Source organism: Microchirus variegatus, assembly GCF_963457635.1.
Source record: "Microchirus variegatus genome assembly, chromosome: 17".
Lineage (NCBI taxonomy): Eukaryota > Metazoa > Chordata > Actinopteri > Pleuronectiformes > Soleidae > Microchirus > Microchirus variegatus.
Genome location: NC_139818.1, coordinates 16,817,832 through 16,882,590, shown reverse-complemented (window position 1 = coordinate 16,882,590; position 64,759 = coordinate 16,817,832). Strand labels below are relative to the sequence as shown.

Sequence of the window (64,759 nt, the reverse complement as noted above, 5' to 3'; positions counted from 1 at the left end):
TGTGGGCTCTTGAATCAGGGCTCCCTCTGCGTCTGGCCTAGTTGAAGAAGCCGGGACACTCTTGTGACCTTAACTTCAACAAGAAGGGAAACTTGTTAGCGGTCACTCTATCTGCGGCGGCACGGCCCTCTGTAATTGTGCCCGAGTGTCGTTTATCTTAATTAGCGAACCCTCTCTCGTCCTTTGAAGAAGCAGCTCTGTGGTTGGACGACCTCGGTGTGTATCGTGTGATAAGGCACTTTCGCAATTTGGGGGCGTGTATTCATCGTGCGGATTAAGGAAGTGACATTGGGAGCATTAATACACAGTTTTCATCAGCAGCTTAGGTGCAGCGGCTCATGCTGAGTGTGTGTGTGTCTATGTGGACTATACCACTGTCGCTCTCCATATCCTTCAGCATGGTAATCTCCCACAGGGCTTCTCCTCTCCTCCGCCGCTCGACTATTCACCGCTCATCATTAGGATGGACTCGATGTCACTTCTCACTTCAGTGCTTCTCTCCGGGCTATCTTAAGGCAAAGGGAGGTTGGTGAGCAAAGGCCTCACTTGGCCTCCTCTCCTCCACTCCCTCTGCATCCTTTTTCCTCTTCCCTTCCCCTGTCAAATCACTTGGCTCCTCGCCCACCTGGGCCGAGTGTACCATGCTGCAGGGCAGCGAAGGTTTTTTTTTCTCTGTTTTTGTTTGTTTGTTTGTTTTTCTGCTCGCTCTCCTGTGCCCAGGAGGCATGGAATTGGAAATAGGAAAAGGGAAAAATACACATAGTAACAGAAGAAATCAAACAATGGGACTATCATGCAGCAGCAGCAAAAGGCAAAGACAAAGCAGATTATATCTGTCAGGAATGTCAATACTGCGGTTCTATTATCTGGTAAAGATACAGCTCTTATTGTAAACAAATCCCATGTAAAGACCAAAACATACAATGTTCTAAAACAGAAATTTGAAATCTGTTTTCCGTGCTATATATACACATATATATATACTTTTCAGTCGTATGAGTTCATTGTTGGTTTGGTCTTTTATGAGTTTTGTTGTAGAATGTCACCACACTCACACTCATCATTTAATGTGCTGTGATTAGTTTTTGTTGTGATTACTGTTCTGTTGTGTTGATGCTCAGCTTTACCACAGTCTAATTGATGTCATTTCCATTAAGAATGATAACACGATAGGGATTTGTGCCATTTGTGTTCTTCCCTTTGCTCTCCACTTATAGTTTTCAGTATTTTTATTTCTTGGATATATGAAACACAACACTCTTGTTATCAAACCTCCATGTTGGCCAAAGATTAACACACCCTGTTTTCTTTTTATAATTTATTCTGTAGCTTGAAGCAGCGAAATCGTCGTGTATGTATTCACCATTCCGTCAGTATGTGCCTAATTTTATGTTGAGGTTATATTTGAATATTTGTGTAATATTTCACTACTACCAACCATGAATATACTGTAATAATTGGACCAAGTCTGAAGGGAATACTGTTGTTATACTGTGTAGTGCACATATATTCTGTATAAATGCAGATTATGCATTCCAAGATGATCCATAATGAACAAAAAAATGAATTAATCTTTTTATTAATAAATTTATTTGCTTCACATTTTGTACTCTCATGTGCTGGTGTTTGGGTTAAACCGTCATAAATGGGTGAGACACTGTTAACAGACGTCATGTTATGTTGAATGTCGAATGTGTGACGTGTCGATATCTGGGGAGACCTCCAATGTTAATCCACCCGCGAACAGCTGTTTCATCATGTGACGCAGAGACGCCCAGAACCCCCCGCAGTCAGCATGACAACACAGCTTCCCACATCCACCGCGTCAGCCGTCACCTGCTCTTTCAGCAGAGGTTCATCATCATCCACTGGTTGATGGATGTCTGTCTGCTGCAGAGAGTCACACAACTTCCTTTTTTCCCTCCCTACAAGGGCAGTGACTCAGTAAGACTGAACCTTGTAGTCAAATAAATGCACATTAATGTTCAGGAAGTGAACTGACCACGGCTAATTCACGTGGGAGACTTTTAGTTTATACAGAGTTAAAGTTTCCCAAACAGCAGGTACTGTACATTCACCTTATACCTTATAAAAAAAAACAAATGTAGTGTTCTGATTAGCTGCCTAGACTAAGAATATATTGAATAGTGTTATGGAAATTCTCTTCTGCTGCTGGTGAAGAATGAAATAGAGACTTTTGCCGGCCGATAAGGTTTTATTTTCTTTGCAAAGAAAAGGTCAGTCAACACACGAGTAGACGAAGATGAAGAAAGACCCAGAGCATGGTGAGAGCTTAACTGTTATACCTAAGGAACACCCCTCTCACATCCCTTTGGCTGTTGCAGGGGTCTGCCCCTCCAGGCCGTGCTTTCACACTCTTTTGTCTATTGCAGGTATCGGGAAAGCCCCCCCCCCCCCACCCCCACCTCCCGAGGTATTCTGCAGGATGTTGTATTTAGGTGCAAAGTTGAGCCTAGGCATCCTAATTTGAATACACAAAAGGATCTGCCATAGTTGCAAAAACAAGGTACTTTGTATGAAAATCTACAGGAAAATAAAGCTATATCACTGTAAACTTACTGCAATACATTTTGAGCCCAAGTGAGACGGTTTAATCAACTACCAATATTTTTGTTGTGATAATTTACCTATTTAGAAAAAAAATTGAATTTAGTAGTTTATGTGATCAATTGCTAGTTTCTGGTATGATCTTGTGATGTTTTTGGAAATGATGTTCCCAAAAGCATAACTTTGACTGACAACTGGTATTGTCCATCGAACTCCTTGAATTTGTGGTTTTGCAAATCTCAAGGCTTCACTAAGGGAGTTTGTTTTGAAACCAGAAGATTATGACAATTTCTACAAAATGCTGTGCTGCCAAGAGATACAAAGGACTCAAACGATGTTCCTATTTGACTGCGAAACACATGGAGACATAAAAAAGACAAGCGATGATCTAGAGCGATCAGTGCATTTTATTTTTCCATCACAGTACAAAAATAAATTAAAGTAAGCAGAAACTAACTGAAAAAAAGTTTCTATTACAGCAACGGCTTTTGTGTCTTTTTCAAAAAGGTTTTTTTTTTATTGAACAGCATCAACACCCCATGTCCTTTTACCCCCCCCCCCCCCCCAACAACGCAAGTCCTGGTACCGGTGTGGTTGGTTGGTGTTTGCTCCTTGTACCATAAGAAAAACAACACATTCGTCTGTACAAATAAAACAACATCCTTCACACACACTCGCGCACACACACACACACACACTGCAGCCACTGAATGCCTCGCCTTTCAACGTTTTTAACCACTGTTTGATTTTTCTTTTTTTTATCTACAAAGTACGCAACAAGATACAGAAAATAATCTTGACATAAGCCTTAAACTATCACTTGAGAGTTTTATTTTTTTTCATATTTTATCAACTTTTGAAAAATCTCAAACAACTACTAAATGATGCAAAGTGGGAAGAAGGAAAAAATGGCACATTTCGAGTGAGTCAGGGCAAGTGGACACACAAAGAGAGAGAGAGAGATTCAGGGTCATCTCTGTTTGACACCTTTTACTCCACCGTGAAAGACCCCCTGTCCAAAAGTGCATGTCCCCCCTCCATTGTGCCAGTGCAAACACTGCAAATGAACTGTCTCTCGCTGGTGGTCTATCTCCACACGGCAGCCACAGTTCCACAGTCATGCAGGGGGCCGTAACTATCAGACTGTCAGAGTCGCTCACTTGTCTGATTCACACAGAGCAGCAGCAGCAGCAGCTGCAGAAAGACCTTTCATTCACATAGGGAACAACTTTAAAACAAGATAGAAGCCTTTTGTCTGTCAGTTTCCCACTCCTGTTGAAGATGAATTATATATATGTATATATATATATATATATATACATATATATGAAGAGGAGATGACATGTCTTATATCAGTCATTACTGAGACAGCAGTGGAGGACCTTTGAATTGGCCTATGAAAATAAATAAGCTACACATCTTCTACGGTTCTTCATGTTGTGGTTGCCATGGTGCTCCCACCGCACACTGTGGCATGTCAATCTCAGTCGAGTGAATTCTTTTGATTCGACGAGTGATTTTTTATTTTTTTTTGCCACAGGGGGGGGGACGATTAATCTCCTCGGGACCATAATATAGGAGATTTGCGGTGTCACCTCGTGTTTGATTAACACAGAGATTAATGCTGAGGGACGGTCCTCAAGGTAAGCTGTGCTTTTCTGCAGTGATGATGAACAGCTGTCACTCTGATGATGTATGTATTCCCCCCTGTAGAAAATTGTGTGCTCTCGGATATGTGGTCGGTTCCCTATAGTCCGGTTGTTTTCAGGACGTAAAAGCTCACTGATGTGTCCATGGTGATGATGATGATGATGATGATGTGACTTTGGTGATGGTCAGATTGGACATTGGTTTTGATCAATGAGATTTTAATTAGATATTCACTGATGAATCCCTGTGACATTCATGAGCAGAGACCAGATCAATCGTCATTCCCACCAAAGTTACGCACACCTACACCAGCAAACCCCCCCCATCATTCCCTTCTCAGAGTCTTTCTTTTACATTGACTGTGCCTAAATAATAAATACGTCAGTGGCAATAAATTAGGTGTCAGTAAGTCATTATTAGCAGATGAAAATCCACTCCGTCATTCCACGGCTGGACAGCCAGGCCAACATCTCGCAATGTTCTCGGAACCTTGTGGGATTTTCATCAAAGATATGGCACTATGTTTTTTTTTGTTTGACATTTTCTATGCTGAATCATAAACACAAAATCAAACATCATTCCAAAACTGGTTGCAACACAACCTATGGACAAAAGTACAAAAAAAAGAATTTCCCTGGTAAACAAATAGCCTATATTAGCAAGCATAGCTAAATAAACTAGTGTCACTTTGTTTACAGCATTCTCTAATGCAGATGCAGTTGGTTTATAAATTAAGTAAAAATAGGAGAAGTAATAATTGCCCTCGCAGGAACTCTGAAAAATTGCATGGCACACGTGCAAAACATTACATTTCTAAGTAAAAAAAGAAAAAAGAAAAAAAGAAAGAAAGTCAAATAAAAACCAGAAAAGCAATAAATAAGCCTCCATCGGTGTAAACCTCTGGGGTGTAAAACATCCATTAACTTGTTCTGTTTTTTTTCTAGATGAAAATAAAGTAGGTCTTTCTGAACACACGCGGTATGACCACACAACACTGGCCATACGTCCTCTGGTTGTTGTTTTATATCAAAAGTCCCACAATGCAATTCTTGTTTATTGTCCATCTAGCCGTACTGTACATGTCCTGCTGCAGAGCCACAAACAGAAACCCACACAAAGTATATGGATCCAGTATTGATGCCACAAACCACCCCTACCACCCCCCTCCCCCAACCCCCAACCCCCAACCCCCAGCTGTCCTTTCTCCTTAGATGGCTAGATATGCATTACGCAGTCCATCGTATCCATATGAATGTTTGGGAACGTGGTTGTTGGCGCATTTCCAAAGGGCCAGGGTTTGCAGCCGGGGATCCCTGTTCATCCGTGTTGCATGAAGAAAGCCACTCAGGCAACGGCCCTCACTCTCCTGCAGTAGGCAGTGCACATCACAACAGTCAGAAGGTCACTGGTAGTTCTGCTGAAGCCTCAGTCCTGTCCACATTCAATGCTGTAGATGCTTCCGTTTCTCTTTTTCTTTATTGTCTGAATTGTTTTTAAAGTTTTTCAGTTTTTTTTCATATAGATATATATCTGTATGTTAGCAAAGGATTTACTCAAGTCTGGCATTTTGTCTTTTAAACATCTTTGCCAAAAAATGTCTCAGGTTCAGAATCCATCTTTTTTGCTCATTCCCAAATAGAATTTGGCTAATTCTGATAATGACAGACTATAAGAGCCTTTGCTTTTTAAGGCCCACGACTAATAACCAGAACAAGCGTTTGAATTAAAAAATTGTTATAAATGTCAAATACCTCTACGTCCACTGACTTTTTGTTAATAATGAATAATTAGCATCACTAATTTTCTTGAAATTTGTCAAAATACCAGACTGGAATATGCCCCACCTCCCCTAAAACACTCTGTCCACCCCCCCACCCACCCTCACACCCCCAGCATCCCCTCACCGGTCCAGGCCGATGAGCAGGCGGCTCCTCTCCTCCTCCTTCTGGCTCTCATTCTTCAGGTCGGCAAACACCTGAGTGAAGTAGTGCGGGTCAGAGTTGATCTGGAGCATCTTTGCGCTCATCAGGTTGATGATGGAGAGGCAGCGGTCCCAGAAGGTCTCCTTGGAGCTCTCCACCAGGAAGGGCTTGAGAGGGTAGGATATCTCATTGCCCATGTAAGAGTAAGACAGGTAAAGGCAGGTGAGCAGCACGGCCTGCAGCTCATGCTCCGTGGCCACCTCGGAGGAGACCACGTCACGGCACAGCATGTAGACGAAGACCACGTTGGCAGGCGTGATGAATCCCTGGTCCTGCCAGCCCTGCAGCAGCAGGGAGCGGTCCACGCTACGCAGCCACAGCACTGGGTCAGTGGGGGACAGGTGTTTGAGCCGATAACAACGCCGGCACAGAAACTCCCCAAGGCAGCGCAGCAACTCACTGGTAGAAGCCTGGACAATCACTCTCTTCGGGGTCCCAGGGGCCACATTGGAGTTGGTCAAAGGTGCCTTCTTGACAGATGAGGCTGTATTGTTGGAGGTCTTGGTAGGAGCTGGAGTACTCTGATCCTGGGTGAAGGTGGACAGATTAGCACAGGACTGGGACTTCTTCAGGTTTTCATTATTCAGTTGGGTGACATTGTTCTGGTAGGTGGCGTTGGGCTGCACCTTCTTGGAGCTCTTTTTTTTGGCTGACACTGCTACAATCCGCTTCCAAGGGAGCACGTTGATGAGCGAGTGTCGCTTCAGGTTCTTGTCTTTGGCGTTCTTGCTGTTCTGGACCGCCGTGTAGTGGCCCACGGTGGCCGGGCCATCCTCAAACAGAGCCGCCTTTCGGTAGCTGGGTGACAAAGACAGCACGGTTCCCATGGTGACTGTGGGGGGACGTCCAGGGGCTTCAGCCGCACTGGGTCAGAGGAGCGTCTGCCAGGGGAGATCCTGAGGGTCTCAAAGCTTCAGTGCTTCTGGGAGTTGGGAGTCCCGGGCTACGGGCTGCCTCTGGGCATCCACAGCCTGTCAGGAGAATGTCCTGTAAACTGCTCTCTGAGGGGATAACAATCTCCTGGACTGAAGGTGTCTGTGCTGTATTTCAGCTCTTTGTCTGCGTCTCCAGATGGTGATCACTGCTGTAAAAAGAAAAGAAAACAATTGGTAAAGGGGCTATAGTCCACTTTATATTATCTGTGTTTACAAAGGACAGGAAAACATGTCAGTGAGATATTAGCTCTATCGTTTTTAAGCTTTCATTGGATTGTTATCAGGGCTGTAATATTCTCATGAACATGTCCCTGAGTGGTTCATCCTCAGCCTTATTAGCAGTATTGATTTGACTCAGTAAGTAGCGGAATGGATCAGCCTGTAGTCTGGCTCGGATTGTATTAATGAATTCAAACTGTATAGATCCTGCTTTGCAGCATATACAATAAGCAGAAAATCATCCTCACAATGGAAACATTTCAGTCTGAAATTGCACTGCAGGTCATATTTATCTGCAATACAAATCATACGGCTTCTACTCCTTATATGATTGAGGATGGATCCTATATGATAAATTCATGAAGATCTTATCATGAGAGATTCATATTTTATGGGCAATGGCCGACGAGTCACTCTGAGCCATGCGCCACCCTCACACTAAAATGGAAGACAGGAACGTAAACACCATAATAACAGGTGAAGGTCGCGCTGAATGTAGTCAAATCTTGGCACATTAAAACAATAAACTCAAGGTCATTTAATTTGCATTCCTTTAAAACCCAGATAAACAGATAGATTATCCATTTATCCAGGTTCGACATGTTTTCTTTCTCACTGCAGCTAATGTATGTGAAAAGACAGTCGATGCAACGACTTTGATCACTGGCGCAGGATCCGAGCTGCTCCATCCGTCATTCCATCACCTCGTGATACTGATTATTATCTTATAGTCTGATATTTAGCTTTTATAGACATGAAAAAACCGGTGTGTTTTAACGAGATTATACACTGTAGTAAGAAAATAAAGAGCTGTTTTCGTCGGGTGCTGTCCGTGGTGCTGAAGCTGAGCGTCTGCGTCGAAATGACAAATGTTGCTCGTAATAGGCGGTGGCTTCAAATGGACCACATCACCATCTTATATCCTGTCCTTATATCACATACGTCTGAATTTCGCTGAATTTGGACGTGTGGGATATCTAAACGTCACATCAAAAGGCCATCTGCTTCCAAATGTAGGCTACATCATCGGAGCTGCGCATCAGCACCTGTTTACGAATCTACTGAATCCACACGAAAAAATGTGCAACCTAATGCAGCGTTCGGCACATCTGTGTTCCCCCCAAAAAAATCACAGCACACTCACCAAATCTCCAGCTTGATGAGGGGAAATAAATGCGTTGTCAGGATGACGCTCCGCGTCTCGAGCTTGTTATTTTTTTTTCCTGATATGGCTGATGATAAAATCATAAAATCATCTCGGAGAATATAAACGCAACAAAGAAAATAGTCCGTGCCGAGGCAACAAAAATAGAGAGGGACGTCTGGTGTCGGCAGTGCGCAGACGATGGCAGGCAGTTGTGGAATGGATGCTGAGATGAGGATGTGCTCCTCCTGGTCCTCCTGGTCCGTGAGATGCGGATGCTGCGAGAGCTGATGTTGTGTGTGTGTGTGTGTGTGTGTGTGTGTGTGTGTGTGTGTGTGTGTGTGTGTGTGTGTGTGTGTGTGTGTGTGTGTGTGTGTGTGTGTGTGTGTGTAAGTAAGTAAGTGTGTGTGAGGATGGTTGACGCAAAGGCGGTGGTGGGGCGCCGCTCTGTGCTCTGTGTGCGGATCTGCTGTCTCTGCTGCATGGGAAACAACCACACACACACACACACACACACACACATACACAGTCATATAGGCTGAACCCGCTGAACTCATGTGATGTTTTTCTTCATGACAACAACCTAATTAGCTATAGGGAAGGAATCGGCAGCCATATGTTTCCATCGACAACAGTATATGATCTTTAAATAACGGGAGTCTGTCGCTGTTTAGGCTTTTGTAGTACTATATCAATATATCAATCCGTTGTTTTTGTTTAGACTCCATTACAAACATGCAATTTGAACCAATACATACATGTTCAGTTATGGAAGATTTGAACACACACACACAGAAATCACCAGCAATCGAAACCATTTTAATTATTTGAATTATGTTATTCAAATATAATTTTGTGTATCTCCCTAAAAACCTCACTCAGGTTAGAGCCACATGTAAAATTGTTGAGGAAACGTTGTTTTTAAAGGGGGAATTCGGAAATTTAAGTCAGAAACAAAGGATATTTTACAAGACATACATTATATTGTATTTGTTTTATATAAACATACTACATATACTATACTTTTTTTGCTTTTGTGACAATAAAAATATAAGCCTTATAAGCCGCCATTTACAGATTTGTTCTTTTCTGTTTTTATTTGATTATTCCTATAAATCCACGTGACGGAGAGCCTATACATGTTTACTGCTCCTTTTAAAGGGGAAGGATACGAAATACATTTCCCACAAGCCTTTGTTTGTAATGTGACGTCACATACGCAAGAAACGTAATGCACGCATGTACTATTCATTCAAGCAGTATTTGAATAGGGAAGATGGCGGCTGCAGCAGTGGTTGAGTTTCAGAGAGCCCAGTCTCTCATTAGCACGGATCACAACGCCTCTATCGACATTCTCCACTCTATAGGTGAGTGTTAGGCTGGTGTTTTGAGACGGACATAATTCTCTTGGTCCCCCGTTTGTGATTTGCAATTCCTCAGTCAGTGTTACACAGCGGGGTTAACGTGCTAGCTAGCGGCGTCGAGTAGCAGGAGCCGGCGGTGTTCCTTGCTGACTCACTGCTGAACGGTGGGCAACGACGTTTGCTAGTGGATGTTAGTTAGCTCGCTTGTTAGCAACTTTGCTAACTTTAGGCCTGGGAGTGAAGTATGGTGTGGTTGTCATCAATGTTGCTTTTATAATGTGTAGCTTTGTCTTGTGTTGTTGTGTCACGGACCACAGTTTTATATGCTAACTACCTTTACCTTTATTTAACTCACCTTAACATGATTTTTGCTGCGGCTAACGTGATTAGCTTGTTGTCAAAAGCAATATGCCTGTGTTATCAACGTAGTAAAACAGATTATAGAATGTTCTGGGTTAAGGTGTTCTTCTTTGAATGTATATATGCTTGTGTGGTTGTGCGCACTTATGTATTTGCAATTATAAATTGCAATGTGGGTTACTGTAAACATCACTATTGTCCTAGCCCTGTCCTCAAATTGCCATGTCACACCAAGCCATTAGCTGTCAACTGTCTGACATACACCATGGACGTGTTTGTCAGTGTTGAATGACAATCGATTACGTCGTTGTTAGTAGCATCATTTTAAAATTGTAAAAATGAATTTAAAAACATTTAACCGAGCAGAAGTGATTGAATAAACTTCCTGTCTCTGTTAAACAAATGTAATATTCTTCGATTTCAGACTTTTAGTTTAGTACAATAGTGATTTTGCTTTATAAAAAATATTTCATAAGACCATTTTCAAATTTTTTTGTTCTTGTGTAATTTTTATTTTATTTAGCATTATAAGCTATCAGTAGTGTGTGTGTGTATGTGTGTGTGTGTGTGTGTAATATTTGCTGTCCTGGTTGTCAAACTGGTGTATAAGTTTTTGTATTGTTTTAGTGTTGAGTAATTAATACATAGTGCACATAGAAAATGGATTAGTATCCAAACTCAAACATCCAGAATTTACTCTTCTAAGAGAAGATATGACCTCACTGTGGTTGTTGAAAACAACAAAAAAATGTTCAACTATTGTTTCTTTCAAACAGTGAGGAGAGATGTTCAAGAGAACGATGAGGAAGCAGTCAGGGTTAAAGAACAGAGCATCCTGGAGCTGGGAACACTCCTGGCCAAGACGGGACAGGCTGCAGGTAATGTTGTAACTCTGACAAGCTTTTATGAAGTTTCCAACTTCACCAGGTCACTTATCCATGGATATATCCCGTTTTGAAAATACACTTAAAGATGAATTGGAATTTAGTGGGTGAAATTTAGTTTTCACTCTCTTGACTACTATTTGTAATGGTTTTTTTTCTCTCCAGAACTCGGTGGTCTGCTGAAGTTTGTAAGGCCATTCCTGATTTCCATCAGCAAGGCCAAAGCTGCCAGACTGGTCCGTTCCCTGCTGGATCTTTTTCTTGACATGGAGGCAGCAACGGGACAAGAAGTTGAGCTGTGTCTTGAATGTATTGAGTGGGCCAAGACTGAGAAGAGGACCTTCCTACGACAGGCTCTGGAGGTAAGGATGATGCTGTGACAATTCCCTTGAAGGCACACATTTAACTTGCTGTAATATCAGCGTGTTTCACTCCCAAAACTGGGCAAAGGAGCTAACATTTCCCATTTAAAATCATCATCTCACAACCAACAATACTGTGCACCAGAGAGGGAATATATGGTAGTAAGTGTTTTATGTCTGTTTAAGGCAATAACAATCACAGTATACCACTTGTGCTCATAAGGCAGATGTGTTAAAGTAATACATTTTTAGGGTAGGCCTCAAGCTAGTAAATCCTACCACAACAGCTTATGCTTCTGTCCTCTAATTTAACCTTTGTTAGCACTGACATACTATGCCTTGTATTTTAAGTGATAGTGAATATAAAACAGTGATAGTGATAGTGCAAAGCATCTGCCTCTTCATGGATATGCAACACCATTACAGTGGCCTTACTTTTGGCCCAACCCAAATGAATGCAATGATGCTAATTTGAAAAATGACAGTGCAGTGACAAGAGATGCAAATTGCAGAAACGGCTTTAAGACCAAATCGAAGTCGGCAACTTCACGCTCACAGTTAGAAATATGTGGTTCAATCAAGTGAAATTATAAAATACAGAGTCAATTTAAGATGGTTTGATGCATCTCTTGTTTTAGAGTTTTTTTTTATACATCCCTAACTAGAAAATACAATAAATAAAAATGGTAATATGAACGTTACAACCATGGGTTCTGTCTCCAGAAATTTGGGGTTGTTGGTTGTACATTGAAAGGGACATTGAAAACAGCCTTGGAGTTTTTTTTTTAATGCCGATTAGGACAAGGCTAAGATTAATCTGTTGGTTTTGTTGTAAACTGATATGCTACTTTCTTTTTTCTGGCCCAGCTGTTCTCTGCTTGCTTAACAGAATTCTCTCCTGTTTCAGACACGGCTGATCTCACTCTATTTTGACACCAAAAGATACCAGGAGGCCTTGGCACTTGGTGAGTTCTGAGAGACCTTTAGTAAATGGCAACACTTGCCATTTGGCATTGCTATACTGATTTGTATTTTACAAACATGAATACTGTACAGGTGTTTGTCACAAAGAAAGATTTGAAAAATATATCTTTCATTATTGAATACTTATTCTACTCTGAATTAGTTCATTAAAATTTAAAAGGTGATTTCCAACTGTTTACAATATGCTGTGCATCCTGTTCATCTTCTGTTCTGCAGGTTCCCAGTTGCTCTTGGAGCTGAAAAAGATGGATGACAAAGCTCTTCTGGTCGAGGTGCAGCTTCTTGAAAGCAAGACGTACCATGCGCTCAGTAACCTACCTAAGGCCCGAGCCGCCCTCACCTCAGCCAGGACGACCGCCAACGCCATTTACTGTCCTCCAAAGCTCCAGGCAGCGCTGGACATGCAGTCAGGTCCGATGTCTTTGCTAATCTCACTTCTAAAGCTTACCAGGACCAAATTATTATTACTATTGCACATTGTCAGTTTAGAATTAGTCACATTGGTAGGATAAGGTAAGTAAAATGTAATTAGTTTACAGCCCTCTTCATTTTCACTTGTCATAACATAGAAAATCTTAATTTCAAGGGGTTTCACCCTTTCCATTGCTAGATTACAATATAAGTAAAGCTAAATGTGGCTCATCTTTAAGTCTACTGGGAGAGTGTACAGTATTCAGAGCAGTATTAAATGATTATTTATCAAAACCACCATGTATGAGTTTTAATGTGATTATAGCTTCTGTCAGATTAGCAGGTGGTCGTACTTTACTCAGTGCCATCATCTGTTCAAGCAGTAACACTGGCAGTCTCAATCTAATTTTGACTTCACTTGGCAAGTTGGTTTGCGGTGAGGTCAAGACCTGAAGCGAAACAATCCTTGATTGTTGTTTTGTTTTTTGACCACTGGGGGGTGCTAGATGAGCCTTACCACCTATGAATTCAAATTGGGTAATTTCTCAACAGCTGCTTGTACATTTTGTAATATGTGTGTTCTGTGGTGATTCAGCTCATGTTACACTGACTGTCTTGGAGTGTTTCATGATGTGAAAGTAGAATTGATACATTGTCATGCTTTGCCTGTGGTTTTTACAGTAGCAGCTGTGTGAACTTGGGAAAAGAACATGGTTAAAACCTACATTGTGATTGAATAGAAAGCCAACACATCAACTCAAATTCCATTGGTTTTGATTGTTGACGTGATATTCCTGAAGCAAATTATTTTCACTATAGACAATAACCGTCATCCTCTTTTATCTGTTCCAGGAATCATCCACGCAGCAGAGGAGAAGGACTGGAAGACGGCCTACTCCTACTTCTTTGAGGCCTTCGAAGGCTATGACTCCATCGACAGCCCGAGAGCCATCATAGCCCTCAAATACATGCTTCTGTGTAAAATTGTACTGAACCTGTGAGTAGTGTGGCTTAACTTTTCCACTGCCCTGACATTTGCTTGCCACCCGTAAATCGCAGTTATGAATAATATCTGTTATTTTATTCTTCTAGACCGGAGGAGGTACAATCCCTGATCAGTGGTAAACTGGGCCTACGACACGCTGGCCGACAGGCAAGTGTCAATCATTACGGCAGAGACGAGAACACAGTATTTATTTATTTCAAGTGTATTATTTATTTAAATTTTTCCTGAGGAGTATGCAGAATATGACATGTACTATCTATTCGATCTATTGAATGACACTTGGATTTTCTCTTTTGTCTGTTCAGACAGATGCACTGAAATGTGTTGCCCAGGCCAGCAAGAACAGATCATTAGCAGACTTTGAAAAGGTAAAAATCCTTTTACTCCTATTGTATTATATAATTGAATCCCCTTTTACATAACTACATGTCTACAGCGGCACTTTTCTTCAATATTATATCAAATGACACATAAGTTTCGCTGTGTTCTCTAAAGTCAAAGTTTTGATTTCTTCAGGCCTTAACAGAGTACAAATCAGAACTGAGGGACGACCCAATTATCAACACTCACCTGGCTACGCTGTATGACAACCTGCTGGAACAAAATCTCATTCGTGTCATTGAGCCATTTTCTAGAGTACAGGTAAGAGACAGAAAAAGAATCGCCTTTACATATTCTGGTCCTTATCCTTTCAACAACAAAAAATGAATGCTTTGCATTGTCCATCTTTTTTCAGATAGAACACATATCAGGTCTAATCAAATTGTCAAAAGTAAGTATGTTTACAGTTGTCCAGGTTTTCTTGAGCATTAAATGTCTCGCATGTTTCTTTGAAGTGAGTTTATTTTTCATTTATTTTCTTTTTAAAGGGAGACGTTGAGCGGAAATTATCACAGATGATTCTGGACACAAAGTTTCACGGTAATTGAAATGAATGACTGTATGTGAAACGGTTGCATTTATCAGACAGCCTGAGATTAAGAAAATAAACGTTATTTTTACACTGTTGCAGGAATCCTTGACCAGGGTGAAGGAGTCTTGATCATATTTGAAGAGCCCCCAGTGGACAAAACATACGAAGCAGCCTTGGAAACGATTCAGAACATGAGCAAAGTCGTGGACTCGCTTTACAACAAAGCTAAGAAGTTGACATAGGTACGGTTAAAATGACATACATCTTAACATAATTCCTAGGGTTTCCTTGTTCTTTCTTTGCTAAATTATATTCTTCTTCTTTTCCCATCCTCAGAGTAGATAACCACAGTGTGATGGAGGAACTGTGTGTGTTTGACCAGCGTGTGTAACATTTTTAGAAGGGAGAACAACAAGAAGTTCCACAAACTGCAACAAACAGGATTTTCCCCCATCAAAGTTTCCCCTCCTTTCCCTCAATGGACAATTTCATCACTTCTCGTTTGTTTTTTTGTTTCGTTTTGTTTATTTGTTCCCCCTTTAATTTTGATGTCTCTTCAGGATTCTGTATAACACTCAGCGGCCAAATCAGGCCATCAGGGAATATTGTACAACCACAGTAAAAAAAAAAAAGATTAAAAGGTTTAAGAATACATATATGTTTATATCTGCTGTAAGGTTGGGTTCAGCTAACCACTGAAGGCTCCACTGCAACTTTACAGGTGCAACTCTGACCTCTGTGGCCTCATACTCTGCTGCCAACTAGTGTATGTAGAAATGAGGCTTTCTGCTTGTCCATATCTTTCAGAAGCACACTGTTCAGTTTTTGGAAGGTTGGGATAGTCCTTGGGATACTGGGCTTTGGTCTGAGAGCTCCCTCCAGCTCCCATTTTTTTCCTCATCATATCAATGCCAACAGTTATGTCCCCACTGTATGTATTAAAGTCACTTAATTCTTTTCCTTCTTTCTTTCTTTTTGTAAGAAAAACATATGGTTGCCACACATCTGCCCCCTCCTGCCTATGTAAGTTTATAGTACAGACAGGATGCCATTTCACCACGAGTGCCACTTTTTCGGCGCTTCTGTTTGCCTCAGTGTTTGGGTGCAATATGTAATCAGAGGGCAGAGGTGGAGATTGCCTCTGTGTCTGAGCTATCCTCGAGTGAGTAATTTTCCATTGTTAGTTATTAGCACTAGTGTGGTATGCTAGTAACCAAACAATTTGTATGGTTTTGATTTGGTTTTGAGTTTTTTTTTTTGTTTGTTTGTTTTGTTTTTCTCTTACAAAGACATTTTCAAAATAAATATTTTGTATTTTAAGGATTTTTTGTCGTGTCTCTTGGAAAAAAAGAAAACATGCTGATGGCAATTTAATCTCATCCCTGTGTCAGGTTCCAACTGAGTATGTTCATGATGCATTATGTATATGACATTGGCTTACAGATGGTAGTGTGAAATGAAATAGTGAAATGGAGGCATGACTGTTTTCTAATAACGGGATATCTGACCATCTGTTTGAAATTATCCCTCAGATTGAATTCACCTGAGTTCCTTCTGCTTTATTTGTCACTACTTTGAAACGGCATCTTTACATAAAAGGGCATTAAATCAGTTTAACTGACCGCTTTGGATTGTCTTCATTTAATATCTGAACAAGCAACGCGTCACCCATGTTGTAAAACACAGCATCTTGCTTAATTGACAAGTGATCTTCTATTATTGATGAAACCATGATTGGCTGGACAACATGGCTGTGCAGTGAGGTCAAAAATAAGATCTCATAAGCCCTGGAGGCTTGGGACACTACAGACACAAGTTTCTCCGTGGTCAAACTGTCTTTTAACGCCCTCCTTACAAGGGTTTTTACGGTAAAACGCCTGCTATCCAATGACTCGTGCTGATTTGTAAGGACATTATCAGCCGGTTTTCAAAATAAAACCACCGTGTATATGAGTGCAGTAATTTGAAATTTCCCAAAACTGTACAGTCAAAATCGGATTTACAGTATGTTAGTAGTAATAGATGTCCTGATCACATGGACATTTCTGTTTTCATTACACCCCAATGCTGATAATCTTTCGATAAAAAGTTAGAATATGAGACTTTTAATTTGAAATTTCAAATTAAAAGTCTTTTTTAATTTGAAATTTCAAATTTTACTAATTTGAAATTTCAGTATACTAGTACTGGATATATCCAGCACTAGTATACTGGATATATCCAGTATACTAGTGCTGCATAAAACGTTTTCATTCTTATTCTAAACTTTTAAAATAACTCTTTTTATAGAGTTTCTCAAAGTTCAGGTCTCCAAAACACACCTGTGAGGATTTTCATTATTTTTTCGTGCCGGATGTTGATGTCCTTACAAATCAGCTTGATGGATTGAATCGAATGCAATTTACCGAAAAGCCTTTGTTGGGAGAGCGTTAAAATTCAGCGACAGACAGTTTGACTACGGAGACACAAGTGTCAGATAGCGTGACCGCAGTCTCTTTTTTCAATCAAAGGATTGAAATGTAGACGCATCATCATCAAATCACCACTTCCTTTCACCGTAGCCTTCAAAATAAGAGCCACTTTCTTACCAAAATGCCTTCTCCTAAAGGGACACGCATCATTTTCCAAATCACCAATTCCTTTCACTGTAGCCTTCAAAATAAGAGCCACTGATTCCGTCAAAAACTACTTCCTATACGTATACTTTACTATGCAATGCTTAATGTGTAGACAATGACATGTTTGTCATAACACAAAAAATGGTTTAGTGCTCGTTCTTCGAAAGGAAAGTATACATTTTGTGTTAACTTTCGTTGCAGTGGCCATTCATTCATTCATTCCACAACTGTCGTGAAAACAGGAAGTATGCGTACTTTCGCACATGCGCAGGACAAACCGGTTTTCCGGTACAGATCGGGTAGTGACAGCCATCTCTGCTCTGTCAGCAGAGCGTCATTGCTTAGGTTCACTTGAACGAGAGCGGAAAAAAAAGCAGAAAACACAATGATGAACTTTCGGGTGAGTTCATTTGAAGTGAATATTTACACTTGAACACAGCTACACCACTATTGGAAACCACAGGAAGGCTAACCCTAATGTGTAGTTAGCTTTTTGTAGCATGTAAAGTGAGCCCGCACAGGACTAGCCTGTGTAGCAGAACTACTTGTCATTCAAAACTTCGTAAGCAACCGGAAGACGAATGAAGAAGGAACCTTATGACCAGTCAGACTGTTGCTAACACGTAGTGCTACTGATTTAGCTTCAGACTAAAGCCTCTAACCACCACAATGTTTTAGCCCCGAGCTGTTATGTCGCTCAATTGTTTTCTTAGTTGTGTAAGCAGCATGCAGGAAGTGTAACCTAATAGAATTAATAAGGAAGACACAAGGGGAGTATTCACGCTCACTTTTCCACGTAGTTGCAGTGTAAACAAAGCTATGAGTTTGTTATCACAAATGAATCATGCAGCTGTTCTCAAACACAAATATGACCACTTTACACATTATTAAAAAATTAATAAAGTCGATAAATGTAAACGATTTTTGAGTACTTTACAATACATGTTAGCCCTGCGTTAAATGGACGATGGCTATAGATGCAGCTAAAGATTAGTTTCATCACTGAAATGCTAGACAACCAATCTAAAATGTAAACACAGAAATCTAGTGTGAAATATTATACAGCTACTTTATTATAACACTGCTGATAATAGGTGTGTTGACATGTTTTGTTAGGTTTAAAATTAATCCGTTTTTGATATCAATAGTCGGCTCAGTCAAAGCAGAATAAATAGCAATGAACAACATATTTTGTTTGTTTTTTTCATTTCAAAAACAGTTCCTGACATCTCGTGGTCTTCCTCAGCAGATGTAATTGAGCAACACTTGTTTTTCTTATGCATAATACTAAAATTAGGGTTTCCTTGACTGTATGGTCCTTTTACAACTGAGGCCTTTTCTGTGCCTTATTTACACTTTACATTTGAGAAATTAAATGGGAACACTTTAAGGAATGCCCTTTACACAATCCATGGTGCATGGAGAGGCATTTACAGTTTTTTCATCATTGTAAACGTAATTGTTAACTCAAGTGGATTTGTCAAATTGTTAACCCTGCTAGGAACATCTATCAAAAATAATTACTGTAGGTCAGATAAACAATAGTTGCAATGAATCATCCCATTTTCATTCTGTTGTTGTCAAACAACATTTCACTTAAATACTTTATGTAATAAGTGCAGTCCAGAGCACAGGTAGAGTTAAAACAATATTTTGTCTGTGACACCATGTATATGCTTTGCTGACAGTTTAGTATTTACACCTGTTGCCAAAATCAACATTGTAGTCTAATACAACACTAATAACTTTATATAGGTGATAAAGGATAATCTTCAGTCATTTTTGTTGTTTATAATATGTGTTTTATGCCACTGTGTCGTCATCAAAGATGTGCAGACTCTTTGCATTTAAACAAGAGCAGAATATTAATAATATAAGGAGTGCCAGACCCTTGGGGAGGCTGCAGATGGAAAGTTTTAACAGCTATACTGACTGTCTGGAGAGGCTTTATCAGTGTAAAGAGATCTCTATGGCAACATGTATGTAAGGGTGGTTTTGTGCAAATGAGCTCTCTGCTGAATGGGGGAGTCAAACCTCAGAATTGCTGACCTGTATAATAATCTGCCTTTTCACTGTACAACTGTTTGGAGGTCTACTGTAAATTGACTATAAACACTGTGCCCTTTGTAACATGTCAGCAGTGGCAGTAGATCTTGTGCTGTGCGTCCAAATGTTCATGACAGTAACTGGTTTGTTTTTTCTTCGATGAATCACATAATCACTCCATTGCAAGTACAATTAATGGAAATTAGAACTTTTTTTTAAACGTTTCATAGAATTTACTATTAGACAACACATTAGTTGCACCTCTAATTCAGATACTGTCTTTGTTCCTCATTTCACAATTTACATTTTTTTTTATTGTCGTACCCTTCAGGTTATGAAAGTGGTGCGATGCCCTACAGATGAACTGTCATTGACCAACTGTGCTGTCATCAATGAGAAGGAGCCACAGATTGAACAGTGAGTTAATTTCCTCTCATCATCTCTCATCAAATCATTACTGTCGGTAACAGAGCAATCGTGGGAAAGGTTTACACTTTTTTTGAGTGTGTTTTCTAGTTTTAACATTATTGCTTTGATTAATTGTGTTTGAAAGCTATTACATCTTGTACACAATCCATTCTCCTCATGTCCATGCAGACACGTGATTGTACGCAACTCAACCCACAAGTTTGTATTCACCTTGAGGAAGCATCCGAGTGTTACCTCTGGGGCCCTCGCCTTCAGTCTGCCACAGGTAGGGTTCACTGTTTAAGATAAAGTGTCCTCCAGAGCTCATCAAGATGGTTCAGGCTGAATGAAGTTTTTATTGTTAGACATACACAGATTGATCTGTCAACTAACACTAACTTGTCAGTTTCAGTGTGAAACACTCAAATTTTCCTTTTGCAAACATTTTAATCTGACTGATATTCTGACCTTAACATCTGAGTTGTGTTTTTGTCTGTTGATTCTTTGCATGGGCCGCTTTGTTTGTCTCAATCTGTATGTTATTGCTTTTTTCCCCCTTTTGCCTTGCCTATCTCTGCCTGCTCTCGCTCCGTCTATAAACTTGGCAGCTACAACAGCACACAGGTACTACTGTAACCTCCTCACGATGGTCTTCTTTTATGCCAGCACTTCATTTGGCAACACTGATCAACTCATGCTCAGTGTGGCATCCATGTGTATAAAAATAGTCAAGTGGTAGTCATGAATAAATGTGATTTATGTGTTTGAGCGTACGGAAGTGATGTGAAATAAGACCCAAGTTGCAGAGCAATGTTTACACCGACGTCTCCATGAAACACACGTGTTTATTTTTTAAAATGTAGTTGACCTTTGACTGATATCTTTTTTACGTCTTGAACTTTTCACTTCCTTTTTGGTGGCTCAATGGTAATCTGGTGCCTTTTTTCTATTGAAATAATTTGAAATGAAACTAAATCAATCACTTTGTTCATTTCCTTACAGCGAAAATGGGCAGGCCTTTCAATTGGACAAGAGATCGAAGGTAAACTTTATGTTTGCAGCTTGAATTTCTCAATGTTTCACATTGCCAACAATGCACATTAAACTAGATGCAGCATTAGGTGCAATGCTACTAAGCTGAGCCAAATGTTAAATTAAAACTTAATTTAACATGTCTGAATGAATGGTAGCTTGTTGAGGACGCAAAACCACAAATGAAATGAATTTCAATAGTTTATTGTTTTAAACTGAGCCCACTCAGTGCCTGATTTTTCAGAGGCTTTTATCAGAGCCTCACATGTATCTACAGGCTGCGCAGATGTCTCATCCGATCAGCCTTTTGTGGTGACGGACCGTAATATGTCAGGGCGCAATCAGCAATGCCTGACAATCATTTTCTACATTCTATGGACGATGTGAAAAACTAAAATTTGACAGACTTTAAAGGCTGCAGTCTTTGGGAATGTGTGTGGGAGGTTGTCACTGGAGACCTCCACCAAAAAAAGACCTGCTTATGATAATTAGGCTTGACATTGTTCCTTTAAAATGTAATAAAACATACTGTTTGATCCTCATAGACTGAAATGATTTTGTTTTAGTGATTTATTTGTTATATGAAGCAGCAAAACCAGAAAATATTCACGTAGTTCAGCTGTTGTGCTTCCACTAAATGGCCTCACGCATCGGTTAAATCAACTCCTTATACAGTTTTTAGGCAGCAACACAGGCAAAAGCAAGCCATGTTCTTCCAAGTACCTGTAGCCAATACAGTGTCATTTTGTCAAAGGTCTAGTGAGGGATGCTGTTGTCTAAACGCTAAACCTCACATCCCTATTTATTTTTCTTCCCACCTACAGTAACAAACTACAAGTTTGACAGGTCCAAACAGTGTATAAGCTCCATGACAGTGGAGATCGACTTCCTCCAGAAGAAAAACGTGGACAGCAATCCGTACGACTCTGACAAGATGGCCACAGAGTTTGTCCAGCACTTCAACAACCAAGCCTTCAGTGTGGGCCAGCAGGTGCTTATTATGAAGAGCCAATCTTACCACTAAAAACTAAACTGTTTGGATTCAATGTTGTATTTAATAGAATAGAAGACATTTTGACTGTCCAAGAATGTGTTCTGATGTGTTGTAAGTGTAATTTTTGATTCTACATGTCCCTATGTTGATCTTTGTGGGGAAATAAATTGTTTTCTGTCCTTATCTCCCTTTTTCCTAGCTGGTGTTTAGTTTCTTTGATAAGCTCTTTGGCTTGGTGGTAAAAGATATTGAGGTCATGGACCCCAGCATCCTAAGGGGAGAAAATACCCCTGGAAAGAAACTGGAGGTTTGTAGCATGTTCACATGTTCCCCTTCTCAACTATGCCGCACATAAATGAAGTCTGTTTGGTTTAATGAACATAATTTATTGGAACCTTGTTAATTATCATGTTTTCTGTATGCATTTCTTTCCTCAGGTTGGCATTGGTTTGTTGGTGGGAAACAGTCAAGTGATTTTTGAAAAGTCAGAGACCTCATCCATGACCCTGGTTGGTGAGTGTCATATCCATGTTTTATCATTTATTAATTCTGGCATGATCCTGGCAGATATTGGACTGGGAAAATCACTACAAACCCAACTCTTGTGTACATAAGAGTGTTTTTAACATTACATGCTGTCTTAAGCGTGATGCTCTATAAATCCACAAGGGGGCAAACTCTACACATTTTGCTTTCCTTGCTTTCCCTGGCTCATTTTCTTGTCCATCAAGTCTCAAGAGGCACCTGCTATGCAGTTTTCCTTTATATGAGGAAAAAAAGTAATATTTTCAGTTTTTCTGGACATTTTATTATACATATAAAGAAGAATGTAACTAAATATAGAATATGGTGTTGGAAAAGTACTTTTTACTTAACAGACATGTTTGAAGTTTTTAAACAGATCATCTGTATTTTAGAGGGAAAAGGACACATTTCTTTTGATTTACACCTTTACATATAAGATGATGTATTTATTATTTTGCTTTTCGCTCCCCCTCAGGGAAAGCCAAGACAAGAGGGTCTCGTCAGTCCATCATCAACCCGGACTGGAATTTTGAGAAGATGGGAATTGGTGGCCTTGACAAAGAGTTCTCTGCCATATTCCGAAGAGCCTTTGCCTCTCGAGTCTTCCCTCCTGATATTGTTGAACAGATGGGTGAGTTATTTTTTTTCCCCATATATCTTGCCATCACTTTTTTTCCCCACATTTTGTACAATTTGATCACAATGTCATGTGATTGTATGTATAATGAATATATTTTCATGGTCACACTTTTATCTATGGCTGTCTTAAGTCAATGATTTGCACATTCTGTGTTTTAGCAAATAAAACTATCATCATATTTTCCATTTTATATGTTGGAATTGAAATAAGAGACATGCTAAATGTAGAAAAAAAGTGTATTGTTCCTGCAGTCAGTAACAAATAAGAGTTTCCATCAGGATGAACAGATTAGTATCATCTGCCACAGATGATCACTGTTTTTACTTATTGTTCAGTTTGTGATTAATCCTCAGATCAACATTATGGCAAACCAAACATTAATAATTCCTCTGAGAATCGAATCAATGCCTGAATCAGCAATGCTTAGAAATCGGTAAGTGACAGGCAAGAGAGAGCGTTCTTCTGTGGTCCCTCGACCGTGACTAAAAACTCTGGCATCCTCTGACAGTGATCCCTGCACACACTCATTAATAGGTCTTTGACAGCTGTCAGATTACGATGATTCACTCTTCAAAGAGCAGCAGTTCGTTCTAATGAAAGCCATCAGCTCGTTCTCGCTGTGACTCAATCGCAAAAACCTCCTTTCTCATACGCATGTGCTCACAATCACATCAGCCCTAATCCTCTCGCTTCTAGATGGAGAAGTCTTGTGAAAACCTGTTGAAACAACATTTGTGCTTGGCAAATGCACACTTAACATTAATTTGGCACTCAGAGACACTCCGTGCCCATAGTGCTCAGGGCCTGTGGCAGTGTCCACTGCAGCAGTGTGTGAGCTGACATTTAACTGGGTGGTTGTGTGTGCAGGAGTTGGCCTTTTGCTGTGGCCAGCTGGTGGCTGTAATGAGATGGTATGCCTCGATAGAGCATCCAGCTAAAGGTAAAGCTGTAATTGGCAGGCACAGGGAGCGCAGGTGCTGAGTGACAGAGAGATGTGGTGTGTATGTGTAGACCACGTATTTTGTGTGTGTGTGTGTGTGTGTGTTCAACCAAAAGTTTGAAAGTTTCACCTTGTCTCCCCTTTGCTCCCAGAGAGGTGAAGCAGACAGACAGAAGCTTCAGTGCTTTCACTCCCAAACCCCAACACAAACACACATCACAAGCCTTTCCCTTCTTTTCACTACCCCCCACCTGTCATCCTGACTGCTTTTCCTTCAGCAGGCCCAAATGGCAGCTCAGATGGTTATCTGGGGCCTCTCATTTAGTCTGGGCTAAATGTCATTAGGCAGGTGCAAAAGGCCATTAAAAGACCCGCACTGTAAACTTGGTTGAGTGGAGAGCTCTCGGTTCACACACTTGATCTTTATGAAAAAGGAATTAAACTAAGGAAATCAGAATTGCTGTGATGGGAACTGTTATAGGCCTGTCGTCATTCATTCTCCTGACATCTGCATGTGGACAGCTTAAATACAGCTGGATTTTGTTGCGTTGGCTACAACATTTTCCCAACTGTATTATAGTCATGATGAAAACACTTTTTAACTTTGTTTAATGTGATCTTTGTTGCATTCATGTTTCTCTGCAGCAAACAATACACTTAAAACAGCAACCTTGTGATGTTACAAACACACTGATTCTTTCACATTGAACTGTTATGGCAAAGGGAAAAAATATGTTTTTTATCCTTATGTGATATGAAATGCATACCTTAAAGTTGAACTTTCTTTGCTTCATGGGTCACCACAGTAACTCCTGTAAAACAAATTGAGCTGTAAGATATACACAATTGGTCTATTTATTGAAGTTTCTCGCAGCATGTGCTTGCTTTAACAGCAGTCCCCCTCTCCCTGGTTGTGTGTCTGTCTCCAGGCTGTAAGCACGTGAAGGGAATCCTGCTGTACGGACCCCCGGGCTGCGGTAAAACCCTGATGGCGCGACAGATTGGAAAGATGCTCAAGGCCCGGGAGCCAAAGATCGTCAACGGCCCCGAGATTCTCAACAAATACGTCGGGGAGTCTGAGGCTAACATCAGGAAGCTTTTTGCAGACGCTGAGGACGAACAGAAGAGGGTGAGGACAAGACTCATTATAGTATATACACTACCGTTCAAAAGTTTGGGGTCACCTATAAATTGTTTTCCATTAAAACTCACACTTTTATTCATCAAAAGCGTTGCAAAATGAATACAAAATATAGTGAAGACATTAACAAGATTAGAAATGATGATTTTTGCCCTTCCAACTTTGCTATCGTCAAAGAACCAGCAAAACAGTTGTCAGCTGTGCTAACATAATTGCACAATGGTTTTCAAGGGTTTTCTAATCATCCAATAGCCTTCTAACGCGATTAGCAAACACAATGTACCATTAGAACACTGGAGAGACTGGAAATGCACCTATGTACATATTCCATTAAAAACCAGATGTTTGCAGCTAGAATAGTCGTTTACCACATTAACAATGTATCAAGTGTATTTATGATTCATTTAATGTTCTATTCATTGAAAAAAAGTGCTTTTCCTTTAAAAATAAGGACATTTCGAAGTGACCCCAAACTTTTGAAGTTCTAGTGCACAAAAAAAAGGTGCCGCTGCTTGTGGCAATTGTTTAAAGCATGGTTAAAATCTCTAAGCCACATTAAAAATGAAAGTCTTACACACAGCGCTGTTGTTGACATAAGAGTTTGTGTTATTAGAGTTTCCAGTATTCTCCCTTTTGTGCTACAACTTGGCTCAACTTATTATCTACACATGAGATCAAAACCAATATCAAGTCTGTACTTGGTGAGCAGTTTTCTGCCATTGTCCCAAAGAAAAAAAATCTAATTTCTCCAGGAGTGGAGAGATCTGCCCTTTAACTACACATAGTTGTAATAGCTACACAACTAGTACATAAACCCAGCAGTGTGATGGTTGGTTTGGATGGTGAGACACTAACGTCGAGCCTCACTCTTCACCACCTAATGAGGGGCTGGTTTGTCTTTGACCTCCTATTAGACCTCCCTACACACAAATGCACACACACTCACTCAGACTCTATCCATTGTGTAATAAGGACAGCTCCACACCTGCCTTAAATGCTACGTCTCAGGCTGACAGGACTGTAGATGGAATGATAACCCCCCAGCCTGCAGCTCTCTTACTTTCCATCTGTCTCTCCAGTGAGGGTCACTCGGCAAAGATTTTCAACTTGGTATTCAGATGCCACACAATAGATTCGAACAGTGTTTTGATTTCATGTGTCAAATTTAATTTCTTTATAATTGTGTGAGAGGATGGATGCACAAACCGATCCCATCTGGACTGAATGGGACCCAACAGGTTGGGCCACGTTTGAACAAAAATCCGAAAATGATTGGGTTGGGTTCAGTCGCATCAATTGACATTGTAAAGAGTAAAATAGGGTGGATCGAAATTGGTTTTTTTTTAATTGCTGTATTAAAAATATACTGATAATAGTTAATAAAAAGACATGTAATGACAGCAGCACAGCTATTAAAGCTGTCTGTTGTCGATGCATTTCTTTTCCTCTGCAACAATCGCAAGATAAACCACAACGGTTGGATTGTGTGAATAGTTATCAGTGGTTACATGTCAACAAGAGCTAATAACGTGTCAGAATACTGCACCGTATCCTTTCTCAGGTCTTCTTAAAAAGTAATTTTAGTGTGCCATGTTTTGGTTCGGGTTCATGGATGTGAAATCAAACATGTGAAGCTACAGTCAGAAGTCAATAAACTGGTATTATATACTGTATGTATATAAATAATCGTATATACATTTATCACCTTTGTCCTCCTCTTCTCTGCTGAACAGCTCGGTGCCAACAGCGGCCTTCACATCATCATCTTCGATGAGATCGATGCCATCTGTAAACAGCGTGGCAGCATGGCAGGCAGCACTGGAGTCCATGACACCGTCGTCAACCAGTTGCTGTCGAAAATTGATGGAGTGGAGCAGCTCAACAACATCCTGGTCATAGGTGCTCAAACTGCACGCTCACACAAAGACACAGTGATGTCATGCTGCAGCATCTGCTTTTAACCATGTGTCCATCTGTCACTGCCTCAGGTATGACCAACAGGCCGGACCTGATCGATGAGGCTTTGTTGAGGCCAGGAAGACTGGAGGTTAAGATGGAGATTGGTTAGTTTTAACCCTACTCATAATTTTAACTCTGCAATGGCAATGGAATTAAAGCTAATGCAATGATACTAAATGCTGAACATTTTCCTTCAATTGTGGATGTTTTTTAAGATTTAAGTAGGCAGGAAGAGAGACACTGATAGATTAATACCAATGTAACAATCAAATGGAAGTTGCTTTTGCTAAAGCAGTAGGTGTTTGTTTGATTTACTTACTGTTTTACTGAAAATGTGTCGTAGAAATGTTCTTAAATTTGGAACCTCGTTAAGTAAACATTTAGCACACGTACTTGCTCAGTTGTTTAGTTCAGCAACTCGTTGGATGCTTAGAATTTGACTTGTACACACACAATTCATAACTTGTCGTCAAAACTTCCCTCAATGACGATACATTTCTGTTATTATTATTTATATTATATTATTATTTAATATGTTTATTTTCATGTCAGGGTTACCGGATGAAAAGGGTCGCATTCAGATCCTCAACATCCACACAGCGAAGATGCGTCAGCACGACCTGCTGACCAGTGATGTGGACATCAAGGAGCTGGCTGTGGAGACAAAGAACTACAGTGGTGCTGAACTGGAGGGTCTGGTCAGAGCTGCACAGTCCACTGCTATGAACAGACACATAAAGGTTAGAAGAGACATTTAAGGAATTCTGTGTTGTTGTTTTATTCATAATTAAAGCTACAGTGATGATGTTGATTTATCCTTCATCTGAAAATGGACTCTGTCAAGCATTACTATCAGACCTGACTCGGGGGAACGCTTGTGTGTATACACCTGCAGTGCAGGGGCTGAACGACTGGGTTTCTGAATTAGAATTCTGAAACTTGTTGTATAACCTCACCAACTTCTTTTAGCTGCAGTGCAGAACTATTGCCCAGCAACAGTAGATGTAAACAACACTATACTGAGTAACACAGTCATGTGGAGATTGTGAGGCTTAGTCAGCATTGTGTGCACTCACCTCAGACATTTGTTTGTAATTAAAATTTGTGCACTGTACCTTGAACGTCTGATTTGCCTTCTACGGCCTTTTAGAGCCAATTGTCTTTAGGTCTCTCCCCACGAAAACTAGTCTCGATAAAACTGCTAAAGTTTTAATCTTTTCGGAATTTTTTCCCCACGGAAACTGTGTTGTTTAAAGTGTAGGCCACACACATATAACTCTGCATAGTGCCAGTTTACTGCAGCCTCCCAGGTGAGAAACTTTAAGGAGGAAAACCCTGTGTGCGTGACTGCACACATCACTCAAGTGTTTTATCAGGTGCACAGACTTAAATGTACAAAACTCTGCAGGACACATGGATAAGGTGAAGTTCTCATCTGTTATGTGCTCTGCCCCAACACACACACACGCAGAGCAGCCAATATTGTAGGGTGATGATAAATAACAGACAAGGGCCTTACACATGTCTGATGGCTGTGACGTTTTTCTTCACTCCTCTGAGCACTTACTCTCCCCTGTCTCCTCTCTCTGTGTGACCTTTCCTGCTCTGAGGGAGCACATTGTCTCCTGACACATTGTGCAATCTAAATGCGCAATAGTTCATGTAATGGGTTTCTCTCGTTGGGGCATCGAGTTCATCCAGGACCGAAGAGAAACTCACAATATTATTTTTGTCGTGTAATGTTTTGTGTGTGTGTGTTTTTATATTTATATTTGTTTGTTGTAGGCCAGCAACACTGTGGAGGTAAACATTGAGACGGCAGAGAAGCTGCAGGTCAGCCGACTCGATTTCTTGGCCTCGCTGAATAACGACATCAAACCTGTAAGTTTGCCCTTTCCAATTCTCATTTTCCTTTTCTGTGTCAAATAGATTTTGCACTCAAAAATGTCACATAAAATCATGGTTATAAGTCTCTATTCCAACATATATCCTCTTTTACCACAGGGTGTCCATTAAAAAGTCTTCAATTCGTGTTTCTAAAAATTTTAGAAACACGAATTGAAGACTTTTTAAGGCCTTAAAATGTCTAAAATTAATTTTTCGGGGCAGGACTATTTAATGTTATATTTATTTTCATTTTCACGCGGGACTTCCAGAAGGAGATATACTTGCAGTTAAACTGCACTTGCTATTGAACAACTGAGCACCGAGTATCACTTTATGTTCAATAAACAAACAAAAAATAAACTTGAATGAGTCTCATTGAATGGCACATGCTATGCCTGGGTTGTAATCGCCTATATTTATAGTGTTTTTCAGTCTTAAATTTAATTCAAGGTGGCATTAAAAATGTCTTAAAAAATCTTAAATTTGACAAATTTGACACCCTCTACTTGCAACCGGTCGTGACATCATCAACAGCGTCATTCTGAGTTCTTTAACCAGCACTTGATGAACGCTACCAGCTGGCAGTCACTATTTGCCTTTAAAGGGGAAGGGCATTTACAAAGGTGAAGTCATTTTCTATTGAAGAAGAAGGCCTAAAAGCAGTGATTTTCACATAGATATCCATGTCCATCGCAGAAAGAACTGATGTAGGTAAAGAAAGAGCATGATAGACTGTTACAGTACAGTATTTATTTTCTCTAGGCGTTTGGTACAAACCAAGAGGACTATGCCAGCTACATCATGAATGGTATCATTCGCTGGGGCGACCCGGTGTCTGCAGTGTTGGAGGACGGGGAGCTGCTGGTTCAGCAAACAAAAAATAGCGACCGGACACCGCTCGTCTCTGTTCTTCTGGAAGGTACAACACAAACATCAATTTACACACTAACACAAGGACAAACATGTAGCGATAAAACGTAGTAGCTAGTAGTAGTGAAGGACCATTTGATGCACCAAATAATTTGGTCCACTTTTTGTTTGCTCACCTCCCTCAGGTCCACCTAACAGTGGTAAAACAGCATTGGCAGCTAAGATTTCAGAAGACTCCCAGTTCCCTTTTATCAAGATCTGTTCCCCGGACAAAATGATTGGGCACTCGGAGATCGCTAAATGCCAAGCCATCAAAAAGGTAACACTCTTTAAATAGTAGTATTATTGTCATTATGTGCTTTCAAAAGAAAGACAATACAAACAAATAAGAAAATAGAAAAACATTTGAAAGTCTATATTATAGTGTGGGAAGATGATGTGTGGGATTTCATGTGGTTTAAGCTCTGCTGTTGTTTCTCATTTTGTGAACAGTCGCTCTTTGATTCAGACCTAACGCTGTTTTTTTTTTTGGTGATAGATATTTGAAGATGCCTATAAATCCCAGTTGAGCTGTGTGGTCGTGGATGACATTGAACGCTTGTTGGGTAAGACTCCAGTTTTTAATGACAACAATACACTTGACTTGAATTCATTTTCTAACTGAAGTTTATTAATCCAGACAGAAAATAATTAATTTACTGAATAAAATCTGTCATCAGACTTTGTCCCAGTCGGCCCTCGTTTCTCCAACCTGGTGTTACAAGCTTTGCTGGTGTTGCTGAAGAAACCTCCTCCAAAGGTAACAAAGCCTTTGTATTGGTATTAATTTGTAACAAACTCACTGTGTTGCTAGTCTTGAAGTAGCAGAAAGAGGGCAGCAGATCTTATGGATGCCAATACAAAGTTTACTGAGGAATTGTTGGAGGTCTTTGGCTGCGACTGGCATGTGTGAGTGTACGGTTATTAGCCAGTGTTTTGGCCCGGGCCTGTTGTGCTCACAGTGAATGGTGGTGGTAGAGACCCATTTCTCATAGTTTCTTTGGTTGTAGCTTGTGTGTGTCTGTTGTTGATGGGTGTGTGAATGAGAGTATAGCCCTACTATATGGCTGCATGTGCATGAGAAGTGGCGCGGGGCCTGGTGTTGAATGCCTGGCTGCAGTGCTCCTCTGGGGTTGTAAAGCGCTGGGCTCAGCGGGGAGCCTGGGGCCAGGGGAGGCCAGGGGGACACGGAGGAGAATGAGCTCTGTGAGAGAGCCAGGACCTGGCAGCACCACCGCCTGTGTGGCACCTCATCTGCATGCAGCATCACAACCCCCATCGCCATGGGGGGGCAACCAGCAGCCATAATCCCCCTGTCTACTCGCCACTCCTCTGCCTCTCTCCGCCTCCGTCGTCTTCTCCTGGTCCAGCTCATCAGCTTAGTGGAGCTACAGTTCTTTCGTCTCTGTTCATATTTGCCTTCTCTTCTGTTTAGTGTTTCATCTGTTTCCCTCTCTGCAGTTCCCTTCTTTTATCTATGTTCTGTTCACTGTGTTCACAGAGAATCCATAACCAAAAGTTTTCATCCATTGCACATTAGACAATAATTGTAGTGGTATAAGACAGGAAACAACGAAAGAACACATAACTTTTCAGGATGGTTTTCACCTGCTACTTTTAATTCATTTTTAAGATTGAAAATATATATCATCGTCTTATTATCAGTAATGCGCCAACGTTTAATCACAGCAATATTGTTCCAGCTTGTTGTAAGTCTTGAGTTAGGTTTTGTTTTCTAAAACAGTTGCATGTCAGCTATGTTCTATAATTGTCTATAATCAAGTGGTTACGTGAGTCAAATGCTCATCCAATAATCATACTAATCATACAACAAACTGCGTTCTTCATTATGATCGAGAGACGCTATTCTTTGTTTGCTTTGTAACGTTGTAAATCAGAGGTTGCTCTTTGGTTTGGGTCAGTGTTTCACCACAAGAACAGTGTTTCTGGTGTTAACTTTAGGTGCTGACACACTAAATGGATCAATCACGTCTGCCTCCGTTTCAGGGTCGTAAGCTGCTGATCATCGGCACCACGAGTCGAAAAGACGTCCTCCAGGAAATGGAGATGTTGGATGCTTTCAGCACCACGATCCACATCCCCAACATCTCCAGGGGAGAACAGTTGATTGAGGCTTTGGAGGTAACGGACTCCAAAGGACTGTATGCAAATGGGAATGGAAAATGGAACAAAAGGATTTTATTAATGTCCATATGCAGATTGGTACATGTGTTAATTAACTCTCTTTTTGTCCTGTCCCCACAGCTGCTGGGCAGTTTCCAGGAGAACGAGCGGGCCATGATCGCAAAGGCTGTCATGGACAAAAACCTGTGGATTGGGATTAAAAAATTGCTAATGCTGATTGAAATGGCTGCACAGGTGAGAATGAGACACTTCCTTGACTTGATTTACATATTCTTAGCCTGTTAGCACAGTAGCCACTGAGTTCCACTCAGTTCACCAAACTATAACATCTTGAAACACACACATTCCGAAATTGGTCGAGCTTGCTCTGTGTTATTGTTTTTCTAACAGTGAGCTCTGAGCAGACTGTTCCTCCTCTTTCTCTACATCTGACCATCAATCTCAGCAGTCATCGCACACACAAAAAAACCCTGTCGTATATCAACTGGAATGAAAAACCGTGTGGCTTTGCCGATGATTTGTTGAACCTCCCAAGATCCAATACATTTCCCGTTCACAAACCATTCTCCAACAACTGTTGCAATCCAACACATTCATAGTTGAGGAAACCATTTTCTCCTGGACTTTCCAAGTCACATTGTAATGTTCTGAGTTTCAGGGAAGGAACTCATAAGAGCAGTCATATGCACTTCATGGTTTTCGGTTAACCTACATGTTAGATCATGGGCCAATAGATGTGGTAGGCTACAAGAAAAACTCATCCATCTACTGAAATGAAAGTGAAAACATCCTCTAGCAACTCACAGCACGTTCTTGGCGTCTTCTCAATGTGCCAGATTGGGGGGCTATGTATAGAAATCACGTTTTTGTGGTTTGGCTGAGGAGATAAAGATAGATGAAATCAGTCACTTCAGTGTCTGTGGTACCACATTTAAATGATTAAATTAATAAAGAGATGATCACATTCTTAGGAATTGTTGTGTCGTAAGTGGTAAGGATGACTAAACCGTCACAGAGTTGTGTCATAAGGACTCCTCCCCTCCTCTCTTCTTCTTGTACACTACTGTTCAAAAGTTTGGGGTCACTTAGAAATGTCCTTATTTTTGAAGGAAAAGCACTTAATACTTATGAATCAGAAATACACTCTATACATTGTTAATGTGGTAAACGACTATTCTATCTGCAAACGTCTGTTTTTTAATGGAATATGTCCATAGGTGTATAGAGGCCCATTTCCAGCAACCATCTCTCCAGTGTTCTAATGGTACATTGTGTTTGCTAATCGCGTTAGAAGGCTATTGGATGATTAGAAAACCCTTGGGCAATGATGTTAGCACAGCTGAAAACAGTTTTGCTGGTTCACAATAATTTTAATAAGCCCTGTTTCCTGAATGAGAGGTCGGGCCCACCTTATTTTAGTCAGGACATTGAAGAGCCATAATTTCACAGAGCAAAGTTCAGATTGTGGTCAACCATTGAGCAAAAAAATGCTAATTTGACTGAAGTGTTAGCAAGGGTTTTAAAGCAAGTCAATGGCGATGGTATTTCTTCAGTGTTGTCCAGCTTTCTTTTCCTTTCTTGGTTTGTTATTGTTTAAAAAGTTCAAATATGTGTCAGAAATTCACCAAAGTTGAGTTTGAACTCGAGCCCTAAACCAAATTTGTTTAGGCCTCTCGAGCAAATCCACTGATCACAGCGATTCCACTGAAATGAACCCAGGTACTTGCAAAATGCACTGGTTGTAAATGTGACCAGACGTTTAGCTTTTTAACGTCCTCTGCGACTTTGTAAATGTACAAAACCAGTCTGCTGTGGTTTGGCCGCATATTAAGATGTCAAAAGCATAAATCCTTGTTCTTCCAAACTGGACATCCCAAATTGTATTTCATTGCCTTGCCGATGCCGGTATATAAACCAACAAGCTCCGGCAAACACACGCCCCTATGCTGCTTAAATGCTTTTTCCAGAGTGAACGTGGCCTTAAAGTCAGGATATCTCGGGTTTTAGTTTTTAATCCGTTTCCCTCAAATCCCCCAAAATCCGTGGACGTGTTGTAAAAACTGATCCAAACATCCTTTCATTCACTGCAGCTTGTTTTTCCTTTTCTGTCCATCTCAGAAGTCAGCTCCACTGGCTTCCAGGTGTTTGGTTACTTGACTAAGCAGGTAGCAGACTTGCAGCAGTGAAATCTCATTGGTTGGCTGCTGTTAATTTCTCCCCTCGACTCTCTGTGGTATGTTGATAATGTGCGCAGCGTGTTTGTCGAGGCTGGATGCTTTGTAATTGCTGTGGTATGCACAAATGCAGCCATGTTCTACACCCTGTAGCCCCCACACGCCACAATCCCGCACTCCATCACGAGCCTGAAGAAGTATGAACCCGGGTTTGCCGAGACATGCTACAAACAGCCGCACACGGAGAGGCACATGCACTTTGGTAGTTAGTCTTTGGCTCGCTCTTTATCTTCTCTCGTCTCATTCCAGTGTTTCTGACTGCTCTCATGTCTTAATTCTAGTAGCTACAGGCAACTCCAGACACACTGTAAAGTCATTGCATAGGCGGCCATTCATTTGACTTCCTCTCCTTTTGTTCTGACACTTTTTCAAAAACGTGTTCGGGAACAAAAAGTTATGATTATTATTAATTAATTAATTATTAATTATTATAATTTACGTATCTCGTCTTTTTTTAGATGGATCGTGACCACAGAGTGAGCAAGTTCCTGAGTCTGTTGAGAGACGAAGGAGGGTAAGTATTTTTTTTTTTTCGATCTTTGTTTCAAACTCCAGCAAAATGGAGTCCAGTGGTGACACTGAACACTCACGTTACAGTATGTACACATCTGTCACTTTAGGAGCAAAGAAAGAATGAAAAACCTAGTAAAAACCCACTCAATGTTTACATTAGGTCATTGTAGCAAGTGTGATTAATAATAGACAGTTTGTGTTTTGTGTGTGTTTTTTTTTTCCCCCTTCCCCACAGACTGGGTTCTGATAAGTTTGTGGCGATATAGACTTGGAGGAGCCACAGTGAAAAGAGGCATCCTTCAGTGGTAAGGCCTGCACCAGGCGACGTGTTACATGTCCACCATTTTCTGGTTGGCAATATGAGGGGGAGACTGTAGTGTTGATATCTGTTAAGTGTTAAGTCTGCTCGAGCAATGTGTCCACTTAGAGCAAGAAAGTTTATGTTTATCATGTTGTCAGGGAGAAATCTGTTTTTAAAAAGACTGCTCATAAATAGTATTGTATCCCAAACAGAGATTCAGACTTCAGCTAAAGTCAAACTTAAAGGTCTGGTGTGGAGGCTTTATTGGTAGCAACTGAATATACGACACATAAGGATGAGTATAATCGCGTTAAAATTCTAATAAGAGGAATAAATAAGCCTTTTATCTGTATTTTAGGTAAAGGCCTTAACTGACAAATCAGCCAGAGCATGTGTCACATGTTAAAGAAGTAGGAAATGAAGAATGACATAAGAGCTTTTTGTCAAATTAATTGTCAACTATTTTGATAATTGATTAATCAGTTAGAAGCTTTTTCATTATTAAAACAAGATTTCTGATTGGTAACATCCTCTGTCCTTAGACCTTCTTACCCTGGTCGTAGGTCTAAGGACAGAGGATGTTACCAACCCTGTGAAGTCCCGTGAGACAAACTATGTTATTATGAATATTTTTCTTGGTTTCTTTGCTCCACATAACAAAGAAATCATTAAAACTGAGTCATTTTGGTTTGTGGACCAAACAAGACATTCGAGAACATAGTCATTTCCAGGTTTGACAAACACTGATCAACGTTTTTTTTTTTTTACATTTTCTGACATTTTATGGACCAAACAAAAGTAATTGTTAGTTGCAGCTCTAAATGACATTCTTACTGGTTTGCGAAGGCCACCGTAGTTCCATTATCCAGTCTGGTGTCTCTGTTTCTCGCACACTGGACCTTTAAGTGAGGAGGTCCTTGCACCTTCCACAGCTTTGAGCTCACTCTTGTATTGGTGCTCAATATTCAACACAATAACAAACTGGTTTTGTGCAAACTCACCATTTTATCCATCTCAGTGTTTTTGTTTTTGCAGAGTCAGTAAAATGTGCAGTATTACCCTGCTGGAGCATGCACTCACATCACTTGCAAAGACCGTAATCCTCCCCCCCCCCCTTCCTTGTGTCAAACTCTGCATTAATCTCACGCGTAAATATGACGAGTCGGTCAATATTTACACAGAATGAAAACTAGAATGGTTCTTTTGTGTTTCCTTTGGTTTTTTTCAGTAGCTTTGCCATATCACTAATCCATTCATCACAGCGTCTTAAGACAAACTAATGCAACATTTTTGCTAACTTTTGAGAATAACACCGCCTATCGTTGATTTTTTTAAAATAGAATACTCCTCCTTCTGTATGTTAGAGGTGCCAGAATGTTAACAGTGACTCTCAGGACACTTATTGTGGTGCTATTGTCGAAAATAGATTTAAAATAAAGAAGCAACTCTTTATTTTCCTCATTCTCTGACTTGTTGTTGCCCTAAGTCTGCTCTAAAACGTCGCATTATCTCGTTGCCTCAGTGATTTATGGTATAGTTGTGCCTAAAAATAGGTCAGCGAGACAGGTGCTCTCTTGTGGCAGCACGTCTCCTTCGCCTGTCTGTCTCCTCTCACTTTTATTTGTCTCTCTTCACTCAGTTGCTGAGGAACTGTATGAAGGAGGAAGCGAGCGAGAGATGGATAGATTCCAGCTCTCTCTCTTTGCATTTCCATCCCCGGAGCTGTGTGTGTACCTGTAACAACCCAGGCAGCCTCCTCCTCCACCTCCTCCAGCAACGTGTGAACGTGTAAAATAAGAGAATTAAGTTGGTTTTCTGTATATATTGCATTTCTATTATGCTTGGACTTGGTTGTGATTTTATACATTTAAAAAAAAAAAAGAGTGAAGGACAGAAGATGAATTCCATTGGGAAGTAGACGTGCATGCAAAAAAACACTAATGATGATGATGCTGTTCACGGTTTATATCGGCCTCGTATTTTTGTGTGCACACATTTCTTTATCTAATCATTCCAGGTCATGGTGGCTGCTCAACTCTGAGATCTGACGTTGTTCTAATCATTTGTACTTGTTTATGTCTTTTTATTTTATGAATAAATTAAGTACTACTATCAAGAAACTCACTCGTATATGAATTTATTATGCATTCAATGACCACTCGACAGGATCTCCGTAAAATCAGAAATACTGTTCTACTATACCAGAGTATGTGATCAGAATGGAGCGGCCCATATTTGACCAGAGTGCGTAGAAAATTAAACCATAATAGCCAACTTTCAGCCTATTTACGCCACTGTATTTTACCGTTTATAGGCTGAGTCATGTTTGGGCGGTTTATTTCTTCTTTTTGGAAAAAGAACATTTGTTGCACAGTTGAAGATGTATGTATCTATAATGACTCGAGACAAATGTGCGTTGTTAACCGTGTCATAGTTCATAAATGGTCTAAAATGACTATCAGTATTGGTGGACACAAAAAGTGGTATCATCCTATCCCTGTTTTATATGCTACATGTGAAAATTGTGTCGCTCATAAATATCTGTAGCCACTTGTGCATGAAAGGATATTTTTCTGTCGCAGATTCCATGAACGGACTAACCCCCCCGCCTTCCGCCTTATGTCATCTGAGATTGGCACCAACGCCCCCCCGTGACCCTCATGTGGAGGATAAAGCGGTAGAAAATGAGTGAGCGAGTCAAAGTATGACGCAGTGAGTCTCTCTTAGCAAATGTAACGTTTCAGCTTTTTGCCCTCCGCCAATGAGGTATATGTTTTCGCCAGAGTTTGTTTGTCTGTCTGTCTGTTAGCAACATAACTCGAAGTCAGGGACAGATTTGGATGAAATTTGGAGGAAATATCCGCAATGGGACCAGGAACAAGTGATTCAATTTTGGGCGTGATCCGTGGGGGCGGGGGGGTGTTCGAGCTTGCCTTGGCGGAGGTATGCGCTCTCTGAGTGCTTTTCTAGTTGTAAGTCTATCTTCTTAAACAAGTGGGATCTGTCGCGTTTAACAAATGCTACTCAAACAGGAGCAAATGTACATTATTTTGAGGAAAGGATGAATTGTAATAAGTACACACAATTTCTGAATGTGTGTACTTATGTGTTATCACCTGTAGTTGTGAGGCAGGACCTCATTTCTGGTTAAGGAACTGGTTGAGTTTTGGGCTAAGATTTGAATTGTGGTCAGGTTAACGTTAGGGAAATTAGACAATAATTGGGACATTGCCTTGTTTGGATTCGTCAGTGCAGTGTCCAAGAAGAATAACTGTGTTTTATTAGAATAACACTGGTGGGTGTATGCATGGCGTGTATGTAAGGAAAAAGTACAAGACAGCAGTTTTTGTTCTTCAAATATATAATCTTAGCTCAGTCATACAGATATATACATTGTATAATAAATAATATTTATAAAAACATAACATTTACGATTATAAAATAAAAAGGAAATTATTCACTTTAAAACATTTGTACAAAACTTTGGATATAGCGGGGGGACGGGGAGGCGGTGGGGGAACTGAACACAGAAAAGTAGGCCCAGGCAGGGAAGACGTGTGTGGAAGAGGATGAAAAATGCTGAGCTACATCAGCCTACAGGAGGACAGCCTATACACACTACTGTGTAACTTGTAGTCTTGCTGTTGTTGTTGAGTATAATTTATAGGAAGTAGGCGGGACTGTCGGAACATGTGTCGAAACCTCGAGAGCCAGCCTGTCCGTCCATCCGTCCGTCCACTTCTGTGTCACTAGCAGCCGTCATGTGCTCACACACACACACACACACACATTCACATCTTGCACAACTGTCTTCAGCGTTTTAAGTGTTTTCCAAGAATCAGGAGTCGACACAATCCTCCCCCCCCCCCCCCACAAAAAAAAAACTATTTTCCTGAAGCATTTTAGCAATGAACCCTTGTTAAAAATGATCCGACGGGCAACACCGGGCTAACATCTGTGCCTCTTAAAGGATAATTCTTCCAGTAACTCCAAAACAAAGTGAGGCAGGGTTGTTTTGGGGGTGCACTGACAAGAACACGAGTTCATAAATCAGGCTGCTGTAAAAAAAAAAAAAAAAAAAAGCCTCACATGTCTAACTGAGGGAAAATATGGAGAGAATGAAGGAAGGAAGGAAGGATGTGGAAGCCAATCTGAATCTGGTCTGCATTCTGGTTTCCACATGTCATCACATGTCCCCCTTACTTGTTTTTTAGTACAGTGATTTAAAAAAAAAAAAAAGAAGAGAAAAGGTATTTTGCTCACTTTAAACCAGTATTAATATGAAGTGTGCCAAGGCTTGACTCATGTCCGATGCATAAATCCACAAAACAACCATAAATGCTCTTCTCGCGTGTGTTTACTGGTCGACTCTGCCCAATATTAGGTCTTTCTGTTGCATCGTGAGCAGTTACAGGTTGACCGTGCCTGATCGCAGCAGCAGCAGCAGCAGAGTTGTCATTCACAAGAACTGCTAACATGTAATGAAAAAGGAATTTTGCTCGCACAAACAATATAATATGCAGAATGATTTTTTACCACCTGGAATTGTGTGAAACTGAATAGTGCATACATATACATGTGTAGGGTTGTTGTGGAATGAGCATGTGGTTCACACACACATGCTCCCTCCTGCATACCTCCACTCCCAGCCCACTGGTAATATTTCAGAAATGCAGGCATATAAAATCAGGCTGTAGCATATATCTTCCAGGCTTCCCGGTCGACTGGTGCAGCAGAGTCGGATCAGCAGGGAGGAGCAAAACTGAGGATTTCATCAGCTCAGTAGTTTCAGTTCAGTTCAGTTCAGTTCAGTTCAGTTCAGTAGTCACGAAGCGATGGTTTGGGGTGGAGGGAGGGAGTGAGTGAGGGAGGGGGGGGGGGTCTGCCGATGTGTTCAGTATCACTTATGGCGAAGTGACGGTTTAGAGGTTGGTTTAGTTTATAAAAAAACAAATAAAAAAGGTAAACCAGCCAAATTGGCCGGGGAAGTGAGGTGTTAGTCAGAAATGCTTTTTTGTTATTATTCAAAAGCAAAAAGAGTCTGAAGGTTGTTCCATTTTAACTGCATTAATCTCACATGTAAGATCTGTTGTTGTGCATGCCACGAGCACTGTGTCGGTGGCATGGAAGGAGGGAAATAAATAAAGACACGGGGACTGAGGGGGGGAGGGGGCGAGGGGAGGGGAGGGGTGGGGTGTCATGGAATCACATCTCTAACTTCCTCCAATGAGAGCGGACACTTTCTGATCAGACACGACGGAAAATGGAATGTAGTGGTTTCGGGCGACTGGAGGGTTTCGTTGTGTTTCTGTACATTACAAAGGTGTAGAAGTCATCACCCATGAGGGCCTGAGTGTGTTTGTGTGGGGATGTAGTGTCTCTTAGTGTGTGTGTGTGTGTGTGTGGAGAAGCAGGACAGTGACGAGTGGTGAGTTGAGGGTTTGAGTGGGCAGCAGTCAGTTTGTCTGAAAGCACAGGCCTCTCTCGTTCTCGCATTCTCTCTCTCTCTCTCTCTCTCTCTCTCTCTCTCTCTCTCTATTTCTTTCTCGCTCACTTGCAAGTGTGCACGTCGTACACCCGCACGCACTCCTGACAGCTGACGTAGCAGCACCAGTGGAAGATGCAGTGGCACTTCTCCTTGCGCTTCTCAGTCCGCGTGTTGTGGCCGCGGCCGCAGCACAGCAGGTCGCAGCCCTCAATGCCGTGCGACGACACGTTGCAGACGCGGTCGCGCGTCCCGAACGAGCCCGTCTCCTGGTTGGGCTCGCAGAAGTTGGGCGAGCCCTCGTAGTAGACGAGGTCGCGCTCGGTGGGGTGCTTGAAGAAGGCGTACTTGACCCGCAGCGTCTCCACCCAGCCCCGGGACTCGCGGTGCTTCTCCACCACCATCTCCGAGGCGCTGTCGTACTTGTCTTTCAGGTAGTCGCCCAGCATGCGGAAGTCCGGCTGCGCCCACCAGCAGGTTTTCACCTCACAGCTTCCTGACAGGCCGTGACATTTGCAGCGCAGGTGCATGTGGTCGAGGATGGTCTGAGGACACACAGAAGACGCATTTAAGTTTACTTTATAGGAATGGTTAAACCAAGCAAAGTTATTTGGCAGTGCGGTCGCTAAATACACTCCCTTGCTAGATGTTGGAGATTAGATAATTTTTTCAGGATTTCTTAGTCTTTTTAACTCATCTACAGTTCGGTGTCGGACGTCGCACTCATGACTCTTCCAGTGGCGACACTCTGACCAATCAATCGGAACCTCGCCAGAGCAGGTACCAAAATAGTACAGGTACCGGGTACTATCCCTAATGGAAAAGCAAAAAAAAGAAGAGTCGAGCCATGCCGAGCCGAGTCGTGCAAGAACTGTACAGTGGAAAAGTGTTCCGGAAGGGTCCTTCTACAAGGCCTGAGGTTCTACCTGGAACCATTTGCTTCTGAAAAACCATTTCCCGAAGAAAGCGTTTTTCAAGGGTTCTTGGTAACACTAATGGTTCCAGTAAGAACCATTTTGATCCAGAGAACCCTTTAAAACCCCTTTCCTGAATAAAGGGTTTTAAAAGGGTTCTTGGTGGAACCCCCCAAAAGGTTTATAAAAAAAAAGGTTCTACCTGGAGCCAAAAAGGGTTCTCCTATGAGGACTAGCCGAAGAACCTTATATGGTTCTACTTATCACCTTTATTTCTAAGAGTGTATAGCGTTGTCTAGCTCACGTGTCGACTGCCAACATTCCCGCACTGCGCATAGTGAGTGACTCGTTTATATGGAGAAGGTTGTAGGCAACAGCAACACTGCTCGAGTAAAGCGAGAAGCGAGTATGACTGAAAATTGCCCACAAAAAGTTCCTGACGTGAACCCGCTCAAAAAACTTTCACCAGTTCTCCTTGTCCACGTCTACTCCTGCACTGCCGGAGAGACGCAGCGTTGAGATGATATTCATAAAGACCCAACAGAAGTACTATTTTCCTGATGTTTTTAAGGAACATCTCTTCTTTTTACATTTAATTTAACGTCGGTAAACATTCTCCTGAGATGTTAATGGTCTCAATCCCTGGTTTCAGGTATTCTTCAACAGTACATTCATTTTGTATTTTGTAAACAAGTCAGTTTGGCAGCTGGAATCATCCAATCAGGGTCTAATTGCATATTAGTACAACTATTATTTCACTAGCGCTAACCACTATTCAGCACTATCTACAGATCTACAGACGCCAGCATTCAAAGAGTGCATCCTGAATAGAACATCCCACAGTTAGTTAAACTTAAATGTGCTGCGATTAATTCCCTTTTAATTAAATAAGACTCAGGGCTTGTGGGACTGTCAAGTCAGTCAGCACCTCGCTTGTGATGAAACCTGATGGTTAGAAAATTAACAGGAAATTCAATAACACACCAGAACTAAACCACTAAAGACTGGCAGCGCAGACCAAGAAAAACAATACGCCACTGGCTGCAATTTGCAGCTGTGAAGTACAGAGAGGCTCTGCGCTGCTGCTAAATCCCTCTGAAGTCACTGGCTCACATGAGTGTGCTGCTGCAGGGAATGTTTTACCTTTATGTTTTGATTTTGTTGTGCTTTAATTCAACAGCTATATTTAGCCGCAGAATTCCCCCCCAGCTCGGGCGGAAGGCAGGTGGCTGTGGCACCTCTAGGTGAGAAGGAAGGGGAGAGTTGGAGGTGTGGGTGAAGGGGTTTGGACACACTGGTGACATCACACTGTGAGCTTGTCATGCCAACATCAAGTCCCAGAGGCCCTCGGGGCTAAATAATGGAGCGTGAGAGGGCCAGGTGGAGAGGGAGAGAGGGAAAGAGACTCCTGACAGAGCTGCTGTTCACTTAGCTTCTGTGGTCTCTCTGACTGCTCCTGTGTACTCGGATCAAAGAGCCGCCTTGTTGCCGTGTGGTTTTGCCCCTCAGCAAGCAGCCAGGGAGCCCATCTTCTCCCAGCGGTGACAGCAGCCAGTGATGTTTTAAGTCTGAGCTGATTTCCTCCTTGGCCGCCCCCCACACCTCTTGTTTTTTTCTTTTTTTTGTTCATTGCAGATGCAAAGGCATGAAAGGCGAGGTGTGGGGGCACAGGCTGCAGTGAGCGTGTTGCTGAGACGAGTCATTTTCAGGTGGAAGCTCAGAAAGATCAAAAGATCGAATCCCCCCTCTCCGTCACGTAAACAATTAGTAATCCCAAAGTCTCCCACTTCCTGGACAAATCTATTCCGTCTGCGATGCATTCTGTGCTCCCTTTTCACCTTTTTTTTTTTTTCTCTCGCTGCAATATGTAACGCCCCACTGCGCTGAGCTTGTCTAACTCGTGTGATGTACTGCAGCCGCGCCGTGGAGCACGACCAGCTGACTCTGTGCTAAAATGTACACAACAATGGAGCCGGAGTTTATCTTGCAGCCACATAATGACACCCGGTGCGTCTTTTAAATGTTAAACCACTACTGTCAAATTGGTTTAGTCTTGTAGTACTCGATATGTACACTATCGAGACAAAAGTATGCGGACCCTCCACGGTTCGCGTCTATTTTTGTACACTCGGTTCCTGTCAAGTGGAATCATCATGCTGCAGCTCCTGTGCCAGTTTGACGAGGACTATTTCCTGTCTCAACAGGACAGTGTCCCATCCCTGTGCACAAAGCAAGGACCTCAAACTTCTGTTTAATGTCAAAATTGGTCATGTGAAGTGAGAGAGTGGATTATTGTCCAATATTTTGCAATCAGGGGGCCCACGGTTGGTGTAGTGGTTAGCACTCCTGCCTTTGCAGCAAGAAGACCCGGGTTCCTGGGTTCGAGCCCCATTTGGAACAACTTCGGAACAAGGGCCTTTCTGCATGGAGTTTGCATGTTCTCCCCGTGTGCGTGGGTTTTCTCCGGGTTCTCCGGCTTCCTCCCACAGTCCAAAAACATGCGATATGGGGATTAGGTGAATTGGCCACTCTAAATTGACCGTAGGTGTGAGAGTGTGAGTGAATGGTTGTATGTCTCTATATGTGGCCCTGCGATGGACTGGCGAACTGGGGTGTACCCCGCCTATCGCCCAATGTCAGCTGAGATGGGCACAGCACCCCCCGCGACCCTCTGGTGGAGGATAAAGCGGTAGATAATGGATGGATGGATGGATGGATTTTGCAATCACATTAAGGAATGAGAAAATAGTCTCAATAGTCATTTCACCCATTCAAACCCATTTACTCACACTTTGGCAATTGGCGCTCACAGCCAGTCTACCCATAATGACCAGGGACACATGGATTAATGGAGCCTGGAATACACCTGCCAACACTCCAGTTGGACAACAACGTGCTCTACCATTGAGCCACAGCTGCCCCCAATGTCCATGTGCTATATCAAATCTATTTACCGTGCGTCCTGCTTCGTTGTTGTGCCGGTTCATCGCAGAGCGAGCGTCTGGGCGGTTCTCCCTGGCGTCTGCGAACTCTCTGGACACCAGCACCCCAAACTCTGCGTCCTCACTGCAGCCGCCCCACTTCCAGCCCTCCCCGGGAGGCCCTTTGTGGTGGGAGTCGCAGCCGCACATCGTGGACGTGCCCTCGGCGCAGGACCTCGTCACCGCGAACGCGACGCCCGCCGAGGCGATGGCGTGGACAAACGCAGACTCCCTGGTTGCTGGGAGAGGGAGAGACAGGTGAAGACAGAGGGAGGAAGAATGAGATGGCAGAGAGTGTCAGGCTAGTGTTGAACACGCACACAGTCCAATCTGTACAGCTGCCATCATCCAGACAGAGGCACTGAAAGGGGATACCTCCAGGCGATAGCCTTTTAACACAGCATTTCATCTTTTGAGACGGCGTTTGTGTGCCTGTAAAAACATACCTTTGCTATATGAACATTTGGTTCAAATATATGATGAGGACGCACGTACATGAAGGAGGCTTTAAAAGCAGAGTCCCTGCAGTGACATCACCCATTCTAGTAGTGTCAAGGGAGGCCTAATGCTCAGTGGGATCTTAGTGACCCCCTGTCATCCCTGAGGTGTGCTGCTTTGCATCTGGATAGTGTTTCAGGAATGTTGTCACCCCCTCACCCGCCCACCTTTCCCTGTTCAGAGCCCAAGGCCTCCTGGTGAAACCTAGTAGTGTGTCGGCCTGCTTCTTTTTTTTTTCCAGTTTGAGGGATGGGGTTACGCCTTCTTTGAAGGCAACAGCTTATTATGTAACTGGACACCATTGTTTCACAATCACAGCACACTTACCAGGGCTCACCGATTACATTCAACGAGCTCTGTAACAGACACACAGGTATGGGGAGGTGGCCCGCCACTTTTCTATATCGAGACGACTGATGTGTTCAATTGCATCTTCTGAGTTCAGAGAATTAAGTGTGTAATCTTTTCTCTTTTTTTTTTTCCACAACCACAGTGGCGACTAAAGCCAGAAATTCCTGAGCAACTCCACCACAGATAAAGTTTACTCATGTTTGGTTGGAGGCAACTCATATTTTAGACATTCTTTTTTACTGTTCATCCCCGTAGGCCGTTTAGAAAAAATGATGTAGTCTGCTGTTTGCAAAACAATACAGTTACTCACTCATGCACTGTGTTTATCGTCTATTTTCATCTAAAAAGGAACTAAACATCATGTTCTATGGAAAATGTTTAAAATCAATTGCGAAATAGACTCATTTTTCAAACAGAAGAGTTTGAGTCACCCCCTGGTGGCTAACTGCTACATCCCTGAAATGCTACATCCAATTTTGTTTCCATGTTTGTTCATAACCCTGTAAAAAAAAGAAGAAAAAAGATACAGTTCAACTAAATACCAAGTTTTCCTCTGAACCCGTGCATGATTGGATGACATGCAGTCCTCAGGTCGGGCATCCCTGCTCACCCTGGCAAGACTAAGTAGGTCCTCCACAACATGGTCCTGTGAGCTCCGTGCCCCAGGAGTGCTGGCTGTTAGCCAAGGCTAGCGCTGCTCCTGCTACCTGCTGGGCCCATCAATCCGCCTTTGTTTCCCTTGTGTCACACTGTATTATCCACACAAAGGGCCCAGCGACTCGCGCCCCCACAGTCCCGTTCTGCCCAGAGCTGGCATTCCCCAACCTCCCTTGCTCCCCTCCCCTTTCCCTCCACCAGCACCCTGAGCTGAAATCCCATACACCACCACCCTCCACAGGACCTCGGCCCCCCCTATTTCCTAGAGGCGACCACCACCACCACCTCCATTGCCAACACACGGCTTATCACAGGGGCTGGTGCTGGTGGTAGGTAGATATCCCTCTCTGAACTCAAACACTTCCATTTATCAATCCTCAAACAACATTTCCTACTCTTCCTTCCTTCCCTCCTTACCTCCTTTACTTCCCTATCCCAAAGTGCACACCCAGGCTAGGTTTGGAGAGATCCCCTTTCAGCCTGTTTTCATGACAGAGTCAAAAGGGCGTGTGAATGGGGCGTCCGTGGGAGCTGGACTGTGTGAGGCGATCACTGGTCTTCATGCACAGTAGGGGTTGAGCGGAGCCCCCCGGCCCTTTTCTATTGCCTGTAATCTCATTTGGCCTCCCCTCTCCCTTTTATTTGACGGTGGAGCTTGGACTGCTCACACTGCCCATTTCTGCCCAGATTCCTTCCCCTCTGACACACAGGGTAATTCATTTCCAATCAGCAGCCTCACTCACAACACACAAACTTCTACCTTTTTAATTAGGGACTGCAAATACCAAAGCAGCATCACCTTCACCTTTTGTTTCCTACTGTCGGGTGTAGTTGGATGTCTAAAGGACAACTAGTGGTGCTGCGTGTGAAGCGACTGATGGATGTGTCCAGTATATCGCCTTTACATGTCTGGTTTTGTTGATGCATTTGCCACATTGACCCTCTTTCATGAGTGTAAACATGCAAAAAACTGGAAAAAAGTCTTTGCCTCGACAGAAAAAGGTGATACTGAAGGTGAAGATACGTGGAAGTTCAATAATGTGTCAGTGCTTGTACCTGCATTTATTCCTTACTGCAGCCAGGAAAGGCGTATATTATTGTAATTGCCCAAGCTAGTCAGCAGAAGCCCAGAACACAGGCAGTGCTAAGCCTTAGGGTGGAAAAGTGGTAAATGCTACGTTTTGTATCAGCTTGCAACAGCCTCAGTTACAAAGCCATATTTTATAGGTGGGTGTTGTTTGGCACGGACACATTTAGATCATAATTCATTTCATACTTTGAGCTGAAGATTTGCATGTACATCATTACAGAATACAGCAGTGAGTAGTCATGGGAGGCCTCCTTTCTTTTTCTTGTATTTGCAATTGAAGTGAAAACATATATAAAAGGCAGGAGAAGAAGAAGAAGAAGAAGACACACCTTTGTCTAAAACAGGACCAAAGATGGCAAGGTTGTCCTTGATGGTGGTACAGTTCCATCGGCGGCCCCTGAACTGGTGCTGGCATTCCTGGATCCCCAGCTTGACACCTTCAGCAACACTTGGCATGATCTCGATGTAGTTGCGACAGAAACGCAGCTGCTTGGGCACCAGACCTGGGATGGAGCCACATAAGATGGGTTGTGAGCCCAGAGATGAGTACTGCTGCCCAAGGGCCAGGGACCTGTGGAGCACAGAGTGGGACATGTTCAAGTCCATGCTCATGTTTGCTGGGCACCTCTGCTAAGCGCTGTAGGGAATTAAAAGACTTACAAGTTGATCAAAAGAGGCTGATATTATTGTTTTGTTTTTTTTTAAATGCTGTGTATTGAACCTTTGGTACTGCTTTAAATTATAGTGTTGCTTGTATTATCTGTGCAGATGTTCTTGAAAGGATTTGTGTGTTTTGACCATAGACTGGAATACAAAAGTTCACATAGTTTGAAAAGTGAAGACCAAGAAGTTAGGTTGAAGTAGCAGGAGGCGATGGTGGTGTGTAGGGTGTAGAATGAGTTAATGGTCTCAATCGCTAGTTTTCCAACAGAACATGACATCAATTTTATAAATGATGTTCCTATGTAGAGGAAATTGGACAATCATCTGAGTGGACACCACCGTGATTGGCAGCTGGTATTGTCCAACTGCGGCTTATTTGCAAGAGACATCTGTGAATTTCCAGATCTTGACGCTTCAAAATTGGAGTTTTCCTCATAACGAGAAGATTACGTCTATTTTAAAGTACAGTCCATGACGTTTGACAACATGTCACATACTTTTTCAGATGAAAAAAAACAAATATTTCTCATGTAAAGTCGAGTTTTTTCTGCTGATTCATCCCCAGTGCATTTATACGTCTCAAGAATGTGGGAATTATAGCGAATTATTGTCTCACAGTACAAGTCTGTGCCCTCAGTGAACTCAAGCCTACAATAGCAATGATGGTGACCTGCCAGCGAGGCCTCTGTGAAAAGCATCCTGCTCCTCAAGAGGGACCGGACCGCTCCTCTGTATGCGTTTATCTCAGGTTTTTTACTGTAAGCAGCTCTGCGACAATACGCTGATTCATACTTGAGTGTTTTATTGACTTATCTGCTTAATGTAATTTATACTAGGAGCTCCTGTTTATTTTGTCTTAACTCCACCAGGAGGGGGCGGGGATTAATGGGTCCAATTCAGGGCAGGGATACAAGCTTATTAGTACTGACTTTTCAAAGTGTTCCCACTTGTTAGCATACACAGATGTCCTGATCTCACAGATAACACACAATAACATGTCTGCGTAGTTTAGGAAAAGTCCCTCATACAATTTCAAATATATGACAACACTTGCCCTTGTTGTTCCGTCATTAATTAGTGGTTTGCCTCTGGAGTTGATGTGTAAAGAATGACACTGCATGTCGGCTGAGCTCGCCGGTGAAGGACAAAAACACTATCTATAGCTATGTGTCTCACCAGGAGGCTCGTGCAGATGTGCCTAAGCAGGGATTAATCACCACAATGAGACAGCCAAGATCAGCTCGTGATGCCAGTAACCATTATAGTTTCATTCAAGTCATTAATTTTAATTGCTTTCTATTAAATAAAAGAGAGAGACAACATGTTTGCCGTGCCCTTGTTTTAACATGTTTTTTGTGATGACAAGCTTAAACAAAACTGCTCGGTACCTTCCAGCAAGCCATGCATTTCTTGTAGTTGATGTCGGACTCAGATTTCCTGTTTATTTATTTATCTATTTATCGGATGATACTGTAACAGCTTAGGACACATACGTGTTTCAGTGCCGTCCACATTCTTTAGAGATGTGTGTGTGTGTGTGTGTGTGTGTGTGTGTGTGTGTGTGTGTGTGTGTGTGTGTGTGTGTGTGTGTGTGTGTGTGTGTGTGTGTGTGTGTGTGTGTGTGTGTGTGTTCACAGGCTTACGTGAGAGACGTCGCGCTTCAGTAAAAGTGTTTGAGACGACTCGCCAGCACTTGGCCGGGGTCTGGGTTGGACAACATGACGCTGGAAGTCATGAGAGGATCATGCAGGAACAATTGACACTGATCAAGATCAGAGCGCCACTCAGGATGACCTCAGGACCCCCGCAGGGCGCAACCCAATCATAGCAGCCACCGACTCTGACAGATGAGTGCAGTGCAGCGCGGCCACCTCAAAACAAAAAAGTCGAGCCATTGAAGTCAGAGGGATAGAAGAAGAAGAAGAAGAAAAAAAATCCCCCCTAGATAGGTTTGTGGCTCTTGTGCGCTTTTGCTTTCTACTAATGGCAACCACCTATACCCTGCCCCCATGCCCCATCACCCTGCTCCCCTCCCCTACACTGTATTTGATCTCAGGTGAGCATTGTTACAGTAGGCTCCCAGGGATCAAGGTTTGCCAGGGGAGCTTATGAACTGAGACCTGCAGCTGAGCTGCTTTTGCTTTTACAGCTGGTCTTATGGCTATACGATGATCACATAATCAGCTATGAGTCACTGGTGTTGTAAGCATGAGCTTCCTGGTTGACACTGATGGCACAACAAACAAAGATCCTCAAAGAAGGTACAGTTGCATTAACTGTAATACACAAATATGACTGTGCATACAAAGTCAAGCATGGAAATCCAGTTTTTCCCAAGCATCTAAAATTAGTAATTTCATAGAGCTCATGTCCTTGTCTTGAGTTTACCCAATGCAAAGGCATTAGCTCATCTGCCAGTCCCATCCACACCAACGTCACTGAGTTTAAGTGTTGCTGACTTCACTCTGTCTGGTGACTGAGTGACTAAGGACCTTAATTACACCGTCTGCTAGTTTAGTTACTGCCCATGGGATGGACCAGAGCGAAGGATTCCTTCCGCAAAAAAAAACTTGGACTTGAACATTGTGGTGTCACCTGACCCCCAGTAGCATCTGACAATTAACACATCAATTTGTATAGAGGTATCTTTGCATTTAGATCTGTCAGATAAACCTCCTGCCTTTGTCGGCCAAGTCGGGATTTCTCATGATATCAGTAATGTAACCACATGGTACTTTGTGGTGGCCGTAGCACGTTTAGACTAAAGTCTATTAGTCTTTGTTTGCAGAGGCATCATTTGATCTGATGGACAGATGAGATGACAGGGATAGCTTTTTGGCGAGGTGCTAATGAGAGTCTTAACCCTGAGGGGTTTATGAGGCATATCGTGCAAACGGACACATGCAGCCTCATGCATGTAGACCACATGTGTGCCACGCTGATCCTGCCTGCTTAGCCTTACTTCTCGTAAGCCACAAGCAACGTGTCTCAACCGAGTGAGGGAGCAGCAGACGCACAGACCTCCGCAGAGGCAGAATGCCGGGGGAATCTGCTGCAGGGGACGAGACTAGCAGCAGAGCAGCAGCAAACTGCGGGGCTTGGCAGGTGCATGCCCGGGCAGGTCTGTGTGGGGCCTCTGCTGGCCTGGGGGGGGGTTTATGGCTTGGTCGGGGTTTTTCTCCGTGTCTAAAAACTGCGCTGATGTAAAAGTATGATGGGCCACTGAAACCACAGAAATGAAGCAGAGGAAACAAAGGGATTCCACCACACACCTTGCTTTGAGAGTGGAAATTCACGCAATCAAGACGAACGCTGTCAATGAAAACTTTTACCGCAACCACTCCCAGTGCAATAAAATCACCTCGAACTTCTCCATTACCTGGTTGAACAGGTGAATCGAGACGTGTTTTTTTTCCACGAACAACATATTGTTTTGTTTTGTCTGAAGCTCGAGTCAGGGGGTGAGTCAAGGAATCTTGTATTGTCAAAAAATGTGTTGCAGCTGCTGTTATGGGAGGTCTGCATTACAGGGGTCAGTGTGTAGCACATGTCTGTGCACACATGAGCTTTCTTTGTGTTATCCCCAGAGGCACAAAAAAGCACCAGATGAACCTCTGAACCTGTTGAGGAGAACATGACATATGACCTCTCTGCCTTTAGCCCGATGGTCCATAGAAACTGTGAGAAGTTCATTACCAGGGGTCGACATGCAAGTATCAAAGAACAGCAGAGCCAATGGGTGCCTGGTTGCAGGTGATGTCTGTCCAGTGTCCTCCTGTCACCATTTTACCTTTTACATATTGTCACGTCTGTCGTTACGATACACAGGACTCACAGTGAATCAGGTCAACCAATTAAAAGTGCCCATTTTCTGAATGACTTGATAAGTGGACGAATCTGTAATTTTTCTGTCATATTTTGCACTGAATTAGGAACAAAGTCTGTATCCGTTCAATACAGAACACAGAACCAACCCTAATCCAGGCTCACTGTGATCAGGTACCTGCTCAAGCTTAAATTCTACACTTTAGGTGTGATTGAATGATTTATCTTATTTGAAGCAAATCCAGTGAAGGCTTTCCATCTTCTTTGCATTTTGGATACTGAATAAGTGGCCTAAATACTGTAACACACGCACGCAATAAAGGTTTAGAAAGGTAATGCAGCATAGTCATCTTTGTCATGCAGCAAACGAACACAACCTTTTTTTTTAATTTTAACTGTTTAATGTTGAAGAAGCCTTTGAAGAATCTGAAAATGTCCATTCAAAACAGTGGTAAGTGTTCTCAACCCACGAAAACAACAATTGACTTCGATTTAGCTTGAAAGAGTTAGCATTATGTTAGCTCTATGTGTCCAGTGTATGGGAACATACAATATATGTATGTTTTTTGTCTTGAATATTTGTTATACATTTTACTTATACATACTTACACATGTTAAGTAATACTATGTATTACTAACAAATATATAAGTATTAACGGTTTTAAGCTAGTAAAGTAGTACAGCTGTGATATCACTGCATTGTTAGACCTAAATCCTACACTGTTTCTTTTTTGTGTTGTTGTTTTGTTTTCAAATATGTTACATTAGTTAAATACTGAATTTAAAACCATTTCAGTCACCATTTCTCTACATCTATGTATGTGTACTTTTACCCATACTAGCTAGTTTTACACACATATTAGCATGAGGCTAAAACATTAATCCTGAAACTTAACTTTTGAAACTTCTTTACCCAAATTGACAGACAAACAGTAACATGGATTAAACAGGACTCATGATATAAATATGTGTGTATTATGTATATAAGTTATGACGTATTCCATTTAACGGGTCAGTAACTAGCTGGAATATGCAATAGAGTCATCTAATACTCGTGATATTGACTGTTAGCACATAAAAAGTCAATAAATACAGTAGCTTTTTAATGTACAAAATATGATATTTTGGTCAGTTAGGGTAAGTAGTATCACCCAGCTCCTTTACTGTGTACATAAAACACCCATCAGTACATTGTAAGACTGATATTTTACCCATGCTAAATTTTGCGTGAAAAAGTACATATTCTGTTGCCCAGTACTTTACCTCACTTGCTATAACTTGTGCAAAAACTGTGCTGTAATAAATCAGATGCTCATGATATGAGGAATGATCCATTTCTGGTTTGTTGAAACAGATTTGAGGTATTGAATGAACTTTGCAGTAATTTGGGAGGCTAAAGTTAGTGGTTCTGTCAGTGTATATTATATAGCATCGATAAACGAAATGTTAGAAACACACTTTAGCGTAATGTAATGCCTTAAAAGATAAGCCGCTGTGGTCATTTTGCACCACTGGTTGTCTGCTGAATTTATTGTCCTATATGATTCGGTGAAGTTCGAAGTTAATTCAAAGTTTATAGGAGTTTGAAGTGGAATGCTGAGGTGGCAAAGTTATGAGTGTGAGTCGGAGAGAGAAAATGAGGAGGATTAGCAATCCTGTCTATGCATTATTCCTTAGGCACTTTTTACAGTCACACATACACGTATGAGAGCGTAATGACCTTAACAGTTTTGTTTCTACTTGTTAACGTCCTATACTTCCAACAAGGTTATCACTAGTGACACACGATGTTTTGTTTGTAATTCTATACAAACATTTAAGCGAGCCTTTTGTTCTGTACAAGGCATGCAACTCTTCAGAACATGCTGAAAACTGTTACGCACGATGATATAATTTTCCATTTCGTTTAATCACAAGCTGGGACGCTCTCCAGGCTATTGCTGTCAGGTCAAGTGCGGCTGATGATGTTTTAAACAACACCTCATTCACGTTGTGCCACGATTAGGGTTGGATTTTGAAGGTTTCATTTTGGATCAGTTTCCAACTTTGTAAAATTCCTGGAATAGTTTTTTTTTTCCAGTTTTCTTTTATGCTTTGTCATTCATTTTATTTTGCAAAAAGTACAAATACAAAAGAGTCTTTTCAGATTATTTTGGTCTACCAAAATGGACTAGACCATTACAAATACTCTGACTCACATCCAAAAATGTTGTTTGATTTAAGAGAAGTTATGTGAATCTAAGTTTTTGTTCTGACACCAAGATTAGTGTTTACATTAAACTTTTTTCTACCTCCAATTTACCTCTATATGCTCAGCTTGACAGATTTGCCCGGAGGAGCTGCTAAACAAGGCCCGAGCAGAGAATGTCAGCGAGATGCGTTGAAAACATTGCCATCAGAATCTCATTTATAAATCCCACATCAGAGTCTGCAGAGAGGTAAAGACACTTAAAAGAAAGTAAGTGGGCCAAGGAAAGCCCGAGGATGGGACTTTTCCTGGTGGAGGCTGGAATGCAAAGCTTCTGCCTGTGTTTTCTGTTGTCTTCTCTTTCTCTTTGGCACACTTTTGATTTGTGGTCCAACAGCTTCTGGCTGATCAGATAAAAAATGACAGGACCCCTGAAAAATGTTTCAACCTGTTCTCCGGTCTACCTCATCTGCCTCCCCGTCCTCTGGTGCAGACTGTTGGGTGGAGTTGGGACAAGGAGACTCTGTAGTCGCAAATATGGAGACAGAACGAAGGGGGAAGCGAACAGGGTTTAAACTTAGTAGGAGGATCTCAGAAGCGCAGAAGTGGAACTGGAGAGTACGAGGCAGTGACAAACGCATGTCAAACTGCACGCCTGGTGTCTCGGTCTGCCTGTAGGACACGACGGAGTCTGAGCTGTTGTCTTGAGAGGACAGGGCTGGTTTGAATGAGAGTCGAGAGAGACACTGTGAATGAACCACAGCTCAAACAGAGCATTGTTCCCTGATGCTGCTCATTAGTGGCTGCCGGTTGGCACCGCTGCTTGAATTCTCAACAAAATGCATCCAATGCAAATCTTATACTTGTGATGGATTTTCTGCAATTTTTCTATTTAACATCTGGAATGTCTTTGTGGAAATATCAAATACATAGTGTCATTTTTTTTTTTAAAGAAAACAAATATTTTGAGTTAACTTGGTTGATTTTGAAAAAGTAAGGAGTAAGTAAGGAGAACAATCTGGGAAAAACTATTCTGCTATTGAAGCATCCTGCAGATACTTCTAAAGTGTATCCAGTGCTCACAGCCAACACTGGTTAACACTCTCCAGTTTGACACATCTGCCATCTGCTGAATAAATCCTGCTGCCACACAGAGTTTTAGATGTAACCTTTATACCCCTATATAGGGCGAGGAGCTGTATTTATTGGTTAAGTTAAGTTAAAATGTAATACATGTCAGTGACAAGAGCTGGTGTCAAATGTCAGGACAAATTCACAATTTATTCCTGATTTAGATGTTTTAAAATAGTAAATGTTAGTAGTTATGTGCTCACATGGCGTCACCATGTAAATTTAGAGACATTAGAGACAGTGTTGCTCCTCGCTTCTAATACGCACTGCATAGTAGTGTAGATGACCTGGTCAGTGACCTGAGGTCAAAGACTGAACACACTCTGTACAGGTGTGATCGACACATATTTGTCACTGACCTTGTGTGTCAGAGAAACCTCGCTAACAAACCGCACAGGTGAGATCAGCCAGGTGAGAGCCAAGAGTTTTTACGTGTGTGCGTCTCCGTGTGTGTGTGTGTGTGTGTGTGTGTGTATATACAACACCACCAACCCTAATGATCTCTTTGCCTTTGGCCATTTCTGTATTCTCTTTGATGAACTGTCCTGGCCTGTGTTTTAGTGCACCTAATAGCTGCACTCTGCAGGACTTGGTCATTTCCTACACGAGCACTTTGCATGTCCTTTGATGATGCCTGAAGATTAGGACTCGCCCTTGCTGCTTTGAAATACCACTCTCCTTTGAACCTCTCACCTAGCTGGGGTTTGCCTGGATCATGTCATCCCACATGGCCGATCGCTGACGACAGACTCATAAATGATTTATGATGTAATAGCACGTGGCCGGCGCCATTTTGATTGTTGTGATGTGGGAACGATTGATATGAAAAGCCACAATAGCTGCAACGTGTAATGTTTGGTGTCTTTGTGAACAGTTTGATATGGGCTCTGTCAAGCAATACTATCAGACCTGACCGAGAGACATTTGTGTCTATACAGCAGCAGAGCAGGTGCGGACAAGAAGTGTGTGTTAGGGCCACGCCACGGATGAAGTAAAAAATTAATATTGTTGCCATGATTTTAATCTCGACACGTAGAGATTGGAATATCTCGTGGATTACGACAGTTACTGGGCGTCCAGGTTTACGACTTGGTTCTGTGCGGTCGTTAATGTCACTAAAGCGAGGGTCTTTATACTTTACTTTTATTTTTTACCAGTTTCAGTCAAGAAAATACTGTCAGCAGGTCAACGATGTCATGTTTACATTCCATCCACGTCTGAGACTGACTGTCCGGAGTCAGCGGCAGCTTCTGTAGAGAGTGGTTGCTCTCTAAGTGACATTTCGAGATGAAATGTCTCATATTTCAACTTTATTCTTGAAATTTCAAGTTTAATCTCATCATAGCAGAAATTCATGTGTGGCTCAAACTGCTGAACAACCAAGTTTTTTTTTGTTTGTTTTTTAACAGTAGAATTCTGTCTCACTTTACAAGCGCAATGTTACTGTTGCCTCCTTTTGTTTTGATGTGAAACAAATCACTTCCTGTGTGCAGGGTGGAATTATTGCCATGTGACACTAACCCTACTCCGTCTTAATCTCGTCAAAACGGCTGAACAACCACGTTTTTTTAGTTTGTTTTTTAACAGTAGAATTCTGTCTCACTTTACTAGCGCAATGTTACTGTTGCCTCCATTTGTTTTGATGTGAAACAAATCACTTCCTGTGTGCAGGGCGGAATTATTGCCACTGTGACACTGTGACAGTGACACGCAAGTCTTAAACACTGCTAAACTGAAAGAGTCAAATAGGCGTAATTCAACATTGTGTGAACTCATTCCACATGTGCTTGTATTTAGAAGTAACGTACTACAGCTTTAAAAGTTTTCATTCAACTGCTTGAGCAACATTGCCTCAGCACATCCTTGATACCCAAGCAGAACATTCTTCACATAGACATACTGTACATATTTTTGAGGAATATGCCCCCTTTATATTCCTTTTATTCCTGAGGAAGTCATGCACTCGATGTGGAGTCATTTTTTCTTCTTCTTCTCTGGCTTTAGCCCAAAATTACCTTTGACCCTGGCTCTGCCACTTATAATGAAATCCTAAAGTTTCTTATGAAAGACATTCTTCTGGACTTTTCCTGCCCTTTTTCCTCTGCCTTCCTTGTTGAGAATAATACCCACACATCCTTGATCTTCTCACACACAAGACACGGCAGACGGAGGATTTTCTCGCAGTGAGAATCATTTAAGTGACCCTCGTTCCATTGGTAGGGGTTTTTGGGGTTGAAGACTGGATTGAGGATTGGAGGTGGGGGGGGTGTCACGGTCAGATAATGACATTCCTGAGACCCAGAGATGGGCTCTAGAGTCCTCTTTAAGCTGCTCAGGTTGAAATGGAAAGGTCTGCGTATAGATGGAACAGTTTAGTAAACCAAGATACCTTTTCTTGTGCTCTTTTGAGAGGAATGCCGCTGATATTATTGAGGTTCCCATAACTAGTTCCTCTCATACCAAACGTAGTCTTAATCAGGAAACTACATTTAAGCTGATGCATGTGCAATTAAAAGATGGTGGAATTAAATTTTTTGTCCAGTGTTTTTTAGTGGCAGTAAAGGTAAATTATAAAGCAATAAATGTATGCAAAACATCAGATTTAATCTCCATGATTTAATATTGGCCTTTAAGGACTGCTTCATATTTGTCATGGTCTGCTGATGTTTCACCTGAGTGCAGCTTAAGTAAAGCTCTGTCTGGTTGCAAGGGTTCAAAGAAATATTGCTTCAGCTGCATGGTGATGATTTTATGATTAAGGGGAAATATCAAAACACATTGACTGCATTTTACAAATTTCCTTTGCAGAAGTTCCCGTTTGCATCATCCGTCCTTCAGTCTCTCACCTCAGCCTTTGTTTGTTTGCGTTAACCACAAAAATGATAATCTTGCGAAAGTGAGATATGAAAGTGGGGGCGCGTCGCGTTTCTGTCCGCAGCTTTAACAGCTGCAACGATAACAGAGGATTAAGAGAATAACGGTTATTGGATTTGAGCATGTGCGGCGTGATGTGACAGAGTTAAACCAATAATCGCCGTCGATGCTCGATGCCTGGTATTGGACGGCGTTCAGCTGATAATTCCTCGCTGAAAAGTGACTGTCATCATTCACTTATACTGCCAGTGATGTTTATGCAAAAGCCCAAACACGCTGTTGGCTGACAGAGTAAACTCTTGAGTTAAGATGAGTTAAGCCACACTGACTGAACACAATAGTGGTGCAGTCGAGACTTTTATCACCAGCTTTGATATAATATATATAACGTCAAAGCCCTCGGCTTTAAGTCCATATACATAAATATTCCTGTTTTTTTTTAAAGTATGGGTAAAATGTGAAACAAAAACACAAGTCAAAGATTTTTTTTTTTACATTTTTAACCCGCAAAAAGAGGATAGCATTGGACAGATTTACTGTCAGCCCGTGGCTCATGTACAGATATGTTGTATTACTTTAGGCCGTCGTAAATTCTCTCAAACGTTGATTTTTGCACATTTTGTGCAAAATGACAGTTTCCCCAACATTCTTGCATTTCAAAAAAAAAGGCAATTTACTGCCCTCTCTCACCTCTCCAAACCCACCACACTTGTTTGCCATTCCCTCTCTCTCTTCTCTTCTCTCTCTCTCTTTCTACTACACTTCATCTTCATCCACGCATATGTGCATATCACTGGAGTTATTTATGCGCTGTTTTGTTTTTCAACACCCCATCTTGTAAAAGCAAGGCTGCCAGGCATAAAGCAGTCAAAAACTCCCTCTTCCCTTCAACCTGCCCCACCATGGCTCGAGAATTTATGGCCAAGTCATCGCCCCTGAGACAGAAGCTGAGAGGAGTCCGCCTGGGCCCTTTTTTTGCTGAAACTCGGCACCTTCTTGTTTGACGCACCACCTTATTTTGTCTCCTTTTGGACATGTTCAACACCGCGGGGTGATGCCACTGACAGCACTGTTTGACACCCATTCCTCAGCACCTGCCCATTCACCTGGAGCTACAGCGTGGCTTTTCATCTCTCCACCCTCCCAGTAACCCCTTCCCTCAGCCTACATTTCAGAAAAATTTGTTACCCAAAATCAAAGGTGGTGCGCATTGTTAGGGTTTGAACATTATACCAGTGTCATGCAAGCCCCTTAAACAATGCAGCTGCAGGTAATTCACAGCACAGAGAGAGAGAGAATCCAGGCTCTTTGTCACCAGTGTCTGATGGTTGCTGCTGAAGCCAGGAGTGGGTGTAAAGTCCTCTTTGCCATTAACACTTCAACCCTGTGGCCTGTGTGCTTGGCAGCTGCCTGCTCTGTAAATGAAACCAGAAGATGCTCGCGGTTTGGACAGCAGAGCGGTGGGACCATATGCTGGTTGGGCTACTAAAAGTGCAGTAGCGCTGACAAGTATTGTGTCACGAGCCAAGGGAGCTTTGTCATACGCCTACGCAAATATCATCAAAAATGAAGCTTTATGTTACAAAGGAAGACCAGGAGCTATGAGGTCAGCTGCATGTAGCTGAATTTGTAATGAGATAAAACCTCTAAATTTCAGTTGTTGGTGCCAAAAGCGATCTGGGATAATTTAACAAAGAATAAAACCCCGCGGCACTTAAACATATTGTGTCCTGACAAATCCGTCGTGGAGGGGGTGAATTGTGAAAGCAAAATTATAAGCTTTGGTGTTTTTTTTTTTTTTTTATATTACAGCTGATGCCCAGTGGCAGAATACATTTTTTTTTTTAAATTGTCTTTAACTTTGTCACTTGCAAAATATTTGTGCTTAATGCATGTCACAATTTTATTAAAAACAACAATAACTAAAAGAAAAAAAAATGTTTTGTTTGTTTAGGGGCTGACGGCTTGATGAAAAATAGCAAACTAAACAAAATGACACTGATCTTCTAAGTCGTGGTCTTATTAGAAACACAAGAAATTGATTATTATGATTTTAAAAAAACGGGAGCCTTTCTTGAGGCTACAGCGCTGTCATTGTGCTTGAGTGATACCCACATTACTTTATATCTAATAACGAATTATCTTTCTGTCGTACACTTGAAAGTTAAATTAAGTTAAACATGGCAGCCACTCTCTAAAGTTTTTTTTTTTTTTTTAAATGTAAAAAATATAATTTTACTTTTTAAAATAATGTAATGGTCCTCAAAATTAAAACCCCTCTTTGCATCATAACATACTCCAATATGATAAATGGACATGAGTGTGGAGGGGAAAAGAACGGCGAGCCTTTTCCGTTACACTAGTATTTGAGGTTAAGATTTTTTGGACTGGGCAGGAGAACATTTTTCCACGCAGTCAACTGAAAGTGCACATTCTGCCCTCTCAGAAATGATCATTTGACCAAAAAGTCTCTCTCTCTCTTTATGTGGCCATATAGGCTCTGATGCTGACACTGTGGATTTGTACTCACCACCAGATGGGATAGCCTCCAAGCACCCGTGAGCTGGACAACCACACACACATCAAATATCCAACCAGATACAAATCCATGAGGTAAGCCTTGTAGTGTGTGACAGGGTAAATGGATCAATACATAGAACTTCCAGTAGGCAGTGAAGAAGAGTTTCCAGGAAGCGAATGCTTTAGGGCAGCTTGATTGTTGAATGAGGGGAAAATTAAAATTATATTGAGAAAAAAAAAAAATCTTCCTCCTGTTTTCGCCCCTTCTTTGAGTCGGGCCAGGAAAGTGTGTCTGTCTCCTAGTAGTTAAGAGAATAAGTGTCTCTTACACACATGCACACACGCTCCTACCCGTCCTCTCCTTCCCTCCCTCTCTCTGAGGTTCTTCCCTAAGGTAGATATCTTTTTCTCTCTCTCTCTACTTTTTTCTCCCTCAGGATGCCTCATCCACAGGCCCAATATTAAAGAGGGGGTGGGGGTGGAGGGTGATGGTGGTGGTGGTGGTGGTGGTGGTGGTGATGGTGGGTGTGTAGGGGGGGGGGGGGTGAGGTTTGGAGATGTCAGCTGGCAAGCCAATCACAGAAGATGGCCTTAGGTTACGAAAAAAAAATTATTATTCGTTCCCATCTGTCAATCACACGCCACCCCCTGGTAATGTGGAAAAGAAAGGAACGAGTGAAAAGAGGGAGGGAGGTGGGGAGGGAGGGAAACGGGAGAGGGAGGTATAGGGAGGGACACATGAAAAAAGGTAAAGTAGACTTGTTACTCAACTTGTTTCTTGCACGAGGAACGGGAGAACAAAAGTGTCAGGAGCTATAGGTGAAGCGGAGTCGGCCCGGCTAGTGCTCAGGAGACTTCACACACACACACACACACACTCTGACATACACAAGTGACATATTGATTTTTTTTTTTGGGGGGGGGGGGTTGTGCCCTGACTAATTGATCCGGATACATGTGCATACACACACCCATGCGATGGACACACACACACACACATATATATATATAACACCTATCCCTCTCATGGGCACATACAGTGAATTTTCTAAATTGTTGTCCGCCCACCCCAACAGGGGAGCACATAAAAGGGGACACAATAAAGCCATAAAGTGTGGTGGCGGCTGGGCCCGGCATGCAGAGGTTATAATGCTTCAGCGGCCCAAAGGCAACACATTTTACATCAATACTATTGTCATTCTGATGTGCTACGGGGCAAGCAGCCATGGGACAGGGGGAGGAGGGAGAGGAGAGAGAGACGGAGAGTGAAAGAGGGAGGGAGGGAGGGAGGGACACTTGTGATGGACTTAGCCTGAAGTAACCAATGCACCCGATTCACACAGATACAAGGAAACTGATCAGGAGGAATACAAACAAGACACCCAGGCAGAGATCAAACAAAGTCTGTCGTAGTGATAACAATCTACTTAAGAGTTTTGTCTCAAAGGATTAGCGGCCATGCCTTTCGTGGAAAGAATGAATGACCACCAAAGATGTAAAAGACTACTGTAAAAGACATGTTTAAAAACCCAATAATGACGGGGTGCATCTGTGCAAATGTCATATTTGACTTCACAGAACATAACTTTTTATGAAAAGTGAAGCTCTGAAGTTTCTTCAACACTTCGAGCAGTTTTTTTTTTCTTTTTGCACGATTTTCGCTGCGTGCCCTCGACCAATGCTGTTATTAACCAAGTATGTCGTAGCACTGCAGATTCCTTGTAGTTAAATGTTATACGACGATTATAATTCTTTACATAAAATACACATAGAAAAAAGAAAACAGCACTATTTCTGTATTTAAAGACATTTTTAGAAGTAAAACCTGACGGTAGTTTTAAAAATGTAAGTTTTAAAAAAGCTTCTTCAGAGCAGATGGATTACCTCGCTGCAGACTGAGTGTGTGTAGCCATATGGGAACCAGCCTTTGGGAGGTCTGTTTCCAAGTAAGGAAGGTCATGATACGTTCAAATACAAATGTTTTATTGATTTCATCCTAATTTAATAATGCAACAAACACTGATACCTGTTTTTTTATTTGTACACATTACAGGTCAGGGTGTCTCTAAAGTGGCGTTCTACCAAAACGCCGCACTCTGACTGTAGGTAAACGCAGTGTCGCTCTGTTTAAAGTGATTTTATTTATTTATTTTTTTAATGTACTTGCAGTATTTATACTCGAGCGAGATATTTCACCATCTCCCTGTGATGTCTGTTGCCCGGGGGCCGTGGTCTCTGTGCAGAGGACCTCCGGGGCATGACTGAGCTCGGCAGACTGAAGGGGCTAGAAGGTCGCTCAGCAGGGGCTGGGAGCGTGCACTCTGCAGAGAGGAGGCTGTGTGCCCACTGCAGGGAGAGATCCTAGTGACCAAAGTCTGTAGGTCAGTAGTGGAGTGCCCCCCCCCCCCCCCCCGCCTTCTTCACCCAGCCCCTCTGTGTTTTATCCCTCCATAACAAAGAGGATGGGGAAACAGGCAGTGACTGAGCAGCACTCGACCTACCACCCAGCTTTGGTTTGGGGGTGGTAGTTGTGAGTGAGGGGGTCCTCCAAGTCTCCAAATGTGACAATAATTGATAGATATCTTTGTGAAACTTGTGTGAAGCCAGTCTCAAGCCAGTCGTAGTGGGGAGTCTTCTATATTATACCAATAAAGATGTCTTTTCAATGCCTTGAGTCAAGATGCGATATGTCATGGCGGTGCTGACAATGAGGCAGGTCTGTTTTCGATCATGAACATTGTCATGTGTTACGGCATTGTCAAAAATGTGCCGAGCTCAGCTCTGGGATTTGGAGAGCAGTTGCTCTGTAGGAGCGAGAGACTGTGTGTAGGGCCAGGGATGGATGGTGGGAATGTGACAGTGGTCTAATTTATGAGCGCAGGCAAAGGAATCAGTCTGCGGTCGGCATCTGAACAACATCGAAACCACGTTTCCCAAGCTGAGGCCACAAGTGCAGTCTGGAGAGGCAACAGCCATTAAGGTCAAAAAACACGGGAGCAACAGCAACACTCGCTGTGGTGTTTCGTAGAAACCTCTGCAAAGGAAGGCCTCAGTCTGCATGTCTGCGTCGGTAGGTGCACACAGAGGAGGGAGGCACACCCATGAGGTTCCCTACCGGGCCGGTTTCTACGGTGACCTGAGAAAGGCCGTAACCAGGTCCGGCTCTTTCTCAGGCCTAATCAGCGTATTACAACAAAGGAGGACATGTGTTCTCCCCCGCCTCCCACCTCTCCACCCTCCCTACTCAATCCAACCAGCATGGCTGGACACAGGCAGCCAATAAAACCAGGATTAGGAGGGTATCTACACACAGTGGGCTGAAGCGACAACGTTTCTGAACACGCCCAATCCCACCCTGCTCCGTTCACAAACTTCTTTTCATCGTTCCTCCCTGTCTCTCATTCCTGCCATCGTTCATTTTAGTTCACTCGCTCCCGTGTTTATATCCTTGCTTTGCCTCTTCCTTTCACAGCCCTCACCCCCATAAGCTCTTCACACAATGGGGCATCCAGAAATTACTCATTTTGGCGAGAGCAGTTCAGCAAATTCCCAATGCCTCTTGCCCAGCTCCTCCTTTAGTCTCTGTGCTGTGCTTTTTTTTTGGCTGTTATGACAATGAAATGTGCTCCATCACAATGACAAAGCTGTGTGTGTGTGTTAGAGGAAGGCAGAGTTTATATGGTTTCCCTCTCCTTTACATATGTTTGCATTTGTGACATTAAAAAGCATTAAATATCTGATCAATTAATACCGGATAACAACGTTAATAAGGTCCTGAGGTACATTGTGTTTACGGGCATGATTTAAGTCGACTTAAGTAAGACATGTGCCTCTCATCTTCACCTCTCTCGTCTCTGCTGACGTGTCCTGGAAATGGGAACATGTCAAAGATGATATCAGTGCTTTTGTCGGGACTTTTTTTAAGACTCGGGACAAAGGACTCTTCCCCCCAAATAAACCTTTTTTCATTAGAGCAGCAAACACTTCATCCCTCCTGCGCTGTGTGAGCAAAGCTCTGCTGGTGTGTGCGAATCACTCAGCGAGGTCCCACACGGAAGAGGCTAAACCCTCCATGGTCTTCAGTCGGACACTGAGGCGGCCTAATTAAAGGGCACTTAAGACCCACAATGTGCTGTGGCGCAGGTTGGAGGTGGTGGGGGTCCCCGCCGAGAGGGACAGAATTCATGGCACTCGTAAACAAGGGAGTCCAGGACAGAGGGACAGAAGAGGGCTATGTGCCAGAGACTTTGTTCACACAAGATGAAGAGTCAACAGCCTCCCTATCCCTCACCCGTCCTCAGCCATCCCCCCTAATAACCACCTTCTTCAGAGGAGCTGCAAACACAATGCCATCCCACTCCCCTCCTCTTGCGCTCAATCACTGTTGGGACAATGAGGAGAACCCCCATCCCACCACCTCCACCATCCCTCTGCCCCTCCCGGACCCCCAAACAGACACTTCTTTTATTGAAATTCTTTGGTGTTCTAATCCTCAGCTTCCTCCAGGG

The 64,759-nt window shown here is 42.2% G+C and overlaps 4 protein-coding genes across 6 annotated transcripts; 2 read left to right on the top strand and 2 right to left on the bottom strand.

Moving 5' to 3' along the window:
• Positions 1–6,118: 6,118 nt before the first annotated feature.
• cdk5r1b (cyclin dependent kinase 5, regulatory subunit 1b (p35)) lies at positions 6,119–7,027 on the bottom strand (the record flags this gene model as incomplete). The annotated part of the gene is made up of 1 exon (XM_083904030.1): positions 6,119–7,027. The coding sequence occupies one exon, from the start codon at positions 7,025–7,027 to the stop codon at positions 6,119–6,121; it is 909 nt and encodes a 302-aa protein (XP_083760156.1).
• A 2,747-nt stretch (positions 7,028–9,774) lies between these two features.
• Positions 9,775–16,378, top strand: psmd11b (proteasome 26S subunit, non-ATPase 11b; the record flags this gene model as incomplete). Of its 2 annotated transcripts, none has more annotated exons than XM_083903811.1 (13): positions 9,775–9,865; positions 10,999–11,100; positions 11,272–11,468; positions 12,376–12,433; positions 12,669–12,863; positions 13,716–13,860; positions 13,956–14,016; positions 14,175–14,237; positions 14,386–14,511; positions 14,606–14,641; positions 14,739–14,790; positions 14,882–15,024; positions 15,119–16,378. In XM_083903811.1, the coding sequence occupies 12 exons, from the start codon at positions 9,775–9,777 to the stop codon at positions 15,022–15,024; spliced, it is 1,269 nt and encodes a 422-aa protein (XP_083759937.1). In that variant the 3' UTR covers positions 15,119–16,378. The 2 variants fall into 2 exon arrangements, with proteins under 2 accessions (XP_083759937.1, XP_083759936.1); XM_083903810.1 differs by having other exon boundaries at positions 13,956–14,020; positions 14,179–14,237.
• A 1,352-nt stretch (positions 16,379–17,730) lies between these two features.
• LOC310939240 (vesicle-fusing ATPase-like) lies at positions 17,731–37,060 on the top strand. 2 transcript variants are annotated; one of them, XM_083903930.1, is made up of 22 exons: positions 17,731–17,800; positions 19,778–19,863; positions 20,044–20,140; positions 20,857–20,896; positions 21,711–21,877; positions 22,080–22,187; positions 22,318–22,393; positions 22,881–23,036; positions 24,915–25,114; positions 26,860–27,025; positions 27,115–27,189; positions 27,638–27,825; positions 28,871–28,966; positions 29,735–29,891; positions 30,028–30,161; positions 30,381–30,447; positions 30,562–30,641; positions 31,889–32,023; positions 32,147–32,260; positions 34,719–34,774; positions 35,009–35,078; positions 36,714–37,060. In XM_083903930.1, the coding sequence occupies exons 1-21, from the start codon at positions 17,786–17,788 to the stop codon at positions 35,037–35,039; spliced, it is 2,244 nt and encodes a 747-aa protein (XP_083760056.1). In that variant the 5' UTR covers positions 17,731–17,785; the 3' UTR covers positions 35,040–35,078; positions 36,714–37,060. The 2 variants fall into 2 exon arrangements, with proteins under 2 accessions (XP_083760056.1, XP_083760057.1); XM_083903931.1 differs by lacking the exons at positions 34,719–34,774; positions 35,009–35,078; positions 36,714–37,060 and adding an exon at positions 32,417–32,487.
• Positions 37,061–40,624: 3,564 nt separating this feature from the next.
• wnt3 (wingless-type MMTV integration site family, member 3) lies at positions 40,625–60,341 on the bottom strand (the record flags this gene model as incomplete). Its single annotated transcript, XM_083904257.1, has 4 exons — positions 40,625–41,104; positions 44,428–44,693; positions 47,380–47,621; positions 60,262–60,341. 4 exons carry the CDS (start codon positions 60,339–60,341, stop codon positions 40,625–40,627), a joined length of 1,068 nt encoding a protein of 355 aa, XP_083760383.1.
• Between the last annotated feature and the right edge of the window lie 4,418 nt (positions 60,342–64,759).

What these genes read in the sequence shown, in the direction of transcription:
- LOC310939240 (XM_083903930.1), top strand. An exon ending in CCTTCAGTGTGGGCCAGCAG is followed by an intron (nt 21,878 to 22,079) that starts GTGCTTATTATG and finishes CCTTTTTCCTAG; the next exon opens with CTGGTGTTTAGTTTCTTTGA. An exon ending in TGATTGAAATGGCTGCACAG is followed by an intron (nt 32,261 to 34,718) that starts GTGAGAATGAGA and finishes GTCTTTTTTTAG; the next exon opens with ATGGATCGTGACCACAGAGT.